We start from the raw sequence: 72,089 nt of genomic DNA, 5'->3' as shown, positions 1-72,089 counted from the left end.
ACGTTCTACCATCACCATAGACAGGGGGCATCCTCTACACCTAGAGGAGAGGAGGTTCTACCATCACCATAGACAGGGGGCATCCTCTACACCTAGAGGAGAGGAGGTTCTACCATCACCATAGACAGGGGGCATCCTCTACACCTAGAGGAGAGGAGGTTCTACCATCACCATAGACAGGGGCATCCTCTACACCTAGAGTGGAGGAGGTTCTACCATCACCATAGACAGGGGGCATCCTCTACACCTAGAGGAGAGGGAGTTCTACCATCACCATAGACAGGGGCATCCTCTACACCTAGAGGAGAGGAGGTTCTACCATCACCATAGACAGGGGGCATCCTCTACACCTAGAGGAGAGGAGGTTCTACCATCACCATAGACAGGGGGCATCCTCTACACCTAGAGGAGAGGAGGCTCTACCATCACCATAGACAGGGGACATCCTCTACACCTAGAGGAGGTTCTACCATCACCATAGACAGGGGGCATCCTCTACACCTAGAGGAGAGGAGGTTCTACCATCACCATAGACAGGAGGCATCACTACACCTAGAGGAGAGGAGGTTCTACCATCACCATAGACAGGGGGCATCCTCTACACCTAGAGGAGAGGAGGCTCTACCATCACCATAGACAGGGGGCATCCTCTACACCTAGAGGAGAGGAGGTTCTACCATCACCATAGACAGGGGGCATCCTCTACACCTAGAGGAGAGGAGGTTCTACCATCACCATAGACAGGAGGCATCACTACACCTAGAGGAGGGGCGATTCTACCATCACCATAGACAGGGGGAAAGATATGGAGATTATGATCTTGGGACAGTTACCAATATATTCAAAGAATAATAAAAAATAGGTATTTTATATAAATTGTTTTTGTAGCAAGACTTGCGTTGGTTAAAAAAATTGAATACAGGAAAATGGGCCAAGAGAATGGATAAATTCAGTTTCCCAGGTAATACAATACAAGAGCATGCAAAGAGTTAATACGGTAATTTGGGCAGTACAACTATGGGAAAAATGGGATTAGTATGTATAGTCCTAAGGGAGTGGTAAAATAAGTGGAGGGATGTAGGGAGATGGAAAGGAGGAATGGGATATGTGTTTTGTTTTTCTCATTTTCCTCCTGCGGCACCCCACGATGTTTTGCTTTAAAATATCCCTAGAGTACATGTCCTGGACCATCTGGGACTGTGGGAGGAGGCCATGAGTCCTATCTGGTGATCGTTGTGCTGGGTGCCCACAGAGAGGAGTCTGAGTGCCACCTCTGGCATCCATCCCATAGGTTCACCACCACTAGGCCGCTCTACTGGTCCTATCTAGACCCAGTGGTCATAAAGGACTTCTATGACATAATACACGATCCATTGAAGTCTCACAGATTTTTTTTGCCACTGAGGAAGTAAAAATAAGGTTAGGATGTCAAAATAAAAGAAACCGCAAGAAGAGAACCTCACCTGAATGACTCTTCTGGTGTTTAAACAACGTAGATTTGCGTGTAAAACATTTCCCACATTCGGAGCACGCGTATGGCTTCTCCCCCGTGTGGCTGCGCAGGTGTCGGATCAGCTCGGCGTTCCAGGTAAAACATTTGTCACATTCAGGACACGGAAAGGTTTTGAAACGTTTGAACGGTGGACAGTGGTGAGGGATGAAGTCTGTGAAATGAGGAAATGGTGCCCGTGTCTCAGAGAGAAGATTGGAAGGCAGATCAATGTGTGGAAATATTGGGCAGATCGTTGGGCTTATGGGCTTCTCTGCAGAACATTCTGTGACATCATTGTCTTCGGTCTCGTAATCTGAAAAGATGACAATCTGCTCCTCCGAGCTATTCACGCCCGAGTGTCCATCTAATATATAAAGGACAAACAACGACAAGGAGTGAGAAAACACATCCATCCTAGAAGGAACATTACATCTTATGTCTCCAACTAGACTAAGAACATTAGATCAATGTTGGTCAAACACCATGAATTAACATCTAATATGTGTGGAGTCTCAAAGTTTCCCAGTTGGAAAGTCATAATCTACTGCTGCAGGTCCCTCCTATTTATCAATGCAGAGAGATGTAAACAAACATCCAAAGAGTCTGCACACAGCACTAAAGGAAGCATAAGGGATGATGAATCAATTGATGAACATTCAGAGATTATTAAAGGGAACCTGTCATCAGAAATTGGCCTAATAAACCACTACCAGTATGTTGTCAAGCAGTGGAGCAGCTTCTAGATCACGCGTCTTTGATGGTCCAGCTTGGTGACATCATCCAGAAAATCAACTTTGAAGAAGTAAGATGTTAATTGGTTGTATAAAGTCAGGGAGGCGGAGCGTTTAACACTGAAGTCCAGCTTTCCCTGCCTCTGAAGGCTCCTCCTAAGTGATTGCTATCATCCATCAGATTTAAGGAGATTTGATCAGTGATGTCCAAGGACGCAGGACCATAATTACAGTGAAGAGGGTGTTTTAAGCAGGGAAAGCTTGACTTCTGTATTAAACTCTCCGCCCCCCTGACTTCATAAAACCAATTTACATCTCACTTCAAAGTGGATTTTCTGGATGATGCCACCACACTAGGTCATGAAAGAAACATGATCTAGAAGCTGCTCAGATGCTTGACAACATACTGCTAGTGGTTTATTAAGCCAATTTCTGATGACAGGTTCCCTTTAAGGCAGTAAAAGCACATGGGCAATGTAAAAGAGCATCCAACCCCCTGTAATAAAACCTGTGATTGCAGGGGCCGGCCATTTCTCCCCCTGTTCTCCCCGTACTACCCCCTATCCCAGTGGTGGCGAACCTATGGCACTGGTGCCAGAGGTGGCACTCGGAGGCATCTCTGTGGGCACACGGGCTGTCTCCCAGGCACAGAGTTTGCCAGACATGGCATCTTCCTGCAGTCTCAGGCAGTCCAAGTAGTGCCCTGCTATTTTAAAATGACCCATCCTGTGCTGCTTGGTCCTGTCCGAAGAGTGAAAATGTGTCAGATTGGAGCTCAAAGATTCTGGTAGCAATAAGTTTGTTACTGCCTAAATTGCTGTGTTGGCACTTTGGAAAAGCTAATGGTTTTTGGGTCTCATTTTGGGCACTCGATCTCTAAAAGGTTCGCCATCACTGCCCTATCCCATCCTGGACTCCTCAATGCCTTCATTATACGGGGAAGGATTTGAGAATTTTCCAATCCAAACCTGGATCAGCATCCGAAGGACTTTCCTCTTCTTTACACCGATGAAAATTCATCATAAACTTTTCTTGTCCTTTATCTAAAAGTTCAACATTAAAACCAAAGTCATTTTCATCCTATATAAGAAAAATCAAAAAGAAGGGAAAAAAAAGTTACAGATGGGAAACATTTACAGTGAAATCAGCGCAGACGCAGCGAGAATGACAGCAGGACAAGCCACACAACGCTGGTTTTATGTCATTGCCCCTGATCAGGTGGAGGATTCCTTTACAACATCCCATTATCTGGTGTAACCAGGAAAGTGCTAGCTGTAATAATCCCTGCACACAGGGTGACGATCTGAGATCTGTGCTCATTATTGCTGGGATTGGTCGGTGCAAAAGGACCTTCACCTGAACAGCGGGTCCTGTGCCATTGGCAAGTTATACATTTTCATGTCTAACCTTTCCATGTCAACAGCAGGATGCAGTTATCACAATTCCTACTAAATCCAGGACAAGCAGCATTTTGGCATTTCAGGCATTTTGCTATGTGGACAATATGACCAGTGCAGTACACATTCTAGTATTATAATAATTCCTAATTATTTATATAGCGCACACAGATTACGCAGCGCTGCACAATGCTTGACAAACCAGTCCCTGTCCTCAATGGGGTTCACAGTCTAACCAACCTACCAGTATGTTTTGGAGTGTGGGAGAAAACCAGAGAACCTGGAGGAGACCCACGCAAACACGGAGAGAACATATAAACTCTTTGCAGATGTTGACCTGGTTCTTGAACCCAGGTCACCAGCGCTGCAAGGCTGTAATGCTAACCATTGAGCCACCATGCTTTTTTTTTGTATTCTACATAAAAAACAACGTCGTAATCCTCCAGACAATAATCCGATGCTGCCTCCAGTCTGGCTTTCTGATTAAGTCATAAAAGAGTCATCTTTTTCTGTATGAGAGTATGCTATGGTAAGGGGCTACTGACCTTCTACCAGGACGATAACTCTGTTGTTTGTAAATCTGCTCGGCAATGTTGCCATTTGTATCCGATTCTGCACCAGGACGGTTTTATACTGGTCCGAACTTGCATTTCCCATTTGTGGGATTATTAAAGTTTTATCGTATTTATCATTCCTACTTGGGGTATGTGTATTAATTAAAAAATTAATTGAAATAAAATGGCTATTATCAGCCCTAACCCCTTCCCTTAAAGAATTATACTAAACCCTCAACATTTCCTAAAAGCAAACACTTGTCCCATCAACTATGATGCAAGAAAGATGCTGCGCAGTAATAATTTCTGGTCACGGGACGTCACTCACTTTATCACCCTCTTTCGTGAGGTCAGACATTTCAGCAGTATGGAGAACGTCAGGGCCGTGCTCTTCACTTGTAATATCTTCGATTTTCCTTTTATCTGACTTTTCTGTAAAATCTAAATGCAGCAAGTGAATGTGTTGTTAATGTTTGATAATTACATGTGGAAAATAACTGACAATGAAAAAACAGTATACGGTCACCTGGTGATGTGAGGGGCTGGTGCTCCTCCATCATGAGGTCCTTGTACTGGTCCTTGTGCTCTTCTATGTAGTCCCACTCCTCCATGGAGAAATAGATGGAGACATCCTGACACCTTATAGGAACCTGACACCCACAATGACACAGTCATCACCCTGACACATTGGGGCATATTTATCAAGTGTCTGAATGTCAGAATATTTTTGTTGTTGCCCATGCCAATCAATCACAGCTCAGCTTTCATTTAAACAGTGCTCATGAATATTTTAAAGGGGAGCTGTGATTGGTTGCCATGGGCAATTAGAAATATTCTGACTTTCAGACAGCTTGATAAATCTGCCCCATTATCCCTTGAGTATAAGGCTGCATTCACACGACCGTTTGGGGACGTATATATGGCCCCAAGCTTACGTCCCCCATAGGCCGTCAATGGGTGCATGGAGTGGTATGGTTGTGCACACGTGCGGCTCCGTACTGCTCAGGACATGTCCTACCTTTTCCCGGAGTACGGTGCCGCACGTCTGCTCAACCGTGCCACTCTGTGCACCCATTAAGGCCCCATTGGAGACGTATATATGGCCACAAGCTTGCGGCCATATATACGTCCCCCATAGGCCGTCAATGGGCGCACGGAGTGGTACGATTGAGCACACGTGCGGCTCCCTACACGGGGAAAAGGTACAGCGCCGTGCAACTCTATGGAGAGGGAAGGGGACAACCCTCCTCCTCTCCAAGGCGCCAGACGTATGTCCGCCCAGCTACGGCCTTGTGGACATACGTTCATGTAAATGCAACCTAATACTGTATAAGGTCCCAGCATCGCTCACCTCTCCAGTCAGCAGCTCCAGGATCTTGTTGGTGAGCTCCAGGATCTTCTGCTCAGTGTTTCTTTCTGCAGCAGGGCCCCCTTTCCTGTCCCATCCTCCCAATACTTTGGAACCTCCACAGCTCCTTTTAATAAGGCTCGTAGATAATTCCTTTACAAATGTATAATCCTATAGACAGACACCTAAAGTCAGAGCTGGCCAGGATGCATATAAATACATATATACGTGCATATAAATGTTCTGTAAATACAAAACAGCTGGGGAAAATAAAAAAAATCTAATAAAAAAACAACAGCCATCACTTGGTGCAGATAACACTAAAAACGGGTAGTCATGTGATCTAGGCAAGTTCAAATTTGTTCACCTTGGAGGTAAATATCACCTCTTGAACGTTACAACCTTTCTGGTTTCAGGCGTATGAGGTCAATGCCTGAAAATGTCACATGTATATGGATAATGGGAAAAAGGTTTAGGGTTGCAAAACTTTTACCTCTATTCATATAAATGCAAAACAAAAAGGAGGTGCCGCACCCAGAGGATGACTTGATATGCATACCAGATTTTGGTACAACTGGAAAACAAAGATTTCCTTTTTTTAAATTCAGCCATTTGCAGCACAGGACATTCTTTTTCTCATTTTGAATTATTTGCATTGATTTGAATTGATCGTTAATATACTGTATATACTCGAGTATAAGTCGACCCGAGTATAAGCCGAGACCCCTAATTTTGACACAAAAAAACCTGGAAAAACCTAGTTACTCGAGTATAAGCCGAGGGTGGGAAATGCATTGGTCACAGCCTCCCCAGTATATAGCCTGCCAGCCCCCTGGAGTATATAGCCAGCAGCCCCCAGTAGTATATAGCCTGCCAGCCCCATCAAGTATATAGCCTGCCAGCCCCATCAAGTATATAGCCAGCCAGCCCCCTGGAGTATATAGCCAGCCCCCTGGAGTATATAGCCTGCCAGCCCCATCAAGTATATAGCCTGCCAGCCCCATCAAGTATATAGCCTGCCAGCCCCATCAAGTATATAGCCAGCCAGCCCCCTGGAGTATATAGCCAGCCCCATCAAGTATATAGCCTGCCAGCCCCATCAAGTATATAGCCTGCCAGCCCCATCAAGTATATAGCCTGCCAGCCCCATCAAGTATATAGCCTGCCAGCCCCCTGGAGTATATAGCCTGCCAGCCCCCTGGAGTACATAGCCAGCCCCATCAAGTATATAGCCTGCCAGCCCCATCAAGTATATAGCCTGCCAGCCCCATCAAGTATATAGCCTGCCAGCCCCATCAAGTATATAGCCTGCCAGCCCCATCAAGTATATAGCCTGCCAGCCCCATCAAGTATATAGCCAGCCAGCCCCCTGGAGTATATAGCCAGCCCCATCAAGTATATAGCCTGCCAGCCCCATCAAGTATATAGCCTGCCAGCCCCATCAAGTATATAGCCTGCCAGCCCCATCAAGTATATAGCCTGCCAGCCCCATCAAGTATATAGCCTGCCAGCCCCATCAAGTATATAGCCAGCCAGCCCCCTGGAGTATATAGCCAGCCCCATCAAGTATATAGCCTGCCAGCCCCATCAAGTATATAGCCTGCCAGCCCCATCAAGTATATAGCCTGCCAGCCCCATCAAGTATATAGCCTGCCAGCCCCATCAAGTGTATAGCCAGCCAGCCCCCTGGAGTATATAGCCAGCCCCATCAAGTATATAGCCTGCCAGCCCCATCAAGTATATAGCCTGCCAGCCCCATCAAGTATATAGCCTGCCAGCCCCATCAAGTATATAGCCTGCCAGCCCCATCAAGTATATAGCCTGCCAGCCCCATCAAGTATATAGCCAGCCAGCCCCCTGGAGTATATAGCCAGCCCCATCAAGTATATAGCCTGCCAGCCCCATCAAGTATATAGCCTGCCAGCCCCATCAAGTATATAGCCTGCCAGCCCCATCAAGTATATAGCCTGCCAGCCCCATCAAGTATATAGCCAGCCAGCCCCCTGGAGTATATAGCCAGCCCCATCAAGTATATAGCCTGCCAGCCCCATCAAGTATATAGCCTGCCAGCCCCATCAAGTATATAGCCTGCCAGCCCCATCAAGTATATAGCCTGCCAGCCCCCTGGAGTATATAGCCTGCCAGCCCCCTGGAGTACATAGCCAGCCCCATCAAGTATATAGCCTGCCAGCCCCATCAAGTATATAGCCTGCCAGCCCCATCAAGTATATAGCCTGCCAGCCCCATCAAGTATATAGCCTGCCAGCCCCATCAAGTATATAGCCTGCCAGCCCCATCAAGTATATAGCCTGCCAGCCCCCTGGAGTATATGGCCAGCCCCCTGGAGTATATAGCCAGCCCCCTGGAGTATATAGCCAGCCCCATCAAGTATATAGCCTGCCAGCCCCATCAAGTATATAGCCTGCCAGCCCCATCAAGTATATAGCCTGCCAGCCCCATCAAGTATATAGCCTGCCAGCCCCATCAAGTATATAGCCTGCCAGCCCCATCAAGTATATAGCCTGCCAGCCCCCTGGAGTATATGGCCAGCCCCCTGGAGTACATAGCCAGCCCCATCAAGTATATAGCCTGTCAGCCCCATCAAGTATATAGGCTGCTTGCCTGTCCCCTCGAGTACATAGCCTGCCAGCCCATCCCGGTTCGTTGCAGGCACCATGACATCAGCCGCAAGCTGACATCATAGTGTGTGCTGATGCGGCTGACCTCATGAAGACTGTGATGGACCAGGACCCGATGTCGGAGCCGCAATGGATGCCGGGGAGCTTATACTCGAATATATGTGGTACTGCACCGTATATAATAGAATGATTAGAAGGAGTCTTGGGAAGCAATAAGAAGGAGGTTCCACACTACCAACTTATATGTAGGTGATAGGGGTGGTCAAAATTAAAGTGAGGTTGCGTTGTTAAAAGTAGAGGACATTGGAAATGGTGTTGGGTCCACATTTTGCCAAGCTGTATTGGAAGGCCTTGGTTTATTCCAAGGGTTTGGAAAACCTCACTCAAGGTGAGCTGACTGAAGCGTGACGGCTCTCGAAGACTATTCCCTGGGTATCCAATATCAGCGAGAAAAGAGCTAGGCAAATAATTACTTGAGGAAAATACACATCTTTTTGTTCATAGTATTCCAAGTCAAACACATATCAATATACAAATCATATTAAAAATATACCAAGGGAACCAGGTGTCCCAGATGACAATTGGGACCACACAGAATACCAAAACGGCCCCCCTCCGTCTAGAGCCCCATAGGTGAAAGCATGTAAAAAATGTTAGTGACAGTGCCCAAAAATAGGGCCAATGAAATAAAGGAGGGTAAATAGCAATGCAGTTCTAGCCTATTTAGTACCCCGGAGGTACCTTCCGGTGTATACAGTTATTGGCTTTACATATTGCACTTACCCGCAGGCATGGTAAAAACAGGCAGAGGGCAGACAGGAGGAAGGCCGAGCAGGTACACCCCGACGCGCGTTTTGCTGATGCTTCGTCAGGAGGTGAAGAGTGTGTGTTGTGTCCTCCTATATACACATCAAACCTGTGTGTCTGCTTGAAGACGCGCCCACCGCGTGACGCATCGGTCCACTGAGGTTGCGCACTGGGCATACATCACCATGGTGCGCCCGACCCGATCACGTGGTCAGGTCGCCGCTGCCATGGAGACGCGTCCCGTCTGTGTGCACTCCCCAATGGACCGGCACGACGCACGCGCCTAGGCGCGTCAGCAGAACGCCGGGATGTATATCAACAGGTACATATGAATCGAATAAAATACAATACAATAAAATTGCCTGTGAATGTTTAGCATTAGAAGGTTTGGAAGACAGAAGAGAAAGGGGATTAGTCAATATGCCTTATACATGTGTTATCCCATATATCCGTCTTTCAAGTTATGCTCAGACATATATGCTGGATAAGTGAATAAACATACGTGTTCTATAAGCAGTGGGTAAATAAATGACAACATATTTGCAGTTGTACATAACAAAAATAGATGAGCAGATACACCGGTACATTTGTATATAACAGGATACCCTTAAAATTTATATTCTGGGAAGCCAAAAAATGTCCCAGATATCCTGATGTATGTGCAAGCAAAAGAGCCATTGCCATGATATAAAGTGCATAATAAAGTGCATATGTGATGAAGCAATAATAATATGTGTAAACACTAAGATTAAAGTGCCCATGCATAAGAAATGGGGTTAAAATGAGAAAAAAATGGCCACATTTAATATAAAGCCATGGGATACATAACTATCAATATGGAATAAAGTGTATATAAGTGCAACAAGGTGCACGTGCCAAAATCGGTATGATACCATGAGGAAAAAAAGAGAGAAGGCCATCATAAACACCTGTTACAACCCGTATGGATGGCTAGAAAACCACAGTGCCACAACACAAGCGGAAACAAAGGCAAAAAAAGCATGAAAAGAACATATCACATGTATACATGCAATGGGGCATATAGATGTACATTGTGCCCCCAAGGAGGTATGATTAAAAGGTGTGTGTATAAAATGCAACAGATGTCGCCACTCAGACGCTTTTCTTCTTCTTGAAAGTACCGGGAGTCCCGAGATGAAAAGACTATGTATAAGTCGGACTGTGTTTATTAGAACTTGTATGTTATCTACAGGCAAGGACAAAAACAAAAATTAGACACAACATCAAAGTAACTGGACAAACATTATAAAAAAGGTTTAAAGCTAGTTGCCTCATTGAGACCCTTTGGTTGTATGGTGTCCAGGAGGGTGATCCACCTCAATTCTTTTTGCAAAAGCCTTTTCTTCCCGTCACCCCCCCTAAGTCCCATGAGGACCCTATCTATTCCGCGTACTGTGAGTCCCTTTGGGTTACAGTTATGTTTCTCCCGAAAGTGTTTGGGGACCGGCTGCAATTTAAAGTCTTTTGGAAGACCCAAACTGTTGTTATAACTAGCTGCTCTAATGCTCCGCACATGTTCGAGGACCCTTACCTTTAGGGGTCTGGTCGTCATACCGACATATAGCTTTCCACAGGGACAGCGTAAACAGTAGACCACCAACTCCGTATTGCAGTTGATGTGATGCAGAATTTTATATTCCTTCTCTGCATAGGAGTCGGTGAACCCCTGTGTACGCTCCATGTATTGACAGGCCTTGCATTTGCCACAACAGTATGACCCCCATCCAGCATATATGTCTGAGCATAACTTGAAAGACGGATATATGGGATAACACATGTATAAGGCATATTGACTAATCCCCTTTCTCTTCTGTCTTCCAAACCTTCTAATGCTAAACATTCACAGGCAATTTTATTGGATTGGATTGTATTTTATTCGATTCATATGTACCTGTTGATATACATCCCGGCGTTCTGCTGACGTGCCTAGGCGCGTGCGCCGTGCCGGTCCATGGGGGAGTGCACACAGACGGGACGCGTATCCATGGCAGCGGCGACCTGACCACGTGATCAGGTCGGGCGCACCATGGTGACGTATGCCCAGTGCGCAACCTCAGTGGAGCGATGCGTCACGCGGTGGGCGCGTCTTCAAGCAGACACGCAGGTTAGATGTATATATAGGAGGACACCACACACACTCTTCACCTCCTGACGAAGCATCAGCGAAACGGGCGTCGGGGTGTACCTGCTCGGCCTTCCTCCTGTCTGCCCTCTGCCTGTTTTTACCATGCCTGCGGGTAAGTGCAATATGTAAAGCCAATAACTGTATACACCGGAAGGTACCTCCGGGGTACTAAATAGGCTAGAACTGCATTGCTATTTACCCTCCTTTATTTCATTGGCCCTATTTTTGGGCACTGTCACTAACATTTTTTACATCCTTTCTCCTATGGGGCTCTAGACGGAGGGGGGCCGTTTTGGTATTCTGTGTGGTCCCAATTGTCATCTGGGACACCTGGTTCCCTTGGTATATTTTTAATATGATTTGTATATTGATATGTGTTTGACTTGGAATACTATGAACAAAAAGATATGTTTAAATTTAATTCATTTGCCATATGTAAACATTTATTCAATTGGATATTATTTAAAAAAATGTTCCATGTTGTCCCTTAGAAACGAGATGGCTTCCTTGGATACGACCACCTCGCACTCAGGCAGCAGAGGCCAGACATGTGCTATAGAGTCCTGCCTGACCTCCTGGATTGAGCGATCATTACCACAGGACGGAATGTGCGACATGTATTAACTCCCCGGACATTTAATATTCAGAAACCTTTTGTGTCTTTGTGCAATCCCTCCAGCAAAGGTGGTCGTATCCAAGGACACAGTCTGGTTTCTAAGGGACCATATGACTATATTTATGAGAAATTATCCTCACCCAGGTACATTTTTTTGAATAACATCCAATTGAAGAAATGTTTATATATGACAGATTAATGAAACAGAATGTGAATGCCCAGACTAGAGGAGAACACCCCTTTAACTTTTTAGTAAATAAGGGCAACAGGGCTAAAAAGGATATGTCCCAAAAAAATGTGATAAGCTATGGGGTAGGTGGATGGATACGGCGGGATTACCGAACAGATCATTGATGGATTTGCGAGGCAGTTCTCGCTATCAAATGATACATAAAGATGGATACACTACTGTCTTGGGCTTTTTCATGGTGGGGTCACTTTTGGCACCCTTGAGTTGGAATGATATGAGGCTACCTACTCTCGAGGTAAGATCTATATGGCTTGTATGAACACAAACTAAGCTTTCATCTGCCTGCTGTAGGGAAAAAGAGTGGGGGAGGGGGGATTGGGAAGTTCGGGTTGTTTTGGTCTTTTGTGTCATGGAAGGTCCGTAAAAAAAAGTTATAAAAATCACATGTTTTGATTAAAAAAGTAAAGTCCTACACAATTTGATAAGCCAAAATACAGTTTAACCAATTATCCACGAAAATAATAATACTAAAAATGTCTCCATTAAGAGACCTAGGACATCTATGGTCAGTTTTGCTAATGGTAGAGGTCTACCATTCGATGCCCAATTCTTAATGCAGTAATTAGTTTCTTTTAGGGTATAAGAAACGGCATATAAAATAACTTTTAGAAAAAATATGTTAATGAGCTGGGAGGCTCTCAGGCTTACGTCGCCTGAGCGCCTCTCGGCTTCTCCGGGTTTAAATTTATTCCCCCCCCTCTTGCTGTAAGCCTATTGCTGCTCCCGGCCGAGGACCTAGGAGACAGCACAGGGATATCACAGGCCGGCTCCTAATTCCTCAGCCGGGTGCAAAAGGGCAGAATAATTTAAAACCCGGGAACGCTGGGAGGCTCATTTACATATTTTTTAAAAGTTATTTTCTGAGCTAGTATGCCGTTTCTTTATACACTCAACTGCGAAAATTATTGCATAAAGAAATGGGCATCTAATACTGGAGATCTATCATCAGTAAAACAGATTGTAGATGTCCTTTAAGTTCTTCAAGGCTACACTTATTAAGCTATAAAGATTTAATACACAGATGTGCAGTGCAAATAAAAAAAAAAGTCATTTTTATTTATTTTTTTTATTATTATTATTATTTTTTTTTTTTACAAAGAATATACATACAATACAGACACAAACAGGTATAAAATAATAAGGCTCAAAACAAATTAACCCTACTAATGACTTGCAGAATTAGTTGTGCTGTGGGATTTCTGCAGAAGTGATCCAGCAGTCTCTCCATGCAATAATGAATTAAACCTAGTGGATTTTTTGACCACGGGCAGAAGCTTTCATGCCCCTGCAAACAAACACTGCACAGAGACGGTGATGTGGGACACCGGGGGTACCATGGAGGTAAGTAGAAGCTTATTTTTTTAGGCAGCTCCCCCTCCCCGGCCACATATCTGTTATTCAGAGGTCTCGGACAACCCATTTAATCTTATAAACCATTGAAAATAGCGCAACCAGTATTCAGAAGAGACCCCTCATTTTTGTGATCATATAGTATTCAGACCCAAGTCATGAGACTTCTCACTTATTCTGTGTGCACTGCAGAGATTTTCCCACAAAATGTATCAATTCTTCTAGAGAATTAAATTGCAAGATTCTGGAGATCCTCGCAACATTTTTCGGTATCCCCCCCCCCCCCCCCCCCCCAACAAAAAGACTGCAGAATGTCTCACCTCTCCAGTCAGCAGATAGATGATCTCCAAAGTGAGATTTAATATGGCGTCAGTCACGTGACTCCTGTTCTTGTCCATTCTGTACCTGTCCCAGTCTTATCTTGATGGGATCAATGTAGATCGAGGCGGCTTCTACACGCAATCAATTTAAGAAGATAAATCACCCACAGAAAGGTCAGTTGATTCCAGGAGCCTGTAAGCACTTACGATCCTAAAAAAATGAAAAAAAATTAAAATACGGTAATAATAAATTAAAAAATATAAATATAAAAAAAATAATAATAATAATAATTAATAATAATAATAATCCAGAAATAGTGTCAGGATTTATGTGCCGAACTGTCAGAAACATTTTTATCTAAGATGTCAACAATGGGGGTTATTAACCACTTCAGACCTATTTGGCCCCATTTTTCAGATCTGCCCCGTGTCACTATAAGTGCTTATAGCTTTGGAACGCTATGAGATATCCAGGGGATTAGTTTAAAAATTTGGATGAAATCTTTTGTGTTTATGAAAAAAACAAAAATTTGGAAAAATTCTTTATTTTCAAAGTTCTAAATTCCCTACTTTTGATGCAGACATAGCATAACATAGCACCCAAATAAGTTCATAACTTACATTTCCCAAATGTCTGCTTTATGTTGGCATGGTTTTTTAAGATTCCACATATTTTACTAGAATGTTATAAGGCTCAGAATTTGGGAACCATTTTTAAAAATTTTTTGGAAAATCAGCAAAACCCGTATTTAGATGGACCTGCTCAACTTCTAATTGACAAAGAGGCCTAAATAATAGCGAGACTCATAAATTACCGCATTATGGAAACTACACCCCTCTTTAACCCTTTAGGTGTTTTTTTAGGGGTTAAAACAAAACGGAGGTGCGGTCTACAAATTGTAATATTTTTTGACAATACATTCATTTTGGGTGGAAAATTAGACATTTGCAATGGATTAAAATGAAAAAAGGCTCCACAAAGTTTGATACCCAATTTCTCCCGAGTACACGGATACCCCATATGTGGTGGTGCCTGCTGTATGGGCGCACGGCCGGGCATAGAACAGGCGGAGGGGCATAGAACAGGCGGAGGGGCATAGAACAGGCGGAGGGGCATAGAACAGGCGGAGGGGCATAGAACAGGCGGAGGGGCATAGAACAGGCGGAGGGGCATAGAAGGGAAGGAGCCGCCATGCAGAGCAGATTAGCATTGTCACATTGTACAGGCTATAATTTTTTTTTCTTTTTTTTAATGTGGACCTAAAGGGGCTTATTTTTTTGCCACATGAGATGAACTTTTCGGTTACATAAGTTTGGAACATCTATAGCTAATTGGTGAGATTTTATAAACTCTGTTGGTGAAGGAAATGAAAATCATCAATTTTTTGGAAGATTTTTTTGGGGGGTTATTTTTGGCCGTTTACCACTCCTTAAAAATAGTATATTATTATTTGTATTCTATGGGTCGCCACGATTAAGAAAATACTTCAATTATATAGATTTTTTTTAATATTTTTCCAAATTTTACTGAATAAAATGTAATTTGGCAAAAACTTTATTTTTTGGCTGACATCTGATTAAGGGCTTATTTTTTGCAAGAAGCATTGTTCTTTTTAGTGGTCTTATTTTAAATTGCTTATTTTTTTTATCACTTTTTAGAGCATTTTTTAAAATGATATTAATTAAAAATTATCTTTTTTTGAGGTTCTATTATACGGGGTGCACTTAGTGGGTCCAATAACAATTCTGTTTTATTATGCAGATTGTCATGGACGTAGCGATACCAAATATGTGGGGGTTTTGTGTATTTTATTCAACTTTACTGAATAAAAAATTTGGAGAAAATCTTATTCATTTTAGCATCACCATCTTTTCATATGCATAACTTTTTAATTTTCGGCTGACGAATCTAGTAAAGGGGGTTGTTCTTTTTAGTGGTCTTATATTATATTATATTTTTAAAGTATAATATAAAGGGGGGGGGGCTGGCGGCGTTCTTTTGAGTACCGTATTTTCCGGGCCATTAGGCGCACCGGAATATAAGGCGCAACAGTCCGATGCGCCTTATATATGTAATAATTCCATATATAAGGCGCATCGGACTATAAGGCGCAGGGTCAGGAGCGTGGCGGAGGTCCGGGGGCGGAGCGGAGACCCGACGGGACTCTTAAGTGCGCCTTATAGTCCGGAAAATACGGTATTTGTGGGTATTTTTTATACTTTATTAAGTGTTTTTATGGGAAAGTGACATTTTAGGGGCCTATATATTTATTTTTTATTTATTCTTCTGTTCAAACTTTAGTGTTTTTAACTTTTATTACTATACAAACTTGAACCAACGACGCTCTCAAGTCCAATACACTGCTCTACAATACTAATTCATTGTAGAGCAGTGTTATCTGTCAGGCAGGCAGACGCATGCGCAGACAGTTTACAGTCAGACCCGAAAGGGGTTTGACTGCTCAGGACATCAGGCAGCCGCAGGGCACTCGGCAGACCTCGGGGCTGCCCAAAAAAGGATCGGATCCCCCGGAAAGCCGCATGGGGGAAGACCCTTACATGCCGGGGTCAGCCGCTGCTTCTGGTGCCGACTCAGTTTGTGAGCCGGTGCTAGAAGCGGGACTTTATAGAACGTCACGGTGAGGGAAGTGTCTACCCGCAGGGACGTACTATAACGTCCTGGTGCGCGTAGGGGTTAATCATTAGCCAGTTATTATTAATCTTGAGACTGCGTTGAGTTCTACGTCTGCTTCAGGCCAGATTTATTAGAGAGAACTATTTCTGCACGATGCATCGAAACCTTGATGCTTGTTCGATAGAACATCACAGAACTGTTCAATTTCGAGCGTCTGTCGTTTAGGGTACCATTCTATAGACGCCTAGTAGCTGTTGAATATTCTTTGAATACATCATTCGGGCCATCAGCAGAGGAGGGACCAAGTCATCAGGGAAATATCATGAACTATCTACGTATGGTATCTCAGCTTTTCCTGACACAGGGTCTATAAATTATTTCATGTTATTCAATTAAAGGACATCTACCACCAGGATGTAGGATTGTAAACCAAGCACACTGACATACTGGTGTGTGCCCCCTCTCGCAGGAACTGCTCTTCTTTTAATAAATAAACTTTATTATCCCAAAGAGAACTTAAAGTATCACATGTGCAATAAAGAGACCCTAATTTTACCAAAAAAACTGGAAAAACTATTGACTCGAGTATAAGCCAAGGGTGGGAAATACATTGGTCACAGCCACCCAGTATACAGCCAGCCCCCCCCTGTAGTATACAGCTAGTCAGCTCCAAGTAGTATACAGCCAGCTCCCTGTAGTATACAGCCAGCCAGCTCCCTGTAGTATATAGCCAGCCCCATACACTCACCGGCCACTTTATTAGGTGCACCATGCTAGTATCGGGTTGGACCCCCTTTTGCCTTCAGAACTGCCTCAATTCTTCGTGGCATAGATACAACAAGGTGCTGGAAGCTCCTCAGAGATTTTGCTCCATATTGACATGATGGCATCACACAGTTGCCGCAGATTTGTCGGCTGCACATCCATGATGCGAATCTCCCGTTCCACCACATCCCAAAGATGCTCTATTGCAGTGATGGCGAACCTTTTAGTGACTAAGTGCCCAAACTACAACCAAGACCCACTTATTTATCGCAAAGTGCCAACATAGAAATTTAATTTGTGATTTATACGCCCTGCTCTGTCACAGCTTTTATTCATATCAGCACCCTGAGGACACCAATAAAGCAGAAATTAGAAGAAATTTGGATGTTCATTGTAGATTCCCTCTAGGGTCCAATAAACAGGAAGAATTGTCAGGGCCCTAGCAGGAGCTACAATGATAATCCAGATCTGTCCACACCTTCCCATTCCTCCTGTAGTCCCACGTAGCGCTGTCACTTTAAAATAGCTCTGTGCACAGCAAGTCCTGGGCTGTCTGGGACTGCAGGAAGATACATGGAGTCCTGGCTGGTGATGGCCTGGGTGCCCATAGAAAGGGCTCCGAGTGCCACCTCTGGCACCCGTGCCATAGGTTCGCCACCACTGCTCTATTGGATTGAGATCTGGTGACTGTGGAGGCCATTTGTGTCCAGTGACCTCATTGTCATGTTCAAGAAACCAGTCTGAGATGATTCCAGCTTTATGACATGGCGCATTATCCTGCTGAAAGTAGCCATCAGATGTTACAGGGTACATTGTGCTCATAAAGGGATGGGCATGGGCAGCAACAATACTCAGGTAGGCTGTGGCGTTGTACCAAGGGGCCCAAAGACACCATGACACCAGCACCACCAGCCTGAGCCGCTGATACAAGGCAGGATGGATCCATGACACCACCACCACCAGCCTGACCCGCTGATACAAGGCAGGATGGATCCATGCTTTCATGTTGTTGACGCCAAATTCTGACCCTACCATCCGAATGTCGCAGCAGAAATCGAGACTCATCAGACCAGGCAACGTTTTTCCAATCTTCTACTGTCCAATTTCGATGAGCTTGTGCAAATTGTAGCCTCAGTTTCCTGTTCTTAGCTGAAAGGAGTGGCACCCGGTGTGGTCTTCTGCTGCTGTAGCCCATCTGCCTCAAAGTTCGACATACTGTGCGTTCAGAGATGCTCTTCTGCCTACCTTGGTTGTAACGGGTGGCGATTTGAGTCACTGTTGCCTTTCTATCAGCTCGAACCAGTCTGCCCATTCTCCTCTGACCTCTGGCATCAACAAGGCATTTCCGCCCACAGACCTGCCGCTCACCGGATGTTTTTTCTTTTTCGGACTATTCTCTGTAAACCCTAGAGATGGTTGTGCGTGAAAATCCCAGTAGATCAGCAGTTTCTGAAATACTCAGACCAGCCCTTCTGGCACCAACAACCATGCCACGTTCAAAGGCCTCAAATCACCTTTCTTCCCCATACTGATGCTCGGGAGAACTGCAGGAGATTGTCTTGACCATGTCTACATGCCTAAATGCACTGAGTTGCCGCCATGTGATTGGCTGATTAGAAATTAAGTGTTAACGAGCAGTTGGACAGGTGTACCTAATAAAGTGGCCGGTGAGTGTATGTCAACAGTAAAAGATGGGAGTTGTAGTCTTCTTCCTACACCAACTGCCTGTGAAGCGGCCAATTCATCTGTACTGGGAAGGATTACAAGAAAGCTACAATGTGACCAACCAATATGGTAACAGTAAAGGATGAAGCATTAGTGTTTCATTGTGTGCAATGAATATTCTTTTGGTAACAAAGTATCGCTCTTTATTGATAAGGGAAAAGCAAAATAGACAAAAAACAAAGACAGCAGTCCCCGGGTTACATGCATGATAGGTTCCTTAGGTTTGTTCTTAAGTTGAATTTGTGTGTAAGTAGGAACTGTATATGTTATAATATAAAATATAATTTAAATATAAAAATTATTTTGTCCCAGTGACAATTGGATTTCAAATTTTTTTGCTGTAATGGGATCAAGGATTATGAATAAAGCTTCATTACAGACACCTTACAGCTGATCATTGCAGCCTGGGACTATAGTAACATCCAGAGAGCTTCACTAGAGGTCACAGGGGGTAGAGAGGTCCATCTGTCACTAGGGCTCCTCTGTAAGTCAGGTGTCCTTAAGTAGGGGACCGCCTGTATGCAGAGTTGGTAAAGGACAAAAAATAAATGTGCTTCAGGGAGGCCAGTGCAGCGTGCAACACAATCATGGCATGACAGTTCTTAAAGGAAACCTACCATGTGATTTGATTCATTATGAAGCAAACATACCTGGATAATGCTGGAGCTACACTGATGCAGGATCAGATCTTGGTTAATCCCTGAGCCGAGTGGTTTTGCTGATAAAACAGATATAACATTATGATAATGAAGCTCTTTCGCTTCTATGGCTGCTCCAGCGCTTGATTTCGCGCTTCTCCTAGCCTGTGAGTTTTTCTCTGCAGGAGATGATGATGCAATCACTTTTCTCCCTGCCAGACAGAATAATCAATTGCTGCACCATCCCCCAGCTGCTGTGCATGAGTGATCCAGCTCAGGTTGATTAGTCATGTCTTCACTAATCTCCATTTGTAATTCCAAGCTCCCGTGTGTAATGTGTTGTTCGAGGCAGCAAACAAGATATGTTCCTGCATCAGTGTAGCTATAGTAGTCTCAGGGTATGTTTGCTTCATACTGCATAAAATCACATGGTAGGTTTCCTTTAAATACCTGCTTTAGTCTAGAAGAACGTGCAAAGCCCTTAGTAAATGTGCCCCTTTGTATCTGGGGGAGGTCTGCTACAATGGATTCCCAGTCCCAACACCTCTTTACAAAGGATTCCCTGCCTGATGTCTCCTGCAGACAGATACTGGGAGTCTGTAGAACAGCAGAAGTCATTCAGTCCTGAAAGAATCTCGGTATTACAACCATTCGGAGTATGAAAGGATTGGACAAATATTGATGTTTTGATAAAAATGACATTCCTGCTGACAGGTTCGCTTTAACTTGCAAGTGGGACTGTTATAGTTCAAGCCCAGGGCCAAAAATGAGAAGCAGGAGGCAGAACTGTCCCTTGTACTATATAAACCTATATAATAAAGGGCTCCTACCTTATGGGTATCTGTATGGGTCTGATTCATTGATCCAATCAAGCATTATCCTTTGGTACCCATCAAAAACACTGGGTGTACCCGGGCCTAGGGTACAGAACACCTTTAGGTTGAGACTCCAAAAGATCTCGGGGGTAACCAGGTTTTGTGGCTACTCACCAATATTTTTAAGATTACTTATGGTTCATGGAGGAAAGTAATGATTTCTATTTCCATGGATATCTGTAGGATGTCAAATATCACATGAAGAATGGGTATAAATAGGGCAAATACATTGCTGCAGGTCTATCCATCAGAGCCAGCGACTTAGGATACAAGAACGGATGGTGATATTAAAGGAAAAGGCATTTATGGGTCAGGTGACGGGAGGATAGCAAAGCATTTTATTAACCTTTAATATGCCACATATCTGAGAGACATAACTGTAAATGCCCTAATGGCTATGTGCTCATGGATATCATTCATCACACAGATGGCAGTGCAACCTCCATGAGACCCTGCAAGAGGGTAATATGTCAGATAAGCAAATCTCCATGCACTATTACTAGGAACCCGAAAAATGCAATAATAAACAGAAGAAAACAGTAATAATACCTCTGTCTGGTCACAGCAAGGGAGATTTTTGCACATATTCTGTGCAATTGGAAGGGAAGCTGTGGGCTGGTACCTGCGACCATGGATCCATTCAGTTGCCCACCGATTCCAGTAGGGAAACACTTATAACATCTTGTTGGACTACAAGAAAATGGCTTCCGCCGTCCCTTACTGAGGACAGTTTGTGTTGTGCAGTCATACCGTACTGTTATCTACCAACGGTGACGTCATCTACACCTACACTGATACTCTGGGGTTTAAACCCGTGACCATCTCCGACCGGTTGGCAGCGAGAGGTCGCCCGCTGCTTTTGATTTTCCGTGTGGAACGCACAAACCGGAAGTGTGGAATCCTAGCTTCCGGGAGGGCGGGGCTAATGCTGACATACCTGAATAAGGTGTTTATGTGGTGTGTAGAACAACACTTGTTTTCACCCAAGTAGCAAATAACTGTATTTGGAATGTAAGGGGTTAAATAACATTATTAAATCGACAATAATAGCGCAAGCAAACTACAATGCATTGAAAGTCGCAGACTGCATTCACACGTGGCGTTTCAATTGCGTTTTTTAAACGCCATTAATAAGCTCCACCCCTGATCACACAGTGAGTTAATATTGCATTTCCTGCACATTTAGTAAAGGCTCAGGATCGGGGGTGGAGTGTTGAACATTTCACTGCTCCTAGATCCATATGTAGTGATGCATGAGCCGCCATAGTTATCCCTGGATACAGCCTCAGCATCAGAATTTCATACCCAATGGACTGAGCGAGGATTTCACTGGGTGTCACTGCAAGGGGGCAGGAAAGGGATCATAGTGTGAGAAGATAAAGGCGCTGCAGTGATTCGTAGGGATAGAAGACAACTGTGCCCGGTTTATGAAGCTACTGTTACAGCAAGATGGGGCACTATACAGACAAGGCGGGTTACTGTTCTACTTTAACTGATGATGCAAGGACTCCCTGTCAAACCGCAGCGCCGACGCTATCGCAGCTCTCACAATACCTGCTTTGCAGTTCGCTTTAGCAAATGGGGTCTTTGCATCATATTTCTGTATGATGCAAGGACTCCTGTGCCATGCAATGTATACAGTCTGCAGGATCAGCATACAGGTCTATGTTGGTCTGAAGCCAACCTGTAATGATGGGGATCACCTGAGACAACAGAAAGAAAAGGCGATTCCCAGTGCGTCGACATGAGATCACACAACCAAATTCACAGGACGTCTACCACCAGGATAAAAGACTTTATGCAAATGAGGCCGAGGGACTCCAGGCTCTATTAACACCTATGGAGCCTGGAGCCCCTCAGGCTCATTTGCATAAAGTCTTTTATCCTGGTGGTAGATGCCCTTTTAGAGAACATAGAAAGATAGAAATAAAAAGCCGAACAAAGTAATACAGGCCGAACTAGATGTATTGGGAGTGTAGGGACATAATAAAATAATAAAACATTTCTCCAGAATGTACATAAGTAGTACATCAGCGACTGTGGTACAGTGATGTCAGTGAGCAGAGCAAACCTTACATCAAAACAATTTAGAGATTAATTGCGATTTTATGATGTCATGGGGCTCAGCAAATTAAAAAAAAAAAACACAGGTATTTAAGGTGCAATAATAATTAATAATTCCTTTACTTATACAGTCCCCGGGTTACATACAAGATAGGTTCTGTAGGTTTGTTCTTAAGTTGAGTTTGTATGCAAGTCGGAACTTTATAATTGTAACCCCAGACAAAATCTTTTTGGTCTCTGTGACAATTGGATTTTAAAAATGTTGGATTGTCATAAGAACCAGGATTCCCAATAAATCTTAATTACAGGCACCATTGATAACTGTTAAAGCCGTCTATTGTATCCCAAGGCTAAAGTAGAGTAGGGGTCGTATGCAAGTCAGGTGTTCTTAAGCAGGGGACCGGCTGTATAACGCAGCGCTGCACAAAACTTGCCAAATCAGTCCCTGTCCCCAATGGAGCTAACAATCTAATCAACCTAACAGTATGTTTTGGAGTGTGGGAGGAAACCGGAGGACCCGGAGGAAACCCACGCAAACACGGAGAGAACATACAAACTCTTTGCAGAGGTTGAACCCTGGAACATGAACCCAGGTAACCAGCGCTGCAAGGCTGTGATTCTAACCACAGGCTGCAAGGCTGTAGTGCTAACCACTGAGCCACCGTGCTGCACAGCTGTAGTGCTAACCACTAAGCCACCGTGCTGCCCTACAATAATAGCTATATGCTGCTCATACCCTTTTTATAGGGTCAAAACAATGACTTACCATATAGAGTCAGGGTTGAGACACAGTAGACTTTCTTGAATTAGAGGTGTACAATGGCTCGTTGGCTGCGCCCCCTTTTTGAGTCCCAGTTGTGTTGGAGGTTAAGAATGAATGAAAAAAGTGCAGTTGAGTTATACGCAGGATTCTACGTGACGCATGATGAGCCCCGTGCAGTAACACTGGCAGAGCACAGAAAGCCGTACAGCCACAGAACAAAGTCACATGTTGCCCCTCTGGGGTAATGACTGTGCAAATTAGCCTCCTCGGGAGGGTAACATTTAGCATAATCTTTCCCCTCTAGAGGAACAACATGTGGCTTTAGGATCCTCGGGCTACTCTCCCTGAGATAAAACAACTCCACATCCAGCGCCTTCCACCTAGTCCAGTCATAACTTAAGAACCTAAATTTCCAAACATATTAAATTGCGTGTTTTAAAAATTTGTTAGTAAAAAAAAAGCCAAAATGTACATACATTAATTTTTATTTTCTATCCAGCCTTTAAAGGACATCTAGCACCAAGATGAAGGACTGTATGCAAATGAGCCTGACACAAAAAACACAAAAAAACGTAAAAATAGAGCCATTAAAAGAGCATGCAAAAAAAAACTGACACATGGTCCCGAAGGCACAAATCACCTGCTCTTTAACCAGTTAAAATATAAAAAAGTAAAAATCAAGTAGAATACATAAAAAATGTTGTTTATTTAACTTTCTGCAACGTTGGTATGAAATAACCTCAATGGTCCTTGGATATAAGTGGTCAATGCAGAACCATAGGACCTGGCAACCAAAAATAAAATGTGCACTTACCTGCACCAGGAATAGGATCGTGAACTTCAGTGAACTCCGACGGACTTCAGTGCAGCAGCGACACCTGGTGGACATGGGGCGCATGACCTTAGTGAATCCTGGCATAACCCGAATCCTCCTCTGAGAACGCGCAGCTGGATCACGACTGAACCAGGTAAGTAAATCTGCCCCCATGTGTCTGTACTAGGATCAGTGGTGACTGTTTTTTTTCAGATTTAAAATTTTTAAATTCTGTGAAAAGATGTTTAGGTGTGGATCAACGTTATGCGCTGGTCTGAATGATAAATCTGAAGCAAGTGAGCAATTCATAAGAGGTTTTAGTAAATTACTAAAGGGGTTGGCCACATTTTACATTGTCCGTGTGCCTTTACTGCCTTAATAATAATCCCTGAATGCTCAGCAGTCCTGTTACTTACTTTAGTGCTGTCTGCAGACTCTCTGTGGATCTTTGTTTACATGTCTAAGCTCTGATGAATAGGAGGAGCTGCAGCAGCAGAGTTATGACTCATCTTGCTCCCTCTCCCTGTGTTTGTCAGGGAAACGGATTCTCAGGAGAGAGGCACAGAGGGGGACGAGCCAAAAGAGAGATAGAGACTGCAGCTGTGTATATATCCAGAGGGGAGCAACGGTGAGAACAGGGAAAGACTGAAGCTCTCAAAGGAGGCAAAATCACAGGTACATATACAAGCACAGACCTATCTGTGAAATAAAGTTTATTTTTATTCTATTTCAAATATATTTTTAAAACAACCTTCATGGTAACACTTGTTCCGTTCAAAATACAGTTGCAGGTAAGTATCTGAAACTATTGTATAGGGCGCAAACGATAACACTATGAAATGTAGATGGGCCTCACACTAAACGCTTACACAAGGTGTAAATGAGACAAACACACAATACGGTTTTTAAAATTCTTGTTTTTGCATAGTAGCCAAGTCTAACCTGGAGATTCCAGACCAATTTTCTCTAAACGCCATGCAAATTTTTTTTTTTTTTTTTAATAGTTCTCCTGTCTGCAGCTATTATGTGTAATTTTACTTTTTATTGCAGCTGCTGGGGGAGACCTAACGTCTCCCTACTGCATAAAAAACTTCAATGTCATCTGACACCTCAAGAATGATGGAATCACCCTAAGATTTCTGATCAGGCTGGGCCTCATGCTCACAGCTGTATGTTTCGGTTTACAGCCCCCATAGACCGCCATTGTGCGCGTTCACACACCGCACCGTGACGAGCTGCCACGCAGAAAATTATTGAGCAAGTCCTGCTCCTGACCCAATTTACAGCATGGCCGCTCATTTCCTATGGACACAACTCCCCTGCTGCTGATGTCCACACAGCCGACACAGCGTGAGGCCTTAGTACAGTGGTGGCGAACCTATGGCACGGGTGCCAGAGGTGGCACTCGGAGCCCTTTCTGGGGGCACCCAGACCTTTACCCCAACAGAAAGTTTGCCAGCTGGGACTCAAGGCTTTCTCCTGTGATCCAATACATCCCAGGTCGTGCCACGCTCAACGCTTGGCCGCCAGGACTACAGGAGGAGCAAGAAGGTGTGGACAGAGATGGATTATTGTCGGAGCTCCTGCTCTGGGTCTCCTGATTCTTCCTCTTCAGGGCACCCTGGAGGGAAGCTACAATCCACATTTCTCCATCATCTTTCTATTGTATTGGTGAACTCAGGACGCTAATACGATTAAAACCTGTGATACAGCAGGGATCAGTAAGTTACTGCTATACTTGTCATGTTGGCACTACACGACATATAAGTGGGTTTTGGTTGTAGCTTGGGCACTCTGTCTCCAAAAGGTTCGCCATCACTGCCTTAGGATGTGGAGAGAGAGAAACTTTCCTCCGATATAAACACATCATAGTTTCTGCATTCACATGTACTACAGATTTGTGTGCGCAGCGTCTCATGATATATAAAGACGACTCATAGCATGCGATCATAATAAAGGAACCTGGCAGCTTCTCCACAACATCAGCAGTACTAATAATATCCTCTATCGATTGAAACCTGGAACTTAACTCCATTCACAGGAAGGCAGCAGGACATGGAAGGTCACAGGTAGTCCCGCTTCTGGTTGGTCACGTAAAATGTGATGTTACCATGTCCTGCTGCTTCCAGGTCATGTGAAATGTGATGTTACCATGTCCTGCTGCCCCCAGGTCATGTGAAATGTGATGTTAGCATGTCCTGCTGCCTCCAGGTTACGTGCAATGTGATGTTAGTATGTCCTGCTGCCCCCAGGTCATGTGAAATGTGATGTTAGTATGTCCTGCTGCCCCCAGGTCATGTGAAATGTGATGTCACCATGTCCTGCTGCCTCCAGGTCATGTGAAATGTGATGTCACCATGTCCTGCTGCCTCCAGGTCATGTGAAATGTGATGTCAGCATGTCCTGCTGCCTCCATGTTACGTGAAATGTGATGTCACCATGTCCTGCTGCCTCCAGGTCATGTGAAATGTGATGTTAGCATGTCCTGCTGCCTCCAGGTCATGTCAATTGTGATGTTAGCATGTCCTGCTGCCTCCAGGTCATGTGAAATGTGATGTCACCACGTCTTGCTGCCTCCAGGTCATGTGAAATGTGATGTCACCACGTCCTGCTGCCTCCTATTTTTAACAGTAATATTAAGGAGGAATTTAGGACATGTAAATAATATTTAATATTTAACTAGTATGTTATCTCCCTACTGGAACGTCTCTCTTACCCAACGTAAACGTTAGAGATGTGGATAGAGAGAAGCCGCATTGTTAGCAGACCTATAGACTGAGAGCGAGTCTGTAACCACAGCTGCTGCAATCCTTATACAGTGTGCATGGACATACACTCTACTGAATGACTAAGAGCCTATCTTACACATACCTAGTCGCTACTGGGAACTTGAAGAGGTTTTTTTTCCCCCCAGAATTCCCCATTTCAAGTAAATCTACCATCATAATCCATGGGTAACCAGGGGGACTTACTCAAGATTACTCCAGGACCCAGAAGGTCTACTGTGGGCATTACCAGAGCCCCTCCATGCTGTTGCACCGTGCAGGAGCACTTCCCCCTCCCACTATATGAGATAGCATCAGGCAAAGGGCCGGGGGGTGGGTGCAGAGGGAATAGGAGGAAGGGGAAGGAGGCGGCCCTTCTGGCTAATTAGCATAATTATCATACCTCCCAACATTTGGGAAAAGGAAAGAGGGACAAAATGGCGGCACGCGTAGCGTGCCGCGGCGAACCCCCTAAGCCACACCCCCAATCACTCCCTGGCCACGCCCCAAATTTTAGCCATATTAAAAATAATAAAAATCATAATTTAAAAAAAAAAAAAAAATATTATCCTCATTGGGATTTGAACCCAGAACCTGCAGTGTCCATGTACAATAATAACACAGCGCCTCAACCAACTGAGCTATAACCTCTGTGATTATTAACAAGTGGAGAATTTTGGTAACTAAGAACTATATACTGCCTTGGTATATAGGGAGGGATCTTCTCAGATTATTGTAATTATTGAGACTATTATTATTATTATTATTATTATTATTATTGAGATGATTATTATTATTTTTACCATTATTAATAATCATCTCCATAATAATAAAATTTATAATAATAATAATAATAATAATAGTCTCAATAATTACAATAATAATCTCTGAGAAGATCCCTCTCTATATATCAGTGCATTAGTCTGTGTCACAGTGTAACAGTGGCAGATAACACTTCTTAGTTACCAGAAATCCTCAGCTGTGTATCACTGGGCTTATAGCTCAGTTAGTTAGGCTTCTGTCTATGGTGCAGAGGGTCCCAGGTTCGAATCTCAGCCTGGGCAGAACTTTATTTAATTTAATTATATAAAGAGCTTGTGTCTGGGGAAGCCCTGGAGACCATATATGGACAGATAGAGATCTGAGCTGATGACGTGGTCCCTGCTCTCTCCACTAAGCCGACACTTCTCTGAAAAGGATTCCCTGCCCGATGTCTGCTCTGGGGAACCCTAGGAGATGCAGTGACCATATATGGACAGATCTGAAGCTGATGACGTGGTCCCTGCTCTCCGCTAAGCCCGACACTTCTCTGAAAAGGATTCCCTCCCGATGTCTGTAGAAGCCATTCTGTACTGTGAGTTCAGACTTTCAAAGTATTTACTATGCGGACACAGTGCCGGGACACAGCGGGACCTGGGGGGAGAATCCGTGACAATATCATAGCTGCCCGTGACGCGGGGCAGGGGTACGAAAAACGGGAAAGTCCCGTCAAAATCGGGACGGTTGGGAGCTATGTAATTATTACGGTTGATTTTAGAAGGAATTGGGCTATGGATAGTAAATATAAGAAGATACCACAGTCCCGGTGCCTGGAGCTATGAGTAATGTCCCTGGTTTATCAGGATGGATTTTGATGGCAGATTTACTTTAAACTGATAATTTTAGAGTTTGGGTTGAAAACAGATAAAGTGGCCACCACTTACATTTGCTTGTATCCTTTATTTTTTTGCCACAAAGAATTGGCAAAAAATGTAAGTGTTTTAGTATTTTTATGCTTTATTCTGGCTGGGAGGTGTCACACTCTACAATAACCTGGGTGTTACGCTCATCAATGTAATGCTGACAGGCGTCCTATTAGGTCCTGTCTCCTGGATAAGCAATGGGAACCCATCAGCACAGAAAGTCGCACAGATTTGATGCATATTTCCACTCTCCGTCAAACTGCAATGTAAAAAAAAAACTAAAAAAACATGCACCCGAATGCACAAGAAAAGTAGCACGATCATTAATTAGTTTTCCGTGCAGAAAAAAAAGCGCACCGTCTACATTACTTTTTCCAAATCACATTCACTTTAACCCCCTCCTGACATGATGTAATAGTACATCACTTGTGTGCAGGTGCATGGAGAGGGCTCATGGGCTGAGCCTTCTCCATAGCCAGTAAGTCCGTGCTGCATATTGCAGCAAACACTTACAGGTAGCAACCGCGATCAGTGCTAGTGCCGATCTTAACCCTTCCATCGCCACCGGCAAAGCTGTCAGCGGCTTCAAAAAATATTTGTTATCCGCGGCATCGCACCGACCAAAAGAATAAAGTAGACCCCGTCATTTGTGGCGCACAGTAAAAGCCGTAAAATCCAAAGCCCACAAGAAAACGGCGCAAATGCTTTTTTTTTTTTTTTTACCATTTTCACGGGATTTGGGATTTATTTCCCGCTTTCCAGTACACGGCATGGAATATTGTATACCGTCACTATGGAGTGCAAGTTGTTACGCAGAAAACAAGCCCTCACACAGCTCTGTACATGGAAAAATAAAAAAAATTAGATTTTTTTTGTAGGTTGGGAGTGAAAAATGAAAACGCAAGGGGAAGGGGTTAAAGCTACTGTATTACGCTGTGGATTTTCCGCACCAAAATGTATCTGCAACGTGTGCAACACGCAACATCAGAGGGGAATGGGGGGTTATCGCTACTTTGCAACTACCTACAATGAGACTGTGACCTTGCATAAGATAATGATATTATTGGTAAATCAAAGGGATTGTTTCCAGGAGCGTAACTTGAGGGGGCGCAGAGGTTGCGGTCGCACCCGGGCCCAAAAGGTTTAGGGGGCCCTTATGGTGTCACTTTCCCATATGAGAAGACTATTACTATAAACTATACATTATAGTCGGGGGCCGGGCACAGACTTTGCACTGGGGCCCATCAGCTTCTAGTTACACCACTGATTGTTCCATGACAACTTGTCACCTAATGACAGCCTAGGTCATAGGTGTCTGATCAGGAGACCCCCTACCACTCCAGCACTGATCATGCATGCATAATGATGGTGTATGGCACGGGTGACAGACTCTCCGGGTCTCCGAAGCTTCTCCACTGTGGATGATCATTCTCTCCCCAATCAGTATGTGACAGACTCTCCATGGAGTGTCCTGCCTACACCTCTGATCCATATGTATGTGGGGCAATGGAAGTGAACACTACAAACATAGAGAAGACATTGGGCCAGATTAGAACGTCTTTGGAGCTTGCACATGTATTCAAGAAGTGTCTGCGCCACTTTTTTGTCGCGTCTGCACTGCGTCCGACAAGACGCTCAGTCCGAGTTTGTGACACATTTAATACAGCGACTTGACAGAATTTTGTCACACGCTCTATGTTAAAGGTGCAAAAGTTGGTGCACAAGTCCCAAGCAATGCAGGGGGCGCCAGTATTCAATAATCCGGCACCGCACCCTGCACATTCGTGAGGCAAACAGCACTTGGTGCACTTTGCCTGACTATTGATACATCTGGGCCATTGTCTATTGTGTGTACATCCATCACATATTTACATAAGGCAAATTGAAAAAAAAAAAAAACTACCCTTTAAACAGGATGAGGAGCCCCAACTATTGACACTTGTGATGGGTGCAGAGTCCCAGCTTCTCGGGGCGGTCAGCTCATGGCATTGGAGGAGTAGTAGTGGATGGGGTAGTCTGCGATGTACGATTCTTCGCTTAGTTGGTTCAGCATGCCCTTGTATAACACATCCATGATCAAGACCTCTGCCACCAGTCTCTGTTTTTCCTCCATCCTCCGTAATTTTGATGCGACTGTTATACCGAAAGCGTCATACTCGTCATTGTTTTTGGACAGAATGGCCGCAGCCTGAGAGAGCAGCTCGTTGCTCAGGTCATCGTCATTGTACAATTTTCCTTTTTTCCGTTTTCGTATGAAGGGCACGTCCTCCTGCGGGTCGTAGTCCACGTCCTCTGATTGGCTGTTGCTGGTTACCTGAAAGTTTAACAACACAAATAATGAAATCGCTATTCATTCATACTAAGGAGACATAAGGGTTAAAGGGAACCTGTCACCACATTTTCACACATACAGCTAGTGACAGGTTCCCCTAGAGTCCTAGTAACTAAATGCCTCCCTTCTTTTAGCTTAAAATGGTTTCCCTCACATCCCCATAAAATCAACTTTGTGATCTTACCTGGCAACAGAGGGGATGTGTCCTGTTTGGCAGCTCCTCCCCATGCCTCCTTGCCAATATTCAGCACTTCGTGTCATGTGACCAGGATGATGTTATCTAAGGTCCTTTACTCACTAAAATTTGCAACATCTACCCCATGTATGTATGGGATGACAGGACATCACAGCATGACTCCATGGACTTTAATTACTCCCCATCTTCCTGCAGGCATGCTGTGATTTCATGTCATTTTATGTCAGATAAAAACATGGGGTACATTTTGCAAATGTAAGTAGGCAAAGGACCTAAGATGACATCACCCTGGTCACAGTGTGGAAAAATGTGTTGACAAGTTCCCTTTAATTATAATAATTCTTTATTTATATAGCGCACACAGATTACGCAGCGCTGCACAGAGCTTGACACATCGGTCCCTGTCCCTAATGGGGCTCACAATCTAACCAACCTACTAGTATGTTTTAAAGTGTGGGAGGAAATCAGAGGACCCGTTAACAGCAATGTAAACCCCCGCATGTGAACAGAAATACGCTGTGCGCTGGTCACCCCTTCCTGTGTGCTGGTGTTCCGGCTGCACGTCGCTTCGCTTAAAGGGGTATTCTCATCCTGGGTATTCACAATCAGTTTGATAAATCTGCCATATATAAACATTTCTTCCATTAGATGTTATTAAAAAAAAATGTTCCTGTGTGAAGATAATTTCTCATAAATACAGTCATGTTGTCCCTTAGAAACGAGAAAGCTTCCCCGGATACGACCACCTCTGCTGGATGGATTTCACAAATAAATAAAAAGTTTTTGTATATGAAATGTCCAGGAGTTACTGTATGTCCCACAGCCGTCCTGTAGTAATGATTGCTGAATCCTGGTGGTCCGGCAGGACTCTATAGCGCATGTCTGGCCACCGCTGCTAGAGTGTGACGTGGTCGTAACCGAGGAAGATATCTCGTTTCTAAGGGACAACATGGCTACATTTATGAGAAATTATCTTCACACGGGAACATTTTTTTTCATAACATCCAATTGAAGAAATGTTTATATATGGAAGATTAGTGAAACTGAATGTGAATCCCGAGACGAGAGGAGAATACCCCTTTAAGTCAATTTCCCCTATGGGGACAATAAAGCATTCTATTCTATTCTATATCCATGTTTCTCAAATCCAGATCCAAGGCGTCTCACAGATGAGGATGTGTTACAGTTGTATCCTACATGCAAGGCTTCTTTCACTCCAACATGCATGGGGGATGTATGCAAACCGTAGCGCAATGGTATGGATTGCATACGGCCGTATTCACGCGTTAAGGCAGCTATTACAGTTCTGGGTATCAGCAGGATTTAGGGTCATTGACCTTCCTCCGTTGCCCTGTATGCAGCTGCCATGTGAAAGCAGCTGTAGGTCAATAATAAACTTTATCTGGGTAAGTACAAGAACTTAATAAGGTCACTCTAGTTAAGTTTGTCTGTAGTCCATGGGAGCTGCAGGTCACACGACCACTGGTAGCAGCAGGACTCGGGACATTCTGTGTCCTGCTGGTTTCCAGCAGATGTCAAACTGCTGACGGGTCACATGACCTACTGCTTCCGCTGTCTACAGGTAAAGTGTACAAAGGTCAGTATGGGAGACCATATTAAAGAGGAGCTGTCACCCAAATTTTCGGCACTAGGAGATGTTACTAAAGTAAGCAGCTCCTAGTGCTTGAACAAACGCCGCAGTGTTAGAGTGATAGCGTTACCGGAAACCTCCAATAACTCTATCTAACACTGTGGCGGGGTACAGTGCGATTGTTGGACACCTCGCAAAGCGGTCGGACGTATTCATGAGGGGGCGGGGTTGGGCCGTGGTTAGGGGCGGTGGCTGCCACATGACGAGCGGCAGTCACTGCCGGCCTATGGAGTCCAGGGAAGCGGCAGCTTTGCGAGCGGTCCGATGATTACACTGTACCCCGCTGCAGTGTTAGATCGCGTTACCGGAGGTTTCCGGTAACGCTATCCTCCTAACACTGCGGCGTTTGTTCAAGCACCAGGAGCTGCTTACTTTAGAAATCAGCTCCTGGTGCCGAAAATTTGGGTGACAGGTCCTCTTTAAGGTCTTGAACTTACCCTTAAAGTTTGTAATTAGCGTCCAACCCCTTTAATCTCTGCTGTTAGGGAGCGATCTCTTCCCCTCACAAGAGGACATTCTGCCCATAATTAGGGCTCCACACATGACATTAGTGCAGCTGAACTTTGGACTAAAATCTCATTTCTAATCAGGACATTTTAGGCTTCTATGACAATTTGCAAAAAGTAATCCACATAGTTACTTCAATTCTTTTAAAGGGAACCTGTAACCAGGTCTTACCCCACCAAACTACAAACCCCCTCAGGTAGGGTATAACATAAATTTATAAAATCGGCCTCATTTTTTGTGCAATCTCACCATTTAGCTATAACATAAAAATCTCCCCCAAAGTCAGGCAAATATGACTCTTCTCACCTCATTTTCACGCAAGGCAACTTCATTCATTGCACGGGTAGTGTCAATCTCTATGGTCTGTAGCACCTAGAAATACGCTTCTTGTGTCATGTTAAAGATAAGAATCAGATCACATCAGGACTATGTTTCTGGGAGCTACCTAACCAGAGATACATACAGCAGACTAGTAGTTTAGTGGGGTAAAACCTGATGACAGGTTCCCTTGCATGAAATACCTGAGACACATTAGTCGAGTCCTCTAGAATCTCCATGGTTTCGTCCACCGGCTCCTCGTCCTGGTGACATTCCTGAGACTCTCCTGAGTTCGATGATCCTTCTTTTGGAAATTCCTGTCCAATGGTGAACTTGAGCAGGTCAAAGTACCACAGCCGGGGCACGTACACCTCGTCGTCAGAGGTGGCCGTCGTTTTGGACACCTGGACTTTGTTGAACTCTTTCTTAAAGACTGTTCTCAAATTGGCGATTTTATGCTTGACAAACTGTATGTTGGCGCTGGGGCAGACGGAGCGGCACAGGGCGACCATGCTCTCGTAGGCTTTCTGCCGTTTCTGTTTGTTGGAGTAGTCGGAGATCTTCACGTTCCATAGGCACGGGAAGGAGCGGTACATCTCTATGAACTCTTTCAGGAACTGTGGATTCATGAGATATTCGGAATAAGTTTTCTTTTTTGAGAGATCCATCTATTAAAAAAACATTTATCACTTCTGACGTCACAATTGGCAAAGTAAAAGCTAAGTCCCGCAATCTCGGGTCAGCCGCGCAGCCAACTTCCACCTTAATCCGCTGCATCTACATGAAAAACATCCTGATTTCTCACTGCCCAAATCTCCTCCAGCTAAAGGGGCGACCGCGTAGAGTCCCTCCATCTATACCCAACACACTGACAACAGGTATCTGGAGTTAAAGGGAACCTGTCATCAGGTTTTACCCTATTACACTACAATTCCCTTCAGCTAGGCTATAAAATTGCTTTTCTAGAATCCCCTCTCCCCCAAAGTCCAGCACATAGGACTCACGTGAGATGAGTCAAGTTTAGTTTTTCAGAAGCCCCCATCTTCCGCTCTATAGCACCTAGAAACCTGATACTAGTGTCATATTAAAGATAAGAATCTCATCTTTCAGAACACATCGGGCTTATTGTTCTTCATGCTACAGAACTGGACACACAGGCCGTTAAAAAATAGGTGGAGTGGATCTTTAGCTGCAGCCTCTACTTCCACCTATGTCTTCCTAGCTGCCTCCACCTTTGGTTCTGAAGCTCACAAAGCCATTAACTGATAAGTAATCTGAGAACTGCCTCTGCAACCACTAAACTTGACCCATCTCATGTTGAAAATGAGGTGAGAAGAGTCATATTTTCCATACTTTGGGGGAGATTTTGTTACTGGTAAACGCATGAGATTTCACATAAAAGAGGGAATTTTAGAAAGGATATTTCATACCTGACCTGATGTGGCTGGTAGTTTAGTGGGGTACAACCTGCTGACGGGTTCCCTTTAAGATTTGAAACAATTACCTTATGAGCACCCGCACGACTGCTCTTAGCAGGAGACCACCATTTCTTGTAAGGATTTCGAAGGGAACTTCGCCTTGTGTTCAGGTGTACTGAAACAGATTTCAATAAACATAATACATCGGTGCCCATTCCCCGGGGACTCCCTGGCACTGCCCAGCGCCGATGCCGTCACTCACTTGGGCTGATGTCTGCAGCAATCTGCTCCTCCTTTATCCTAACACCTCTGCCATTTTCTCGTGGAATCTCTGGACCGATATCAACTACCACAATATTCAGGTTTTCTTCCTAAATAAAACAAACAGAACAACTCATATAAAGACAATATTATATTATTTGTATTATTATACATAGGAGGCAGTATTATAGTAGTTATATTCCTGTACATAGAGGGCAGTATTATAGTAGTTATATTCCTGTACATAGGGGGCAGTATTATAGTAGTTATATTCTTGTACATAGGGGGCAGTATTATAGTAGTTATATTCTTGTACATAGGGGGCAGTATTATAGTAGTTATATTCTTGTACATAGGAGGCAGTATTATAGTAGTTATATTCTTGTACATAGGAGGCAGTATTATAGTAGTTATATTCCTGTACATAGGGGCAGTATTATAGTAGTTATATTCTTGTACATAGGGGGCAGTATTATAGTAGTTATATTCCTGTACATAGGGGGCAGTATTATAGTAGTTATATTCTTGTACATAGGGGGCAGTATTATAGTAGTTATATTCTTGTACATAGGGGGCAGTATTATAGTAGTTATATTCCTGTACATAGAGGGCAGTATTATAGTAGTTATATTCCTGTACATAGGGGGCAGTATTATAGTAGTTATATTCCTGTACATAGGGGGCAGTATTATAGTAGTTATATTCCTGTACATAGGGGGCAGTATTATAGTAGTTATATTCCTGTACATAGAGGGCAGTATTATAGTAGTTATATTCTTGTACATAGGGGGCAGTATTATAGTAGTTATATTCCTGTACATAGAGGGCAGTATTATAGTAGTTATATTCTTGTATATAGGGGGCAGTATTATAGTAGTTATATTCTTGTACATAGGGGGCAGTATTATAGTAGTTATATTCCTGTACATAGAGGGCAGTATTATAGTAGTTATATTCCTGTACATAGGGGGCAGTATTATAGTAGTTATATTCCTGTACATAGGGGGCAGTATTATAGTAGTTATATTCCTGTACATAGGGGGCAGTATTATAGTAGTTATATTCTTGTACATAGGGGGCAGTATTATAGTAGTTATATTCCTGTACATAGGGGGCAGTATTATAGTAGTTATATCCGTGTACATAGGGGGCAGTATTATAGTAGTTATATTCTTGTACATAGGGGGCAGTATTATAGTAGTTATATTCTTGTACATAGGGGGCAGTATTATAGTAGTTATATTCTTGTACATAGGGGCAGTATTATAGTAGTTATATATCTGTACATAGGGGGCAGTATTATAGTAGTTATATTCCTGTACATAGGGACAGTATTATAGTAGTTATATTCCTGTACATAGGGGGCAGTATTATAGTAGTTATATTCTTGTACATAGGGGGCAGTATTATAGTAGTTATATTCTTGTACATAGGGGGCAGTATTATAGTAGTTATATTCCTGTACATAGAGGGCAGTATTATAGTAGTTATATTCCTGTACATAGGGGGCAGTATTATAGTAGTTATATTCCTGTACATAGGGGGCAGTATTATAGTAGTTATATTCCTGTACATAGGGGGCAGTATTATAGTAGTTATATTCCTGTACATAGAGGGCAGTATTATAGTAGTTATATTCTTGTACATAGGGGGCAGTATTATAGTAGTTATATTCCTGTACATAGAGGGCAGTATTATAGTAGTTATATTCTTGTATATAGGGGGCAGTATTATAGTAGTTATATTCTTGTACATAGGGGGCAGTATTATAGTAGTTATATTCCTGTACATAGAGGGCAGTATTATAGTAGTTATATTCCTGTACATAGAGGGCAGTATTATAGTAGTTATATTCCTGTACATAGGGGGCAGTATTATAGTAGTTATATTCCTGTACATAGGGGGCAGTATTATAGTAGTTATATTCTTGTACATAGGGGGCAGTATTATAGTAGTTATATTCCTGTACATAGGGGGCAGTATTATAGTAGTTATATCCGTGTACATAGGGGGCAGTATTATAGTAGTTATATTCTTGTACATAGGGGGCAGTATTATAGTAGTTATATTCTTGTACATAGGGGGCAGTATTATAGTAGTTATATTCTTGTACATAGGGGCAGTATTATAGTAGTTATATATCTGTACATAGGGGGCAGTATTATAGTAGTTATATTCCTGTACATAGGGGCAGTATTATAGTAGTTATATTCCTGTACATAGGGGGCAGTATTATAGTAGTTATATTCTTGTACATAGGGGGCAGTATTATAGTAGTTATATTCTTGTACATAGGGGGCAGTATTATAGTAGTTATATTCCTGTACATAGAGGGCAGTATTATAGTAGTTATATTCCTGTACATAGGGGGCAGTATTATAGTAGTTATATTCCTGTACATAGGGGGCAGTATTATAGTAGTTATATTCCTGTACATAGGGGGCAGTATTATAGTAGTTATATTCCTGTACATAGAGGGCAGTATTATAGTAGTTATATTCTTGTACATAGGGGGCAGTATTATAGTAGTTATATTCCTGTACATAGAGGGCAGTATTATAGTAGTTATATTCTTGTATATAGGGGGCAGTATTATAGTAGTTATATTCTTGTACATAGGGGGCAGTATTATAGTAGTTATATTCCTGTACATAGAGGGCAGTATTATAGTAGTTATATTCCTGTACATAGGGGGCAGTATTATAGTAGTTATATCCCTGTACATAGGTGGCAGTATTATAGTAGTTATATTCTTGTGCATAGGGGGCAGTATTATAGTAGTTATATTCCTGTACATAGGGGGCAGTATTATAGTAGTTATGTATAATCAACGTTTATTAGACAAGACAAAGATGTATAACAGTACAGTACAATATAATGAAGAAATAACTGTACAATGCTGATCACGCAGAATCAGAAATATTGGAAACATTTGGTAATGATAAGTTGTAGATTAGGGGTTGGAGTTAATTAGTATTACAATGAATAAGAAGCCCCAAGGTGACAGCTTGTACAGAGTAATTATCGCAATATGGCCAACATGGTCACATAAAAAGGGGGAATATAAACTAACAAACATATACAGATAATATAAGAGAAAGGAAACGAAAAGGAGGGGGGGAGGGAAGAAGGGGGAGGGAAAGGTGCGAGGATTGTAAGACCGAGTTCCAGTGACTGGGGAAGGGCTGTGGCATGTGCCCGCTTATGATAGGAGATCATGAAGTTCCTGAGAGTTCGAGAATGTTTCCCATGGGATCCAGGCTGTGTTTGCCTTGCCCGGGTCTGCTGAGTCATTGGCTACTAACTCCTCCATTCTACGAATAAACCCGAGCTCCTGAATCCATTCAACTATTGTAGGTGGATGAGGGCTCTTCCAATGTCTAGGAATGACTGTGCGAGCTGCGGTTAAGAAGTGGCGAAGGAGACCTTTTTTGATGGTGGAGATGGTACCGGGTATAATCGACAATAATGCTAACTGAGGAGAGGGAGTGGCATTTTTACCGGTAACCTGATGATAGACGTCAAAGACCTTGTTCCAAAATGGCTGGAGGATCGGACAGCTCCACCATATATGGAGCAAAGTACCCACTTCCGCACCACATCGCCAACACACGTCTGAAATCCCGGGAAAAATTCTATGAAGCCACGAAGGACATCTATACCACCTGGAGAGTATTTTATAGTTCTTTTCCTGAGCACTACATGGAAGTGGCATTTTGTGCGAGAATAGAAAGGCCTTATCTAGTTCCTCATCCGTTAGTTCCGTAGAGAGAGCTGTTTCCCAAGCTCCAATGTAGTTTGGCCTACCTGGAGTGGCATCCTCTAACAACAAACCGTATATGGTTGAAAGAGCATGAGCTGGTGAGGAGGACAATCTGAACAATGCTTCTAGGGCCGTGGGAGACGACCCGAACGCAGTACGATCCGGGTCGGCCGCTATGTATGATGCTAATTGTCTATGCTCCAGCCATGATAGTGAAATATCAGGGTGGGAGGCCCTCAGAGACTCCATGGAAGGTAAGGTCCCATCGACCACAATCTGGCCCAGACGGGTGTCAGAAGAGACCTCCCAACAGAGGAATCGCTGTCTACCCACGCCAGGTGGGAATGCAGGATTATGAAATAAAGGAGTCAAAGGGCCCCCCATCCTGAGTAATGTACTCTTGCTCATCAGTCCATCCCACGTGGAGAAAAAGTATGGGGAGAATAGTGAGTGAACGAGGTCCGGTGGCCTAGAGTTAGCCGGAATCCAGGGAAGGTAGTGTAGCGTAGGAGATACTAAATCACGTTCCAGCCGGACCCACTGTTTAGTCTCTGTATTGTAAGTCCAGTCTACCAACCGCTGAACGATGGCCGCTGTATGATATAGCCGTGGGTCAGGGAGTCCCACCCCCCCCCTAACCTTCGTTCGGGACAACACGGAGAAGCTAATGCGACTAGAACCGCCTCCCCAGATAAACCTCCGAAAAGCGCTACGGAGTTTTGAGAAAAAAAGACTGGGGGGTCGGATCGGCAATGTCTGAAAAAGGTACAGAAAGCGGGGCATTATGTCCATCTTTAAAACATTAACTCGGCCGAACCAGGAAAGGTGGCGGCCACGGTACAGGCTGAGGTCGCTAAGGGTTCTCTCTAAGAGAGGTTTGTAGTTCAGGGCATACAGAGAGGAAAGGTCTGCTGAGATGTCAATACCCAGGTAGCATATGTGGGAGCTCTTCCATTTAAAGGGGAATTGAGAGGCCAAATGGAGCGCCTCAGCCCCAGGGAGGGAAACATTTAAGATCTCAGACTTCGAGAGATTTACCTTAAAATTGCTAAGGGAGCCGAATTTTGTGAATTCTTCCAGAATATTGGGGAGAGTAATTCTAGGTTGCGAGACATATAAAAGGAGATCGTCCGCATAGAGGGCCATCTTATACTGGTGGGTTCCAATTTGAAGACCGTGTACACTGGGGTTCCGGCGGAGGGCAACAGCCAAGTGTTCCATAACTATAACAAACAGGAGGGGCGATAGGGGGCAGCCCTGCCTGGTGCCATTCCTAATATGGAAGGGATCAGACAGGATACCATTAGTTCGGACCTGGGCCGTAGGGGCCGAGTATAAAGCCTGTACCAAGCCCAGGAAGCGAGGGCCAATGCCCAGCTGTTTCAGTGAGGTCCAGAGGAAACCCCAGTGTACACGGTCGAAAAAGCCTTCTCCGCGTCCACCGAGAGCAAGCACATCTGCTGTCTAGTCGACTTAGCCCTGGAGATAAGAAGCAGAGTCTTATTAGTGTTATCGCGTGCTTCCCTCCCTTGGATAAAGCCCACCTGGTCGTTGTGGATAACGGCTGGAAGTAAAGGCCCCAAGCGGTTGGCCATTAATTTAGAGAGTATTTTTATATCCATGTTAATAATGGAAATTGGGCGGTAGCTAGCGCAGATGGAGTGATCCTTACCGGGTTTAGGGATCACGGAAATAGAAGCCTGTAACGATTGCGGTGGAAGGGGTGCCTGGGAGGAGATGCAATTGAACATACGCGTCAAGAATGGGGCTAATTCAGTCTTCAATATCTTATAGAAGCGGGGAGTAAAACCGTCGGGGCCTGGGGACTTTCCCGCCGGCGTGGTTTTGATGACCTCCATTACCTCTGCTTCAGAGAAGTCAGTCTCCAGGTCCTCACAACCCTCTTTAGTTAGTCTCGGAAGAGCATTATCCTTGATGTACGCTTGTATTCTCTCCAGCTCTCTGGCCCCAGCCGAGTCAGATAATGGGCCCTGCAAGTTATATAAACTTTCGTAGTAGCTCTGAAAAATGTTATTAATCTCGTTGGGGTCGTGAGTCAGTCTGTCTGAGCGGTCCTTAACCTGTGGAATATATGTACCAGTTGTACGGGGGTGGAGGTACCTAGCCAGGGCTCTCCCACATTTGTTAGAATACTCATAGAAGAAACGTTTGTTCCTGTCCACAGACCTCAAGTAGGTCTGGTTCAGTAATTCCTTCAGTTCCTCACGGGTATTCAAGAGTTCATTCAATACCGCCTGGGACCCACCACTTTTGTGCTCCTGTTCTAGGGTACTAATCCTGGACAAAAGTGCTAGGGTTTTGGCCGATCTCTCCCGCTTCAGACGGGCCCCGTGCTTAATAAATACAAGTTGAAGCATACCCTTGAGGGCCTCCCACTGTATTGGAAGTGGAGGTTGTTGTCCGGAGTGAGTAGTAAGGAACTCGGCAATTTGCTTACGAATGTCCGCAAGACAAACAGAGTCCTTGAGCAAATTATCATTAAGACGCCATCGCCATGGCGAGGCATATGGGCCTGGGATATCTAGAGCGAGAGAGATCGGGGCATGGTCCGACCACAAGGAAGGAGCCACTGACGCTGCGGGCCTCCACGTAAGGGCATGATGGCTCAAAAAGAACATGTCCAGTCGGCTGTGAGACCGATGAGCCGGGGAATAATAAGTATAGTCTCTGGACTGCGGATGGAGGATTCTCCAAACGTCTATTAGTTGTGATTCCCACAAGGCTTTACGTAGCTTCCGCATTTGGGCTGGAGCCAGAGAGGGTCGTGTCACGGAACAGTCAACAGTCGGGTCCATCGGGAAATTAAAGTCCCCCCCCATAATCACTATGCCCTCCGAGAAGTCCCGCAGCCTAGTCAGAAATCTGCGGCAGACTCGTATCTGATCTCTATTAGGGAGGTACACTGAAGCCAGCGTCAGCAGGTGACCCCAAAGTTTTATTTTTACAAAAACATATCTACCCTCGGGGTCCGTCTGAGAGTCAATAACTTCGTGCTGTAGGCGCCTGTGGATAGCAATAGATGCCCCCCGGGATTTAGCCCCAGAGTGGGTGCTATGGAACCAAGTCGTATAGTATCTATCCCTGAGATTGGGTATGTTGTCGGTGCGGAAGTGGGTTTCCTGTAGGAATAGTAGGTCGGCCCTCAGTTTATGCATACGGAACAATATCTGGCTGCGTTTCTGAGGAATATTCAACCCCCTAGCATTGAGGGAGTAACAGGTGATCGGAGCCATAGTCGTGTCTAGTGCAAGGAAATGGGCTCAGTCCTAAGCGGATAGGTGCGCACTGGGGGGGGGATAATAATGGGGTAGGGGGACAACAGTAGGAAAATTTCAAGGAAGGTTAAACGATGGGGAAGGGGATTTAAAAGCAACAAATAACACTATAATAAGGCGGCTTCAAAGGCCGCTAAGGTTCTAGGGTCAAATTCTGGCAAAAATGACAGAAATGAGCCTATTGGGGTCAGGTTATACCACGAGTAGACCTGCTAGTCGTGGGGCCCACTGGGAAACGAGCTGTCTATGCAGGACGCCCCCGGGGGCCAGGGACCGCCAAGAGAAAAGAACATCAATGTACAATTATCCATGCCTTACTTTAAACAAAACACTGGCAGAGCGAACATGTATATAAGCAATCGATGTAACAGTGCAAAGTTGTAATTATATAACAAGGCAGCCAACACTAGGCCAACATAAAGGATACGTTTGAGGACCGGAGGCACTGTTCCTGAGTAGGGGGGTAGAGACCCAAGATGTCCTGGAGGATGAGTGCAAGTCCAATTAAAGGCAAAGAGTCCTCATCTCGGCTGGGGGGGACCCTGGACGTCGTCTCCTACTCTGTCAGGAGAGCGTCTCCTGCCCCTCCGGCGAGGGAATCTCTGAGGCCTTGCTGGTTGGAAGGGTAGATTGGGTGGGAGAAAAGAGGGCCAGTCCGATATAAGAACATCCGGTAAATTAAGAGCAGCAAGGAATGCAGGGAGGTCTCCAGGATGACGAAGTGCTGTTGTTAGGCCGTCGCGCCTGACCTGGAGGCGAAACGGGAAGCCCCATGAGTAAGGTATATTCCTGTCCTGTAGAATGTTCAGGAGGGGCTTAAGGGCCCTACGCTTCTGAAGTGTTAGGCGAGACAGGTCAGGCAGCAGCTGGATTTCTGCATCCCGGTAGCGTACTCTGCCGGCCTCCCGTGCTCTATTCATAATTTGCTCCTTGAGCTGGTATCTATGGACTCTGCAGATGATGTCCCTAGGTCGAGACGGATCATTCGGACGAGGGCCCAGAGCTCGGTGGGCTCTGTCGAGCTCTAATGGAGAGTCCACAGGGACCCCAAGAATGTTGTTGAATATGGCTCTGAGGGTACTGTCGATCTGCTGGTTATCGATAGCTTCTGGTAGTCCCCGCACTCTGATATTATTCCTGCGGCCCCTATTCTCGGCATCATCCATCTGCTCAGAGAGGGCCAGGATTTGTTGTGAGTGAAGAGAGATCTGAGTATCATGAGCTGAGAGTCTTTCAGTAACGGTGCGATAGGAGGACTCGTTGGTGGATACTCTTTGTTCAATCTGTTGGACCTCCTCACGCAGGCCGGCCATCTCTACTCTGTACGATTGTTCAAGGCGAGCCACATAACTCTCCATATCCTCTCTGGTTGGGATGGCTCTGATATGGTTGCGGAGGGCCCGTATGTCTGCCAGCACACCTGCTTCAAGCGGGTTGCGTTGATAATTTGAAAAAGGCTGCGGAGAGATTGAAGCTGCCCTTGTGGGCGATTCACCAAGAGATTGATCAGGATCACTATCCTGGGTGCTGTTGTAGTATAAACGCGGGCTCCTTGATAAGGAGAACTCTGGAGGGCCAGGAGACTGTGCCATCGGTGCACTTTGATGCCAGGTACCAGGAGAGTCTGGAGAGGCTCCTGGGGGACCCCTGATGGTGCTAGCAGGTAAGTGTGGGGGCGATGAGCCTCTCTCGCCCCTCAGCGGAGGGGCCTTCAGGACCTTCACACTTGGGTATAACCCTGCATGGGGGGGAGGTGTATCTGCTGCTGACCCACAAGCAGTGGCCCCCTCAGTGCCTGGGGGGTAGAACTCAGGGGTCAAGGGACATAGGTCTATGGCCTTCCCTGGGCGGGTTCCTGTGGCCTCCTGCACTTGTGAGACCCTTATCGGGTCGAAGTCCAGAACCTCAGGGGGGATTTGCCTCTCACCTGTCGCCACTGGAGCTGTAGAAGGGCTGTGCTGTGGAGAGGTGTCACCCCGGACTGGAGTGAGGCATGTGCCGTTCAGTCCTGACCGGAGGGCAACAAGGCCAGGAGATACTGCGTGGGACCTTTCAGGGGGCCGCGGTGGGACATTCCCGCTCAGGTCCCTCAGCACCGGAGCGTAGGCGGCCTCCTCTATGCCTTCTGGAGCCGGAGCAGGGTCGGGAGAGGATGGAGCCGCACCAGCACAGTGTGCGCGGTGTTTCGGAGGCCCGGCGGAAGTGCAGGCCCGCGCCTGAGTGTCAGAGGAGGCCGCGACATCCGCCATTATGGCGCGCTCACCTTGCCGCTCCGGGCTCCCGGCATCGAGTCCCTCTGCCGGCTGCGGACCATTTCCCGGTGTGCAGGGAAGGGCTGTGAGGATGGACCCTTGAGGTGAGTCGTCGGGGGGGGCCAGGTCAATCAGGTCCCTCGCGTCCGCTGGCGGAGGCCGCATGTCCTGGGAGGCCTGAGGGACCATGTACCGGTCTATTCCCTTCGGTACGGGCCTCGATGGGGTTGGGGCGGCAGGCCCTGTTCCCCTCTTCTTTCTGGGACCCATGTGGGGAGGAATCAGGCAGGATGGGAATGGATTCTGTGGCGGATTCCTGGCTAAACCCGGGAGCTAAGCAAGGTTGCTTCCTTACTCCTCCATAGCCAGGCCACGCCCCCCTTATAGTAGTTATATCCGTGTACATAGGGGGCAGTATTATAGTAGTTATATTCTTGTACATAGGGGGCAGTATTATAGTAGTTATATTCTTGTACATAGGGGGCAGTATTATAGTAGTTATATTCTTGTACATAGGGGCAGTATTATAGTAGTTATATATCTGTACATAGGGGGCAGTATTATAGTAGTTATATTCCTGTACATAGGGGCAGTATTATAGTAGTTATATTCCTGTACATAGGGGCAGTATTATAGTAGTTATATTCCTGTACATAGGGGGCAGTATTATAGTAGTTATATCCCTGTACATAGGAGCAGTATTATAGTAGTTATATTCTTGTATATAGGGGGCAGTATTATAGTAGTTATATTCTTGTACATAGGGGCAGTATTATAGTAGTTATATTCCTGTACATAGGGGGCAGTAGTATAGTAGATATATTCTTGTACATAGGGGCAGTATTATAGTAGTTATATTCCTGTACATAGGGGGCAGTATTATAGTAGTTATATTCCTGTACATGGGGGGCAGTATTATAGTAGTTATATTCCTGTACATAGGGGGCAGTATTATAGTAGTTATATCCCTGTACATAGGAGCAGTATTATAGTAGTTATATTCTTGTATATAGGGGGCAGTATTATAGTAGTTATATTCTTGTATATAGGGGGCAGTATTATAGTAGTTATATTCTTGTACATAGGGGGCAGTATTATAGTAGTTATATTCTTGTATATAGGGGGCAGTATTATAGTAGTTATATTCTTGTACATAGGGGGCAGTATTATAGTAGTTATATTCTTGTACATAGGGGGCAGTATTATATTATTTGTATTATTATACATAGGAGGCAGTATTATAGTAGTTATATTCCTGTACATAGGGGGCAGTATTATAGTAGTTATATTCTTGTACATAGGGGCAGTATTATAGTAGTTATATATCTGTACATAGGGGGCAGTATTATAGTAGTTATATTCCTGTACATAGGGGGCAGTATTATAGTAGTTATATTCTTGTACATAGGGGGCAGTATTATAGTAGTTATATTCTTGTACATAGGGGGCAGTATTATAGTAGTTATATTCCTGTACATAGGGGCAGTATTATAGTAGTTATATTCCTGTACATAGGGGGCAGTATTATAGTAGTTATATTCTTGTACATAGGGGGCAGTATTATAGTAGTTATATTCTTGTATATAGGGGGCAGTATTATAGTAGTTATATTCTTGTACATAGGGGGCAGTATTATAGTAGTTATATTCTTGTACATAGGGGCAGTATTATAGTAGTTATATTCCTGTACATAGGGGGCAGTATTATAGTAGTTATATTCTTGTACATAGGGGGCAGTATTATAGTAGTTATATTCCTGTGCATAGGGGGCAGTATTATAGTAGTTATATTCTTGTACATAGGGGGCAGTATTATAGTAGTTATATTCTTGTACATAGGGGGCAGTATTATAGTAGTTATATTCCTGTACATAGGGGGCAGTATTATAGTAGTTATATTCTTGTACACAGGGGGCAGTATTATAGTAGTTATATTCCTGTACATAGGGGCAGTATTATAGTAGTTATATTCCTGTACATAGGGGGCAGTATTATAGTAGTTATATTCCTGTACATAGGGGGCAGTATTATAGTAGTTATATTCCTGTACATAGGGGGCAGTATTATAGTAGTTATATTCCTGTACATAGGGGGCAGTATTATAGTAGTTATATTCTTGTACATAGGGGCAGTATTATAGTAGTTATATATCTGTACATAGGGGGCAGTATTATAGTAGTTATATTCCTGTACATAGGGGGCAGTATTATAGTAGTTATATTCTTGTACATAGGGGGCAGTATTATAGTAGTTATATTCTTGTACATAGGGGGCAGTATTATAGTAGTTATATTCCTGTACATAGGGGCAGTATTATAGTAGTTATATTCCTGTACATAGGGGGCAGTATTATAGTAGTTATATTCTTGTACATAGGGGGCAGTATTATAGTAGTTATATTCTTGTATATAGGGGGCAGTATTATAGTAGTTATATTCTTGTACATAGGGGGCAGTATTATAGTAGTTATATTCTTGTACATAGGGGCAGTATTATAGTAGTTATATTCCTGTACATAGGGGGCAGTATTATAGTAGTTATATTCTTGTACATAGGGGGCAGTATTATAGTAGTTATATTCCTGTGCATAGGGGGCAGTATTATAGTAGTTATATTCTTGTACATAGTGGGCAGTATTATAGTAGTTATATTCTTGTACATAGGGGGCAGTATTATAGTAGTTATATTCCTGTACACAGGGGGCAGTATTATAGTAGTTATATTCTTGTACACAGGGGGCAGTATTATAGTAGTTATATTCCTGTACATAGGGGCAGTATTATAGTAGTTATATTCCTGTACATAGGGGGCAGTATTATAGTAGTTATATTCCTGTACATAGGGGGCAGTATTATAGTAGTTATATTCCTGTACATAGGGGGCAGTATTATAGTAGTTATATTCCTGTACATAGGGGGCAGTATTATAGTAGTTATATTCCTGTACATAGGGGGCAGTATTATAGTAGTTATATTCCTGTACATAGGGGGCAGTATTATAGTAGTTATATTCCTGTACATAGGGGGCAGTTTTATAGTAGTTATATTCCTGTACATAGGGGGCAGTATTATAGTAGTTATATTCCTGTACATAGGGGGCAGTATTATAGTAGTTATATTCCTGTACATAGGGGGCAGTATTATAGTAGTTATATTCTTGTACATAGGGAGCAGTATTATAGTAGTTATATTCTTGTACATAGGGGGCAGTATTATAGTAGTTATATTCCTGTACATAGGGGGCAGTATTATAGTAGTTATATTCCTGTACATAGGGGGCAGTATTATAGTAGTTATATTCTTGTACATAGGGAGCAGTATTATAGTAGTTATATTCTTGTACATAGGGAATAGTATTATAGTAGTTATATTCTTGTACATAGGGGCAGTATTATAGTAGTTATATTCTTGTACATAGGGGCAGTATTATAGTAGTTATATTCTTGTACATAGGGGGCAGTATTATAGTAGTTATATTCTTGTACATAGGGGGCAGTATTATAGTAGTTATATTCCTGTACATAGGGGGCAGTATTATAGTAGTTATATTCTTGTACATAGGGAATAGTATTATAGTAGTTATATTCTTGTACATAGGGGGCAGTATTATAGTAGTTATATTCTTGTACATAGGGGCAGTATTATAGTAGTTATATTCTTGTACATAGGGGGCAGTATTATAGTAGTTATATTCTTGTACATAGGGGGCAGTATTATAGTAGTTATATTCCTGTACATAGGGGGCAGTATTATAGTAGTTATATTCCTGTACATAGGGGGCAGTATTATAGTAGTTATATTCTTGTACATAGGGGGCAGTATTATAGTAGTTATATTCCTGTACATAGGGGGCAGTATTATAGTAGTTATATTCTTGTACATAGGGAGCAGTATTATAGTAGTTATATCCTTGTACATAGGGGGCAGTATTATAGTAGTTATATTCCTGTACATAGGGGGCAGTATTATAGTAGTTATATTCCTGTACATAGGAGCAGTATTATAGTAGTTATATTCCTGTACATAGGGGCAGTATTATAGTAGTTATATTTTTGTACATAGGGGCAGTATTATAGTAGTTATATTCTTGTACATAGGGGGCAGTATTATAGTAGTTATATTCCTGTACATAGGGGACAGTATTATAGTAGTTATATTCCTGTACATAGGGGACAGTATTATAGTAGTTATATTCCTGTACATAGGGGCAGTATTATAGTAGTTATATTCCTGGACATAGGGGGCAGTATTATAGTAGTTATATTCCTGTACATAGGGGGCAGTATTATAGTAGTTATATTCCTGGACATAGGGGGCAGTATTATAGTAGTTATATTCCTGGACATAGGGGGCAGTATTATAGTAGTTATATTCCTGTACATAGGTGCAGTATTATAGTAGTTATATTCCTGGACATAGGGGGCAGTATTATAGTAGTTATATTCCTGTACATAGGGGGCAGTATTATAGTAGTTATATTCCTGTACATAGGGGGCAGTATTATAGTAGTTATATTCCTGTACATAGGGGGCAGTATTATAGTAGTTATATTCTTGTACATAGGGGGCAGTATTATAGTAGTTATATTCCTGTACATAGGGGCAGTATTATAGTAGTTATATTCCTGTACATAGGGGGCAGTATTATAGTAGTTATATTCCTGTACATAGGGGGCAGTATTATAGTAGTTATTTTCCTGTACATAGGTGGCAGTATTATAGTAGTTATATTCTTGTACATAGGGGGCAGTATTATAGTAGTTATATCCCTGTACATAGGGGGCAGTATTATAGTAGTTATATTCTTGTACATAGGGGGCAGTATTATAGTAGTTATATTCCTGTACATAGGGGGCAGTATTATAGTAGTTATATTCCTGTACATAGGGGGCAGTATTATAGTAGTTATTTTCCTGTACATAGGTGGCAGTATTATAGTAGTTATATTCTTGTACATAGGGGGCAGTATTATAGTAGTTATATCCCTGTACATAGGGGGCAGTATTATAGTAGTTATATTCCTGTACATAGGGGGCAGTATTATAGTAGTTATATTCTTGTACATGGGGGGCAGTATTATAGTAGTTATATTCCTGTACATAGGGGGCAGTATTATAGAAGTTCTATTAGCATAACAAGGTCATGGCAAAAAGAGTGATAACACAAACTCCTGGCGTAATAAGATATAAAATCTGTGTAAAATCTTAATGCTTGATGGACAAGTGTCAAACAAAATGTGTTTGCTTCATTATTTATGGTATTTTTTGTCTGCTACCAATACCTTAATATGTTTGTCAGCAGTCAGTACTGCCTCAGGGCGACTTTGGGAGTAGCGAGGAGTAGGACATCTTTCCGGTGAATTTCTGTTACTGGAACAATCTTTAGGAAACACAAACACAATAACTGAGAACACAGTGAAGACTTACAAGGTCCTTTATGCCTCCTCCTACATGCAAGTCCTCAAAGGGAATCTGCCATTTGCTTTGATGCATTATGAAGCAAACATACCTTGGGACTGCTGTAGCTACACTGATGCAGAAACATATCTTGTTTAATCCCCAAGCTGAGTGGTTTTGCTGAAAATACAATTATAAAATTATGATAATGTGGCTCTCTCTCTCCTGGGGGTGCCCCGGCGCTTCTCCTCTTACCCAAATTATGCTCCTGCCTTGTAATGCCCAGCATAAGCCAAGAAAACATCATCACTGTGTTTTCCCTGACAGGCAGAAGTAATCCATCACTGCACCATCCCCCAGCTGCAGTGTATGAATCATCCAGCTCAGGTTGATTAGTACTGCCTTGACAGTTCAGGAAGCTCCATGTGTAGTGTGTTTATGTAGGCAGCCAGCTCCTGAATTTTAAAATTGTTTTTGGAGCAGAACCACTCAGTTCATGGATTAAACAAGATATGTTTCTGCATCCGTGCAGCTACAGCATTCTTAAGGTATGTTTGGTTCACAATGCATAAAAACAAATGGTAGATTTCCTTTACGTTGTAACTCCATTTAGTTTTTCACAAACCAATAGCTCCTGGGATGTAGAACACCTTTGCCTAGTATTTTGGGTTTTCTGGCTGTGCCGATTTCTCGTGCGATTCCATAGAGTTGTTTAGAGATACAGTTTCACAGAGGGTAGGGGCTGCTGTACGGGGCTGTGGATACAGACGTTTCCTACACATAATAGTGAGATACAAGATTTCCCCTGTGGTTTTCCAGTACCTCCATCCCAGTTTGATTCTGTCTGCGATTCCCTATTTCTCTGCACCTCAAGCTGTGTCATACACTCCTCTGCATCCTCCTCCCCCATCTCCTGCTCTCTATATATGTTCTACTCAGCAAAGAATCTATAGTTCTCACATAGCACAGACTATACAATTCATGTAACTATTTCACTGCTTTCTTCTCCTACTTATTACATGCTGCATGCACCTCCATGTGATGAAAGCTGCCAGGCTGGCCAATAGATACATCCTATATGTACACTATTCAGTATTCAGTGGATTTACTGTAGTTAGTTACTGAGCTCAATCTCGTCTGCTCCCTGACAAAAGACTTCAGTGGATGCCGGTCCCTAGTCTGCAGTGGGGTCTTTCGACTTCACTGTAGTTTCTTCTGCTCCTGCACTAACAGCAGGAGCAGGACCAGGTCTCCGACTATCAGACACACCCAGATAACCTAAGGAGAAGGCAGAAGCAGTTTATTAACACATCTGCATTCTTCTCAAGTACTGCTATCCAGTAAATGTAGGAGCCACAGCTGATGCTGAGTCTATAAGTCGTGGGGCGGAGTGGGAGTGGGTAGCGCTTTTGCCTTGCAGCGCTGGGGTCGTTGGTTCGAATCCCACCCAGGTCAACATCTGCAAGGAGTTTGTATGTTCTCTCAGTGTTTGCGTAGGTTTCCTCCAGGTACTCCGGTTTCCTCCCACACCCCAAAAAACATACTGGTAGGTTGTTTAGATTGTGAGTTTGCCATGCTTTGTGCAGCTCTGTGTGTGTTATATAAATAAAGAATTATAATTATTATTTTTATTATCATGTGATCACAAGGGCATAAGGGTTTAATCAGAGCTGCTGGTTCTGATCAGACATCCCCTCCCCCAGGGCCAGGTACTGGGAAAAACTAGAAAGTGAAAAAACATTTTTTGTATAAAAGAAAATAAAAAAACTGGGGAAATGTCTTTAATGACCTCATGGGGGACATATAAAAAAAAAAAACACTCACACAATAGTAATAAAGATTTATAAATAAACATTTATCCCTTGCACAACATGACGTTTCTCAACGTCATGGAGTGGCAGCGAGTGTATGAAGAGGTCCCACAGGCTGAGCCCTCTTCATACACACTGGGTCTATGGAACACTCACAGATCAGTAAGAAAATCCGATCGTGTGCGCCAAAAAAATCAGATGTTTACAGCCCTTTGGAATCCAAATACTTGGGGTGCGGCCCTTTTGTTCAAGACTATACATATTCTATTAACTATCCCTATGTGTCAAGAAAAAAATCTAAGTTATGGCCCTTAGTATGAAAATTCATTAAAAATGCCTGGGTCATTAAAGCCCTTAAGGGCCTTGTCCTAAATGGGGCAAATACAGGAAGAGGTTAGTCTCCCTTCAGCCACAAAACTTAATAAAACAGGCAATTCAGTGGGTGTTCAGAGGTAGATTCAAAGGAACCCCTATTTTTCAAGGTCCCAATCAGTGTTATCCACCCTGTCTCCCACTGAGTGAAGTGTGTCTCGCACCCATGCAGTCAAATTTGATCAGTTGTTGATCACTGCAATATGCCTCGTAGCAAACACACTACTAAGGTGCTATTCGCATTAATCATGCCCTCATGTCATTCCTATATGCTTCCTCCGCCTTACGCGTTTCAACACTCCCCTACTTGGAAGCGCATCATCAGAGGCTTGTAGAATAGGTTATAGGATTTTGTATTGCACTAACACCCTGTACTTGTGCGTGCATTGGCCGACATGCTCCAGCACTATTGAGGCCATTGACTGCATGGGTGCGAGACACACTTCACTCAGTGGGAGACATGGTGGATAACACTGATTGGGACCTTGAAAAATAGGGGTTCCTTTGAATCTACCTCTGAACACCCACTGAATTGCCTGTTTTATTAAAGGGAACCTGTCACCAGGGACCTAATTTTTCACTAAAGACAGATTGTAAAATCCCATGACACCTGCAGTGCAAATCTGTCTCTCTGCCTTTAATAAGCATTTGCATTACAATATAATTGTGTGTTATAACTTACTTTGCACCCTGACAAAATCCTGGGGTAGTCACAGGGGCTGGACTTTGGTTTAGATGCATTTCAAAAAACAACATGTGACTTGTCTGTGTTACTCACTCCTCAGAGCTTAGCCCCCACCTTTGTGCTCCTGTACAGCTCCTCCCTCCTGCTCCTTCTCAGAGGTCACAGCTTGGTTAGCCTGACATCAGTTGGGGAGGGACAGAGCTGTACAGGAGCACAAAGATGGAGACAGCCTGCAGCTCAGACAAGTCACATGTTGTTTTTTGAAATGCATCCAAACCAAAGTCCAGCCCCTGTGACTACCCCAGGATTTTGTCAGGGTGCAAGGTAAGTTATAACACACAATTATATTGTAATGCACCAAACCAATGATGTATTGCATCCAAACCAAAGCCCAGCCCCTGTGACTACCTCAAGATTTTATCAGGGTGCAAGATTAAGTTATAACACACAATTATATTGTAATGCAAATGCTTAGAAAAGGCAGATGTGCACTGCAGGTGTCATGGGCTTTTACAATCTGTCTTTAGTGAAAAATTAGGTCCCTGGTGACAGGTTCCCTTTAAGTTTTGTGGCTGAAGAGTGGCCTGTTTTAGAATATAATTAATAAAGTTTTTTAGTTTTAAGTGTTCTAAATTCTCCGGCAGTAAATATATGTACCTTTGAACACAAACCAAGTAATATTCACTACTTCTATATTATAAGAGATTAGACTCCACCCACTTCGCTGCTGCTGAGGAGGATTTCTGACAAGAAGCTTCAGAACAGAAAATACCATAACTCTGGAAAGAAAAGGGCAAGGAACACAATATGGGCCTTGTTCTGTTTGTTTCAAAAAGTGGAATCGCACATTACAATTTGGTAAAAAAAAGTTAGGCTTTAATGCATGGACAGCCACACTTTAGCACAACAGAATTTGGGAGACTACAGTTTTCAGGATGGGAGTTTGGAGAGGAACTGAGCAAGCTTCAAGCTTTACAACAGCCGAGGGCAAAGGTTGCTGACCCATCCAGAAGAGAAGGGGAGAAATCAGCAGTAAAAGTACAGTAGAAGTGCAGCACTAATATTCACCTGTGCTGATATCTGTAGGTTCCTCCTCTTCCTTGATCTTCACAAGCCTAGGAAATTCACCCTAAGTATTTAATTCAACAATGCTGATGTTATTACCAGCTTTCTCATAGTAAATCCATGCAGTGGTGATAGCGGTGGAATCATCCATTTACCTGGGTTTTCTGAAGCTCGGTGAGACTTGCATCCTCCGTCTTACACTTTTTACCCTCCATTGCTGGTCAGTGCAGACGTGGCATGTGGGAAAATGCTGGTGCTGAAAAATAAAATGCACTTACAATCAGAATTCATTACAAAGGGTCCTAACAGAAGGGTCACCTGTTCTCCTGGACAGAAACAGGGCATATACAGAGAGTTCATGGGCTGAGTTCTCCATATGCAGCAGGTGTCAGCTGTATTACACAGCTGACACCTACTGGTAATCGCCTGTCCAATTGTGGCACCTTACAGTGCTTCACATGGGCTTTGCCATCTTCGATGGCCAATCGGCACCCACCCCGTGACATCATCAGAGGGCGCCGATCAGTTGCTATGTTAGCTAGAAGCCTGTTAAAGAGGTTGTCTGGCTATTTTAAAGTCAGAGGTTGCGATATCACCTAGACGCTTGTAGAGGCCGATTTAATCCCCCAAAAACCACCAAGCGTACCAGGCTCATTTGCATACAATCCTTCATCTTGGTGGTAGGATGCGAGCAGTGCTGGAGCTCACTGCAATACTGCACAGAAGCAAAATGTCCTTTGAAAGATCACAGAGCGCGTCAGCACTATAACCTTTACCAGGGGCATAACTTAAGGGGGTGCAGAGGGTGCAGTCGCAACTGGGCCCAAGAAGTCTAGGGGGCCCTTTCCCATATGAGAAGACTTGGACTATAAAGAATACATTATATTTAGCGGCCTGGCACAAATTTTGCACTGGGACCCAGTAGCTTCAAGTTACGCCACTGACTTTACCTTGTTGTGAAGGGGTGTAATAGTCCCGAGACAAGCAATGACCAGGCGGCGGAACGAGTAAGAGAGCATCAGGAAGGAGCGAGGGGCAGTGCAGCAGAGAGAGAAGCAAGACGAAGCCCTGAGCAGATGCACAAAGAGCGGCAGGATGATGTCTACTGGCTCTCTATTACACATCCCTCTCTATAGTGTTAGCTGCCATCCATATAACACACCCCTTCTACTAAGGCCCCATGCACAGAACCGTGTAGGGGCCCAATATCCGATATCGGTCCCCATTGACGCCTCACGTTGTCTCACCGCACTGTGCCCGGGCACAGAAAAATATAGGATGTGAGCTCACAGCTCCGAGAGAAGCTGATGTGACCAGAGCTCAGGACACATGACGTTCTACAGCAGCCACGGGCTGGAGCGGTGAGGAATTGGCTGCTAAAGCTCAGAAAACAAGGGATGTAACTATTTTCTTGTATAAATAGACGTCTATAAGCACTTTATATAACTAACAGTTATATATATTTGTATTACTGAAAATTTCATACTCCTCCTCGGCTCAAAAATGGTGAAAGGAGTATTATTACCCTTCTGGAATAATGTTAGTGCGCCCTCTGGTTGCAGGTTATGATTATTACACACACTCACATATATACTATGAACTGTTACACAGATAGACCTATAACCTAGTACAGGCTTATGACTACTATGCACACTTCCTGCTATGATGGATACATCAGCCAGGCTGTTCAGCAGATGCTATCACTCTCTCTTCATCCCAGGACAAACGGGGACAGGGAGTACAGAGAACGATAAGTAAGCAGCTGCTGGCATGTAGGAGAACAGAGGAGACCCAGCACAAACTGAAGTAAGTAGCCTTCATCCTATATATCAGACTCCTGTGCTGATCAACCAACTTCCTTTCACTGAAAGAGGTGGTGAGCAGCGAAGACTTGGATGGTAATGGATTCTGTATTAAACTGAGCAGCTGCAGGGGGAGGAGGTGGACTGTGTGTGAACAGACTGTAGATAGGACAGAGCAGACATGCTTCTCAGCTCCTGGCTCCCTGTGAAGTACTCAGCAGAGATGGGAGTGAGCACAAGGCATAATCCCAACCCTTCACCTTCAGCTGATCCTGGAGACCATCCTGTTATCTCCTACACCAGTGATGGCGAACCTTTTGGAGACTCAGTGCCCAAACTACAACCAAAATCCACTTATTTACCGTGAAGTGCCAACGTGGAATTTTAAGCAGTAACTTATTGCTACCTGTTCTTTCAATTGTATCACCCCCCCCCCCCCCCCCCCCATGAGGCCAACAATACAGTTGAAAGAAGGAGGGTAAATTCAGACTCTCGTTGTAGCTTCTCTCCAGGGTCTCTCTGTAGAGGAAAAATGGTGGGTCCAGCAGGATGAGCTCCAAAAACATTGCAGTTCTGTCAACACCTTCTCACCTTTCCAGCAGTTCCTAACAGCCAATGAAGTGTCGCTTTCGGCATCTCTTAAGTTGCCTGGGACTTGGTGGATTTGGTCCTATTTGGTAAACTCTGTCCTAGGGTGATGGTCTGAGTCGCCACAGAAATGGCTCCGAGTGCCACCTCTGGCACCCGTGCCATAGGTTTGCCACCACTGCCCTACACAGATTATTCCTGGAAACCAGAATGCAGGGCTGAAGGGAGAGGGGCCAAGACAGGCAGAAAGCAGAGGACTAACAGAGAAACGGCAATAAGGTAATGAATGGATATTGGAAAATGTTAGTTTTTAGCTAATGAAGTAATAGAAATAAAACATTAAAAAATAACCTTGACTTATTATTTTTACATCTCTACGTATCTTCACTGGGAAATGTGTTTTAAGTGGAAATATTTTTCCTCATGCATTTATTTTTTATAATTTGCAACGAGATGGAATGTGAAACTAACAGTTTAAAAAAAGAAAAAAAAAATCACCTGGTAACATTTTTTTAATGTATATAAAATTTTAAAATTTGTAGCTTTTAAGGAAATCTACCAGCGGATGAAGGATTGTAAACCTAGCACACTGACAAACTGGTGTGTGCCCCCTCTGGCAGGAACTGGGCTTCTTGTTTTTACAAAAAAAAAGAAGCATTATAGATTATGCAAATGAGCCTGAGGGGCTCCAGGCTCAATTAAAATCTATGGAGCCTGGAGCCCCTTGTTCATTTGCATCATTTTAAAACCTTTAAAAAGGAAAGGGGGCTAAAATAAGAGTGGATCCAGCCAGAGGGGGCACACACCAGTATGTCAGTGTGCTTGGTTTACAATCCTTCATCCTGGTGGTAGATGTCCTTTAAAGCAGATCTTTAATTATTTTGGTTTTGGTAAGGTGACATACAACTATAAGGTATGATGGAACACTACACATGTTCATCTTTTACATGTAGTAGGTGTGATATTATTTACATCGTATTTTGCCATCAAAGCTTTTACATACATATCAATATTTTTAATAACATGTTATACTCTGAATCAAAATTGCAGGATGGTGCCGGCGTCTATAAACTCCTGACTACAACCTTGACAATTTGACAGGAGTCTGCTTTAGGTAAATATATAGTTATAGAGGGAGGGGGGGTCAGTGTCATTGTTATGGTATCATTTTTTGTTCTGTTAGTTTATGTTAAAAAAGTAACAACTGATCTGAAAAACTCTGACTCTCCACAGAATCTTCTGAAAGAGTTGGGGCTTATTCAGATGGCCGTGTGCTTGCCCGGACCGGATCTCAGGCGATCACAAGGCCAGGAGGAGGAGGAGGACTGAGACCCCCACTGATCAGCTTTAGTTTAATTTATTTTGTGGGAAAACCCCTTTAATATGACACAAGTAGCCGGTTTCTAGGTGCTACAGAACAGAAAAGAGGGGCTTCCGAATTGATCCTCCCCCTGCAACCACTAAACTTGACTCATCTCACGTGAGGCGAGAAGAGTCATATTTGCTTGACGCTTGGAGGGGATTTTTATAGGTAAATTAATGAAATGTCACATAATTCCAGAAAGGAGGTTTCATCCTCTACATGAGGGAGCCAGGATTGGGTTAAAATCAGGTTCCATTTAAAGGGATATTCCAGAAATTTTAATTAGTTACTGTCAGACTGACTGCTAGGACCTCCCTAATCAGTGGTGAGAAGGGGCTTCCTGGACCCCCAACATGAAGAGGGCAGATTGTCCATTAACTTCCTGAATATATGAGTGTGAGTAGTCCCTCCAGTTGAGTAGGGGTACACCGGACCCCCATTCTTGTGATCAGTGGGGCCCCTGCAGTCAGACCTCCCCCTTTATAAGGGGATTATAATGATGCCTCCTCAGTATCACGTGATGACTATCATCATTTCATGGCGTCCCCCCCTCCAGCACAAGGATAACGCACGTACTTACACACAGAGAACCTTCCGAGCTCTTGTTGACGGTATCACCGGAAGTGGAAATCTCGGCATTGCGCGACGGGATCTGTGACACTTTCACTTCCGGGTTTTGCGTTCCACCAGTCTTCTGCGTTTCAGCAATGGTGGTCCTGCGAGGTGATGTCACGAGATGGATGTTGTCTCCATAGTTACAGTGCAGTCAAAGAGTCCTCAAACAGACGCCTTACGGTAACATTACTTAGTGGTCTACGACAAAATGGCCGCCTACACAGGTACTTGCAGACAGTTTGCTCCACCAGGTCATTCATTGAGCATGAAATACCAAGACTACATTTCCCAGGGTTCTCCGTACTGTTTGTCGTATCAGAGTGACGTCATCACATGGCTGCCCTTGGGGCGGGGCTACCTAGAGAGAGAGCTAAGGACTTGGAGCTGAGAGGGAAGGTGAGTAGCAGCTGTAGGTTACAATGTAACACAATATATCACATTACAATAGTCTGACAACACTCCGGTCAGAAAGTTTTGGCAAACAAACCTCTCAACTTTAGTACAGGGCACAGGGATAATACAGGGAGCTGCCTGCACTGCTACACACAGCAGTAGGAGAGGCACAGGGATAATACAGGGAGCTGCCTGCACTGTTACACATAGCAGTAGGAGAGGCACAGGGATAATACAGGGAGCTGCCTGCACTGCTACACACAGGAGAGGCACAGGGATAATACAGGGAGCTGCCTGCACTGCTACACACAGCAGTAGGAGAGGCACAGGGATAATACAGGGAGCTGCTGCACTGCTACACACAGCAGTAGGAGAGGCACAGGGATAATACAGGGAGCTGCCTGCACTGCTACACACAGGAGAGGCACAGGGATAATACAGGGAGCTGCCTGCACTGCTACACACAGGAGAGGCACAGGGATAATACAGGGAGCTGCCTGCACTGCTACACACAGCAGTAGGAGAGGCACAGGGATAATACAAGGAGCTGCCTGCACTGCTACACACAGCAGTAGGAGAGGCACAGGGATAATACAGGGAGCTGCCTGCACTGCTACACACAGGAGAGGCACAGGGATAATACAGGGAGCTGCCTGCACTGCTACACACAGGAGAGGCACAGGGATAATACAGGGAGCTGCCGGCTCAGATACAGATAGCAGTAGGAGAGGCACAGGGATAATACAGGGAGCTGCCTGCACTGCTACTCACAGGAGAGGCACAGGGATAATACAGGGAGCTGCCGCCTCTTACACACAGCAGTAGGAGAGGCACAGGGATAATACAGGGAGCTGCCGGCTCTGCTACACACAGCAGTAGGAGAGGCACAGGGATAATACAGGGAGCTGCCGGCTCTGCTACACACAGCAGTAGGAGAGGCACAGGGAAAATACAGGGAGCTGCCTGCACTGCTACACACAGCAGTAGGAGAGGCACAGGGATAATACAAGGAGCTGCCTGCACTGCTACACACAGCAGTAGGAGAGGCACAGAGATAATACAGGGAGCTGCCGGCTCTGCTACACACAGCAGTAGGAGAGGCACAGGAATAATACAGGGAGCTGCCGGCTCTGCTACACACAGCAGTAGGTTTGATCAGTTAAAGGGGTTCTCAGGAGGTGGAAAAACATGGCTGCAGTCTTCCACAAACAGCGCCACACCTGACCATGGTTACTGCCAGTACTGCAGCTCAGCTGTATAGAAATGAATGGAGCTAAGTTGCAATGCCACACACTACCCATGGTCAGGTGAGGCGCTGGTTTTGGAAGACTGCAGCCATGTTTTTCCACCTCCGGAGAACCCCTTTAAGTTGTGATTTAGCCCAACAGGGAAGGAGACGGCTTCTTATTGCAGTTTCTTTCTTTTTTTTTGAGCTGTGATATTCTAGGTAACAGCATGGTACTTACCTCTCCTCAGGTGTAGGGGTCGTGCATGCGCTCATGTATACGTGACGTCAGACTAGTGACCATGGATCAGAGTCTCCTGACTGAGAGGATACTGCACCTCACCTTGGAGATCATCTATCTGCTGACTGGAGAGGTGATGGATTCTGGCAAATATGTCACAAGACTTCTCCAGAGCCACAGGGGCCATGACTATTGAAATTCCTAATCTGTTTCTCAGGATTATGAACCTAGGAAGGAAACCAGTAGACGGCAAGAGGTGAGAGACGAAATGAAGGTGCAGAACCTCATTGTGGGACCTCAGTCTCTCTCAGAGGTAGATGGGAGAAACAACAGGCTGAAGATCCTGGACCTGAGCAGGAAGATCCTGGAGCTGCTGAGCGGAGAGGTGAGCGATGCTCAGACATTCCACAGTATCATATACAAGGGGTGATGTGTCTGGGTGATGACTGTGTCATTGTGGGTGTCAGGTTCCTATAAGGTGTCAGGATGTCTCCATCTATTTCTCCATGGAGGAGTGGGACTACATAGAAGAGCACAAGGACCAGTACCAAGACGTCATTATGGAGGAGCACCAGAACCTCACATCACTGGGTAACAAATAAAACTATCAGCTCATATCCACAGACTACTTCTACATCTGAATCTATTTAGTAACTCTATGGATGTTCTCACAGATGGATCCAGCGTGAGGAATACATCAGATAGACGTCACGGTCCGATCCATCTACAGGACTTTGTGGAAGATGAGATGTCCAAGGAATATCCGGTAATTACAATGCATTAGTAGTACAGGCCATGTTACAATGGTCACTGAAGCAGTCAAATACTTTGTCTACGGAGCCTATATGTCCTCTACACGTCATTGTTTTATGGTGGATGGTCAGGATGAGATACCATGCTGTATCACAGGGATTAGGCACCATGCTGTATCACAGGGATTAGGTACCATGCTGTATCACAGGGATCAGGCACCATGCTGTATCACAGGGATTAGGTACCATGCTGTATCACAGGGATCAGGTACCATGCTGTATAACTGGGATGAGGTACCATGCTGTATCGCTGGGATGAGGTACCATGCTGTATCACAGGGATTAGGTACCATGCTGTATCACTGGGATGAGGTACCATGCTGTATCACAGGGATTAGGTACCATGCTGTATCACAGGGATTAGGCACCATGCTGTATCACAGGGATTAGGCACCATGCTGTAGCACAGGGATTAGGCACCATGCTGTATCACAGGGATTAGGCACCATGCTGTATCACAGGGATTAGGCACCATGCTGTATCACAGGGATTAGGCACCATGCTGTATCACAGGGATTAGGCACCATACTGTAGCACAGGGATTAGGCACCATACTGTAGCACAGGAATTAGGAACCATGCTGTATCACAGGGATTAGACACCATGCTGTAGCACAGGGATTAGACACCATGCTGTAGCACAGGGATTAGGCACCATGCTGTATCACAGGGATTAGGCACCATACTGTAGCACAGGGATTAGGCACCATACTGTAGCACAGGAATTAGGAACCATGCTGTATCACAGGGATTAGACACCATGCTGTATCACAGGGATTAGACACCATGCTGTAGCACAGGGATTAGGCACCATGCTGTAGCACAGGGATTAGGCACCATGCTGTAGCACAGGGATTAGGCACCATGCTGTAGCACAGGGATTAGGCACCATGCTGTATCACAGGGATTAGGCACCATGCTGTATCACAGGGATTAGGCACCATGCTGTATCACAGGGATTAGGCACCATGCTGTATCACAGGGATTAGGCACCATGCTGTATCACAGGGATTAGGCACCATGCTGTATCACAGGGATTAGGCACCATGCCGTATCACAGGGATTAGGCACCATGCCGTATCACAGGGATTAGGCACCATGCCGTATCACAGGGATTAGGCACCATGCCGTATCACAGGGATTAGGCACCATGCCGTATCACAGGGATTAGGCACCATGCCGTATCACAGGGATTAGGCACCATGCCGTATCACAGGGATTAGGCACCATGCCGTAGCACAGGGATTAGGCACCATGCTGTAGCACAGGGATTAGGCACCATGCTGTAGCACAGGGATTAGGCACCATGCTGTAGCACAGGGATTAGGCAACATGCTGTAGCACAGGGATTAGGCACCATGCTGTAGCACAGGGATTAGGCACCATGCTGTAGCACAGGGATTAGGCACCATGCTGTAGCACAGGGATTAGGCACCATGCTGTAGCACAGGGATTAGGCACCATGCTGTAGCACAGGGATTAGGCACCATGCTGTAGCACAGGAATTAGGCACCATGCTGTAGCACAGGGATTAGGCACCATGCTGTAGCACAGGGATTAGGCACCATGCTGTAGCAAAGGGATTAGGGACTGTGATTTAAGTCTTCTAATTTATCCTTTTTTTATCAAAAGGAGAACTTGAATATTATAGTAGTTGACATTGCACCAAAAACTGAACAAGAAGAGAAGATGAAATTTAAGGTTGAAGATTCTCATGATTGTCTTGGATCAGGTGAGTGCTTTTGCGTCTTGGATTTCCTATTTTATTGCTCTCAGAACATTATCACACGGATCCTCCTTCCAGTTACTATTCGCCACACTTGGGCATCCAGTCATGTGATCACCTCACTATTCATGGACTGCAGAGTGTTAGAGCCAGTGATACAGGCCGCCTGTGGCAGGGTCTAATAGGGATAAATACCTTCATTAGTCCTGCCAGCAGATGGCGCCCTGCTATGAAATACTTACTTTCTTTTAAAGAGGACTTGTCACCCCCAAAAAGACCCCCACCAAATATGCCCCCCACAATCCTCTCCCCAGCCCCTTTCTATAAATGCCAATCCGCATCATGGAGAGCCGGCAGCAATTGTGCAATGTATGCGCTGCTGCCGGCTACTCTTACAGGTCCCCGCTGACAGGGGCGTGGCGGGGGAGTGTCGGCCGGCCCCCTCATGAATAAAGCCGACTTTCAGCGCATGGGATACGAGGAACCGACCTCTAATTTGGTAAGAGGTAGGATCTGTTACAACCAACGTTCCCAACATAAATTTTTTAAAAATTGCATATATAGAAAGGGGCTGGGGAGAGGATTATGGGGGGACATATTTGGTGTAGGTCTTTTTGGGGGTGACCGGTCCTCTTTAACTCAAAGTCCATGAAAACCCTTTTTTTCCGGAAAAAGAAAATGATCTTTCTGAATACATTGTATTCAGCACCATGGACAACTAAAATATCTAAAGAGAGTAAGTTCCTGGTTTTTCGGTGTTAACTTTTGTTAAGAAATTTTTTCACAAGAGATTTTTCACAAGTCTCATTTCAGCAATGGATTTTGGGGATAATTCTGTCTGTCTTTGATTTGGTATATGACCCCCTATTCCCATCAGATGTTTACTTTTCCCTTTTGTTTCTAAAATTCTTGGGTATCCCAGGATTTTTTATTGTGTACCCTGTACCTTGTTGTAGTAGTGCTCCTCTTCAAAGGAATCTGTCATCAAGAACAGGCACAATAAACCTTAATCAGCCCCTAAGGAAGTGGGCAGGGAGGAGGAGCTCCTGTCTTCTCAGGCTGAGATTTGAAAGGAAGGAGGCGGGGTTACCTGTCAGCCTGGAGAAAACATGACTCTTCTCTTCAGAATTTGACTCTTTGCATATCTGAAAAATTTCTGTAATTAAGTTACAGTGCCTCAGTGGTAGATAATTTTAGGTGATATGGGGAGGACTCTTAACCTCTTACCAGCAGGTATAACTGGTGTGAGGGGTAACATCCTATTGACAGGTCTTCTTTAATGAGACATATTAGCAATTGGTAATGTGTTCATTTTAGGTCTTGTAGTAATTTAATATATATTTTTTTTGTGTTTTCCATAGACGGTGAAGTTCTATATTGTTGTCAAGCTCTGACTTTTCAGGACAGATCCCCGGGAGCGAGCCAGGTTGACAATTCAGAGCTCTCCAGTGGTCAGTCTGATTTAGATACACAGAACCTGAAACAATATATCTGTCCAGACTGCGGAAAGTCCTTTTCTCGCCTTTCGCACTTTACCATCCATCAGAGAATTCACACAGGGGAGAAGCCATACGTGTGCTCAGAATGTGGAAAGAGCTTTTCTTGTAACTCCTACCTGGCCAAGCATCAGAGAAGCCACACAGGGGAGAAGCCGTTTGCCTGCTCCGAATGTGGAAAGTGTTTTAATCAGAGTTCTAACCTCTTCAAGCACCAGAAAACTCACACCGGAGATAAACCATTTATGTGCTCACTGTGCGGGAAATGTTTCACCCAAAAATCCCATCTGTCCATACACCAGATCATCCACACGGGCGAGAAAAGGTTCAACTGCCCCGAGTGTGGAAAGTGCTTCAGCAATAACGCCAGGCTGGTGGCCCACATCCGCGTCCACACCGGAGAAAAGCCTTTCGGGTGTTCCCTATGTGACAAACGCTTCACTCAGAAGTCGCATCTGGTCAAGCACCAAGTGGTTCACACCGGAGAGAAACCGTTCAGCTGTTCGCAATGCGCAAAGTGTTTTATTAGTAACTCGCATCTCGTCATCCACCAAAGGATCCACACAGGAGAGAAGCCATTCTCTTGTAGCGAATGCGGAAAGAGGTTCACCCAAAAATCGGACCTGGTCCGCCATGCAAAAATCCACATTGGAGAAAAACCGTATTCATGTACGACGTGCGGGAAGCAGTTCCTGTGTAAGGCTTATCTGGTGCAACATCACAAAGTGCACAGAGCGGAGACTGCAACATGAGCCAGAAAAAACGGAAACTTGACCCCTTAAAGTTTTATCACATTTCCGTTTTTTTGGTTCCGCTCCTTCCACAATCCACAACTTTTTCATTTGTTCGTTTACAAAGTTATATGAGGCTTCTTATCTGAGAGACGCATAGGGGCACAGTTACTTACCCGGTCCTGTCGCGATCCCCGCTTTACGTGATCCGACGAAAATGAACTTTGCCGCGATTCACAAAGATTGTGCACCCCCGATATCCTGCATGTGTCCCTCCCCCGCTCAGGTCCACCGGGGTTCACCTTCTTCTTCCCGGTGCATGTAATTGCATTGTCTTGCGACACAATTTTAAAGTTAAATCCCGCGCTCAGTCCGAATCCGTCGCCCCTCTATTTCTGTCGCATTTTGTGCCAAAATCCGATCGCGTGCGACACAATTCCCTTCTAAATCGCTGTCCCAGCGGCGCAAATCCCGAAAATTTCTAAAAGCCGACGAAAGGTAATCAGCGGGACCCTTAGTAAATAAGCCCCCTTGTATTTTCTATGCTGATGGGCAATTTTTTTACGGCTTTCGATGTGCAGTTGGGCCAAAACCTCCCCTTTTATTTTTTGGATCAGTAGGATTTATATAGTTTAGTCTTAATACTTAAAAAAAACCAACCCCTTGTGTCGCCATATTCATACACCCATAACTTTTTCGTACTTCAGTGTACAGAGCTGTGCAAGGTTTCATTGTTTTGAAGGATGATGTTATATATGTTAAAAGATCAGTCATTTTGAGAGCCGGTAATATCTAACATGTTTATGATTTTACGTTTCTATATATTTTTATCCATGTTCTAAGAAAAGAGAAGTGATTAGAATTTTATTCTCCATATTTTTGAAAACTTTTTTAAAAACTATTACTCCCTCCCCCCCAAAAAAAGTCTATTGTAAATATACTCCTTCTGCATGACACTCTGTCATATACTGTCTGGCTATCATTGCGCTGATAGGGCCACGGAGGGCGCCGAACTGCATTGAAAGATGGCGGCTCCCAGCAGCAATTACCTGGTCAGGTGACGCGGTCGGGCCTAATACAACCAGCGCTCATGGAGAGAGGGTTTGTGAAGTTTGTCAGTCATGAAGGGGTTAAGATTTCATCGTGATATTTTACTTTGTGGGTGTATAATGATAATAATAATAATTCCTTTATTTATATAGCGCACACAGATTACGCAGCGCTGCACAGAGTTTGCCAAATCGGTCCTTGTCCCCATGGGGCTCACAATCTAATCACCGACCAGTATGTATTGGAGTGTGGGAGGAAACCGGAGGACCCGGAGGAAACCCACGCAAACACGGAGAGAACATACAAACTCCTGGACCCTGGGACTTGAACCCAGGTCCCCAGCGCTGCAAGGCTGTATTGCTAACCGCTGAGCCACCGTGCTGTATGAATATGGATCGAATTATGAAAAATTGACAGTGGTCACACTTTTACAGATCTACAGCAAATCCTCCGTATACAGGCAGTGCCCAGGTTACGCGCCAGATAGGTTCTGTAGGCTTGTTCTGACCTTGACTTTGTAATGTAACCCAATCCAGTCCGTAAAACCAAAGTATGAAAAAGTTATTAGCTTCAAAAAATGGCGAAAAAAAGTAATTTTTTTATTCGTACAGAATGTTCTACATTTTTAAAGCACGTTAAAACCTGTAAAAATGTGGTATTCCCGTGATCGGACCGACCCAAAGAATAAAGGGGAGGGGTCATTTGGAGCGCACAGTGAAATCCGTAAAAACTGAGCCCACAGGAAAATGTAGCAAATGCGACCTGGGGTCATTTCAGCCTGGGGTTCAGTGAATTACGAGCATACAAGAGCTTCATTAGAGGTCACATTGGCCATAGAAGTCAGTTTGTAACTAGGGGTCGTCCATAAGTAAGGTCTTTCCACATACTGAAAAATACCAGTGGCAAAAGAATTTTTGCGCACAACAATAACTGTTTTTTTCAGACTATAAAATGCACCATACTACAAGAAACACACACCACTGCTACATCCATTCACACACACAGTCCTGCTGTATGTATTTACTCAAACACAGTTTAGCTACATCCATTCACACACACACACACACACCTCTGCAACTTTTATTCACTCACATGAACAGACACATCACTGCTACATCCATTCACACACACAGTCCTGCAATATATATATTTACTCAAACACAGTTTAGCTACATCCATTCACACACATACAACTCTGCAACTTTTATTCACTCACACACTCAGCACTGCTACATTAATTCACACACACGGTCCTGCTATATTTATTTGATCAAACATAGTTCCGCTACATCCATTCACACACACACACAGCTCTGCAACTTTAATTCACTCACATGAACAGACACCACTGCTACATCCATTGACACACACAGTCCTGCTATATATATTTACTCAAACACAGTTTAGCTACATCCATTCACACACACACATACACACAGCTCTGCAACGTTTATTCACTCACACACTCAGCACTGCTACATTAATTCACGCACAAACACCTCTTCTTAATCCCTGACAGCATGAAAGGGTTTAAGGACCTTATCGTGATCACTGGCTTCTGACCGTATCCTGGGTCCTGCAGTAATAGTCGTGTCAGGACGGCCGGGAGCAGGAGAAAGCCGCGTCGGGGATCTGCTCTCAGGAGATCGGGGGGGTCTGGTAGTGCCGGATCCTCCTGACATCCAGAATATACGACTCCTTACATCTTATAGTCTAACAAATACAATATATGTATAAAACCAAAGTGAAAACGATTTTCTTACTTTATAACGTGATGTGAACCCGGAATAATAAAGAAAAAAAAAAGTGTTATTTTTAGAGGCATAGATCAGTATTCTGCAGTAAGATATTGGGGCTCATTTACTTACCCGGTCCAGTCGCGATCCTGCGGTGCATTGTCCGGCGAGGATTCGGGTTCTGCTGGGATTCACTAAGGTCGTGCGCCCGATATCCACCAGGTGTCGCTGCTGCGCCGAGGTCCGCCGGAGTTCACCTTCTTCTACCTGGTGCATGTGAGTGCATGATCTTGCGACACATTTCGTTTTTTAAATTCAGCATTTTTCCGAATCCGCCAGGTTGCCTGATGGCCACGCCCCCTGATTTCCGTCGCCTGAAAGCCGGCACGATTGCGCCAAAATCCGATCCCGTGAGCCAAAATCCCGGCGGCATTCGGCGCAAAAACAGAAAAATTCGGGAAACCCGAAGTAAGCCCTTAGTAAATGAGCCCCATTATGTGTGCAGATGTTAACGCTTGTGTTGTGTTAACACGCTGCTAGCGTATTGTGTTAACCTTACAGATTGTAAACATAATTGCAGTGTAAATGACACTTTTGTCCGTAACCTCAGGGTTTAGAAACCGGAATAGCGAGGAGCTCAGACGGGTCGCGTATGAGTATCAACCAAAACACTCGGTATTGTTCCCCACGTGTTTGGTGCTTGCATTTCAGATCAGAGGCACAAGGCAACCGGAAAGCGTGCATGCAGCCTCAGGCCGCTTTCATATGTCTCCGTTTTGGTTGCGTTTTCATTACATTTGAAACGCATTACAGCAGCTGAGGAGAGGCGATTTGCCTAATTACATTACCGTTTACATGTGTTAACGCAATGTTAACAGTTGGTTAACATGCTGTTAATGTGTGTTAACATCACATTTACGTAAATGTTAACAGACATGTCATTATCCAAATTGCCTCTCCTCAGCCGTTGTGATGCAATGAAAACACAACCAGAGTGCATCGTGGGAACACGCCCTTAGGCTTTTTTTTTAAATCTGGATTATTTGTGGACTTTTTAACATTTTTTTGTAGCAGTTAACAGATGTGTGAGAATACTTAGTGCCATTTGTCTTCTTAACACGAGGGGTTTTATCTTTCCACTTACTTGTTTTTACACGGCTTTCTGTTTTCCTTTGCGTTATGACTTATATAATGGAAAATAAAATTATTTTTCACTACTCTTATATTTTTTCTTACAGCTTTGTATCTCCTTCTATCACTTTCCGATACCTGGGCCAGGGCTTAGTGGCACGGACTGGACCATTTTTTTCCAATTTATTTCTGTATCAAGTCTAGATCTTTGCTTCTATAGAAAGCTTCATTGTTTACTTCTTGTAGATAGAGACTGCTCACTGGTCATGTGATGTCACACAGGTGCACGGCTTGTTATATCCCTGGTCATCTAATGTCACACAGGCGCATGGCTCGTTCTATCCCTAATCATGTGATGTCACACAGGTGCGCGGCTCGTTCAATCCCTAGTCATGTGATGTCACACAGGTGCACGGCTCGTTCAATCCCTAGTCATGTGATGTCACACAGGTGCACGGCTCGTTCAATCCCTAATCATGGGATGTCACACAGGTGCACGGCTCGTTCTATCCCTAATCATGTGATGTCACACAGGTGCACGGCTCATTCTATCCCTAATCATGTGATGTCACACAGGTGCACGGCTCGTTCTATCCCTAATCATGGGATGTCACACAGGTGCGCGGCTCGTTCAATCCCTAATCATGTGATGTCACACAGGTGCACGGCTCATTCAATCCCTAATCATGGGATGTCACACAGGTGCACGGCTCATTCTATCCCTAATCATGGGATGTCACACAGGTGCACGGCTGGTTCTATCCCTGGTCATGTGATGTCACACAGGTGCACGGCTCGTTCTATCCCTAATCATGTGATGTCACACAGGTGCACGGCTCGTTATATCCCTAATCATGTGATGTCACACAGGTGCACAGCTTATTATATCCCAGGTCATGTGATGTCACACAGGTGCGCGGCTCGTACTATCCCTAATCATGTGATGTCACACAGGTGCACGGCTCATTCTATCCCTAATCATGGGATGTCACACATGTGCACGGCTCATTCTATCCCTAATCATGGGATGTCACACAGGTGCACGGCTCATTATATCCCTGGTCATGTGATGTCACACAGGTGCACGGCTCATTATATCCCTGGTCATGTGATGTCACACAGGTGCACGTCTCGTTCTATCCCTGATCATGTGATGTCACACAGGTGCACGGCTGGTTCTATCCCTGATCATGTGATGTCACACAGGTGCACGGCTCATTCTATCCCTAATCATGGGATGTCACACAGGTGCACAGCTCATTATATCCCAGGTCATGTGATGTCACACAGGTGCACGGCTCGTTCTATCCCTAATCATGTGATGTCACACAGGTGCACTGCTGGTTCTATCCCTGATCATGTGATGTCACACAGGTGCACGGCTGGTTCTATCCCTGATCATGTGATGTCACACAGGTGCACGGCTGGTTCTATCCCTGATCATGTGATGTCACACAGGTGCACGGCTCGTTCTATCCCTAATCATGTGATGTCACACAGGTGCACGGCTCGTTCTATCCCTAATCATGTGATGTCACACAGGTGCACAACTTGTTCTATCCCTAATCATCTGATGTCACACAGGTGCGCGGCTCGTTCTATCCCTAATCATGTGATGTCACACAGGTGCACGGCTCGTTCTATCCCTAATCATTTGATGTCACACAGGTGCACGGCTAGTTCTATCCCTTGTCATGTGATGTCACACAGGTGCACGGCTCGTTATATCCCTGGTCATGTGATGTCACACAGGTGCACAGCTAGTTCTATCCCTTGTCATGTGATGTCACACAGGTGCGCGGCTCGTTATATATATCCATAATCATGTGATGTCACACAGGTGCACGGCTGTCAGAGTAGATAAGGTTTGAATTACAGGTTCATCAAATCCAACCTATAATATTAACATTATTTACAGGGTAGAGCCCATTTTCAGACCCTGGAAAAGGGGCGAGATCTAAAAAATTCTGACCCAGACGTATTTTTTCTAAACTGAATAATCCCTCATTTTGTAATCTGTCAGTGTATTGTAATCCCCCCATTCCCCTAATAATCCTGGTCGCTCTCCTCTGCACCCGTTCCAGCTCTACTATATCCTTTTTATATACTGGTGCCCAAAACTGTACACAATATTCCATGTGTGGTCTGACCAGGGATTTGTATAAGGGCAAAGCTATGGGGGTCATTTACTTACCCGGTCCAGTCGCGATCCCACAGCGAGTTCTCCGGCGCTGATTCGGGTTCTGCCTTATTCACTAAGGTCGTGCACCCAATATCCTGCATGTGTGGCTTCCCCCGCTCAGGCCTGCCGGCGTTCACCTTCTTCGTCCCGGTGCATGTAAGTGCTGATCTTGCGACACAAATTCTTTTATAAATTCTGTATTTTTTCCGAATCCTTTGGGTTGTCCGACGGCCACGCCCCCCGAATTCTGTCGCGTGAAAGCCGACTCCGATGCGCCAAAATACGATCACGCGCGGCAAAATCCCCGGGCAATTCAGCGCAAAGCAAACCCGACGAAAGTGCGCGATTGGGACCCTTAGTAAATGAGCCCCTATGTCTTTATCATGAGAATCTATTTCTCTCTTGATACATCCCATAGTTGCATGTGCTTTAGCAGCAGCCGCCTGGCTCTGGTCACTGAAATTGAGTTTACCATCCACCCAGAGGATGCGCTGGTCGGATCGCAATGACTTAGCACAGCTCATTGGACTCCTGTTGCAGCAGCGGTGTCCCTGCTTGACTGGCTGACAGGGAGTCCTTGCATCATATTTCTTCATGATGCAAGGACTCCCGTCCAGTGCACTGCGCTCGTTCCTTCCAGTCGCTGTAGATGATACAATTCCTGCAGCCTCTCCATGTGTCTCCTGACCTAGAGCTGCTGGAAAAAAAATTGCAAATGCAGAAAAATTGGGCTCCGTTTTTACCACTTTCACTCTGCGCTATAAATAACGCATCTGCTTTATTCTTTGGTTCGGTGCGATCGCGGTGATACCAAATTTACAGGTTTTATCGCGTTTTAATACATTTTCAAAAATTAAACAAATGTGTACGAAAAAGAAAAAAAAATAATTTCGCCCTCTTCTGACGCTAATAACTTTTTCAGACTTTGGCGCACGCAGCTGGGGGAGGGGTCATTTTTTGCGAAGTGAGCCGACGTTTTCACTGCTACCATTATGAGGACTGTGCGACATTTTGGTTAATTTTTATTCCATTTTTTTTGTTATGTACACTGGTGTAAAAGTCATGTGTCGGACATTTGGGCGCCATTTTCCGTTTTTTTGGGGGGGGGGTCACCGCTGGCAATAACCGTTTTTATATTTTGATAGATCGGGCATTTTGAGACACGGCGATACCTGATGTGACTTTTACGTTTTTTTACATTTTGTAGCAGTTCTAGAGAAAGGGGGGTGATATGAGAGTTTAGGTTTTTTACTTTTTGTATTTTTTGGACCCTCCAGGGTACCTAGAAGGTCCGATCGTTCCT

General features: G+C 44.3%; 3 protein-coding genes across 7 annotated transcripts in view; 1 reads left to right on the top strand and 2 right to left on the bottom strand.

Moving 5' to 3' along the window:
- Positions 1-21,195, bottom strand: part of LOC140106447 (uncharacterized) — a 36,583-nt gene extending 15,388 nt beyond the window's left edge. The window contains exons 1-7 of the mRNA XM_072130895.1: positions 20,838-21,195; positions 13,651-13,861; positions 5,526-5,693; positions 4,701-4,824; positions 4,503-4,615; positions 3,192-3,303; positions 1,464-1,856 (exon numbers count right to left, since the gene is read on the bottom strand). Coding sequence (XP_071986996.1) covers positions 1,464-1,856; positions 3,192-3,303; positions 4,503-4,615; positions 4,701-4,824; positions 5,526-5,693; positions 13,651-13,728 — 988 coding nt within the window. The 5' untranslated portion in view covers positions 13,729-13,861; positions 20,838-21,195. The remainder of the gene's footprint in view (positions 1-1,463; positions 1,857-3,191; positions 3,304-4,502; positions 4,616-4,700; positions 4,825-5,525; positions 5,694-13,650; positions 13,862-20,837) is intronic.
- Positions 21,196-27,523: 6,328 nt separating this feature from the next.
- On the bottom strand, positions 27,524-58,213 carry LOC140106121 (uncharacterized). Of its 2 annotated transcripts, none has more exons than XM_072130368.1 (8): positions 58,030-58,213; positions 53,852-53,952; positions 53,700-53,760; positions 49,649-49,746; positions 35,061-35,169; positions 34,885-34,973; positions 33,584-34,048; positions 27,524-30,690 (listed from the first exon to the last, which is right to left on the bottom strand). In XM_072130368.1, the coding sequence occupies exons 2-8, from the start codon at positions 53,909-53,911 to the stop codon at positions 30,352-30,354; spliced, it is 1,221 nt and encodes a 406-aa protein (XP_071986469.1). In that variant the 5' UTR covers positions 53,912-53,952; positions 58,030-58,213; the 3' UTR covers positions 27,524-30,351. The 2 variants fall into 2 exon arrangements, with proteins under 2 accessions (XP_071986469.1, XP_071986470.1); XM_072130369.1 differs by having other exon boundaries at positions 33,584-33,997; positions 58,030-58,212.
- Positions 58,149-68,696, top strand: LOC140106094 (uncharacterized). Of its 4 annotated transcripts, XM_072130314.1 has the most exons (8): positions 58,251-58,288; positions 58,384-58,460; positions 59,934-60,056; positions 60,141-60,308; positions 60,391-60,514; positions 60,598-60,689; positions 62,367-62,466; positions 63,822-68,696. In XM_072130314.1, exons 3-8 carry the CDS (start codon positions 59,949-59,951, stop codon positions 64,706-64,708), a joined length of 1,479 nt encoding a protein of 492 aa, XP_071986415.1. In that variant the 5' UTR covers positions 58,251-58,288; positions 58,384-58,460; positions 59,934-59,948; the 3' UTR covers positions 64,709-68,696. The 4 variants fall into 4 exon arrangements, with proteins under 4 accessions (XP_071986417.1, XP_071986416.1, XP_071986415.1 ...); XM_072130316.1 differs by lacking the exons at positions 58,251-58,288; positions 58,384-58,460 and adding an exon at positions 58,149-58,244; XM_072130315.1 differs by lacking the exon at positions 58,384-58,460 and having other exon boundaries at positions 58,190-58,288.
- Positions 68,697-72,089: the final 3,393 nt, after the last annotated feature.

This window comes from Engystomops pustulosus, chromosome 11 (genome assembly GCF_040894005.1).
Source record: "Engystomops pustulosus chromosome 11, aEngPut4.maternal, whole genome shotgun sequence".
Classification (NCBI taxonomy): domain Eukaryota; kingdom Metazoa; phylum Chordata; class Amphibia; order Anura; family Leptodactylidae; genus Engystomops; species Engystomops pustulosus.
This window is presented reverse-complemented; position numbering and strand designations above follow the sequence as displayed.

What these genes read in the sequence shown, in the direction of transcription:
- LOC140106121 (XM_072130368.1), bottom strand. Translation starts at nt 53,911, where the DNA reads ATGGAGGGTAAAAAGTGTAAGACGGAGGATGCAAGTCTCACCGAGCTT. An exon ending in TGCTGCAGACATCAGCCCAA is followed by an intron (nt 34,974 to 35,060) that starts GTGAGTGACGGC and finishes AATCTGTTTCAG; the next exon opens with TACACCTGAACACAAGGCGA. An exon ending in GTCGTGCGGGTGCTCATAAG is followed by an intron (nt 34,049 to 34,884) that starts GTAATTGTTTCA and finishes TTTTTTTAATAG; the next exon opens with ATGGATCTCTCAAAAAAGAA.
- LOC140106094 (XM_072130316.1), top strand. Translation starts at nt 59,949, where the DNA reads ATGCGCTCATGTATACGTGACGTCAGACTAGTGACCATGGATCAGAGT. An exon ending in TGGAGCTGCTGAGCGGAGAG is followed by an intron (nt 60,309 to 60,390) that starts GTGAGCGATGCT and finishes TGTGGGTGTCAG; the next exon opens with GTTCCTATAAGGTGTCAGGA. An exon ending in TCATGATTGTCTTGGATCAG is followed by an intron (nt 62,467 to 63,821) that starts GTGAGTGCTTTT and finishes TGTTTTCCATAG; the next exon opens with ACGGTGAAGTTCTATATTGT.